The following is a 69,682-nucleotide window of genomic DNA, read 5'->3' as shown; positions in this document are numbered from 1 at the left end:
ATGAAATAATACCATTTGCAGCAACACGAATGGACCTAGAGATTATCATACTAAGTGAAGTAAGACAGAGAAATATCATATGATATCATTTATATGCGGATCTAAAAAACAAAAAAGATACAAATGAACTTATATACAAAACAGAAACAGACCCACAGACATATAAAACAAAACTTATGGTTACCAAATGGGAAATGGGGTAGAGGAGGGATAAATTAGGAGTTTGGGATTAACATATACAGACTACTATATATAAAATAGATAACCAACAAGGACCTACTGTATAGTACAGGGAAATATACTCAATATTTTGTAATAACCTCTAAGGGAAAAGAATCTGAATCACTTTCCGGTATACCTGAAACGAACACAACATTATAAACCTACTATACTTCAATAAAAAAAAAAAGAATGTCAGGGGCTTCCCTGGTGGCGCAGTGGTTGAGAATCTGCCTGCCAATGCAGGGGACACGGGTTCAAGCCCTGGTCTGGGAAGATCCCACATGCCGCGGAGCAACTAGGCCCGTGAGCGACAACTACTGAGCCGGCGCGTCTGGAGCCTGTGCTCCGCAACAAGAGAGGCCGCAACAGTGAGAGGCCCGCGCACCGCGATGAACAGTGGCCCCCGCTCGCCGCAACTAGAGAAAGCCCTCACACAGAAACGAAGACCCAACGCAGCCAAAAATAAATAAAGAAAGAAAGAATGTCCTGTTGATAATTCCGTTAAGCCTTTGCAATAACGTAATATATCTCCCTTCAATAATCTAGGTTCATATAATCCCTCATCCAATCTCATTGGTCTCCCCATGATAATCTCAAAGGGAGACAAATGATGTTTGCCAAAAGGGGTGGATCTGAGGTTGAGGAGAACCAATGAAAGGACCTTAGGCCAGGGTGAGGAATAAGCATTCATAATTTTAGCCAATTGAGGGTTTTAAAAAATATTTATTTATTTATTCATTTTATTTATTTATTTAGGCTCCACCAGGTCTTAGTTGCAGCACGTGGGCTTCTTAGCTGCAGCATGCGGACTCTTAGTTAGTTGTGGTATGCAGATTTCTTTAGTTGGGGCATGCACGCAGGATCTAGCTCCCCACCAGGGATCGAACCCGGGCCCCCTAGCCAACTGAGTTTTAATTGTTCCGTGTGTCTTTCTACAAACCCAGAAGACTGGGGTTGATTGGCACAATGGAACTCTTGCATAATCAGCCAAATCTTACAAATTTCTTTAACAATTTGTCCAATAAACTGAGTTCCTCTATCGTGATGTAGTTGTGAGGGGATTCCACAAGTGGGAATCACTCTTTCTAAAATCAGTTTCCTGGGACTTCCCTGGTGGTCCAGTGGGTAAGACCCCACTCTCCCAATGCAGGGGGCCCGGGTTTGATCCCTGTTTGGGGAACTAGATCCTGCATGCATGCCACAACTAAGAGTTCGCATACTGCAACTAAAGATCCCGCGTGCCTCAACTAAAGATCCCGTGTGCCACAACTGAAGATCCTGCATGCTGCAACTAAGATCCGGCGCAGCCAAAATAAATAAATTAAAATAATAAATAAATAAATAAATATTAAAATCAATTTCCCTACTGATTGTGCTGTGGCACATCTACATGGGAATGCCTCAGCCCAGTGTGAAAACGTACAAATCATAACAAGAACATATTGATAACCATGGGAAGGAGGCATCTGTATAAAACCAATCTGGCATACTTCAAAAGGACCCACAGGTAATGGAAAATGTCCTTGAGAACAATAGATTGGCTTCCATGGGTTATATTTGGGAAAAGGACTGTATCCTGAATAGACCTTCAGAGCTATAGTAAAAGAAGTCTTCCAAAAATATTGTTTACCCCATAACACCATCTTATCTGGGTTCCAATGGGTTAACTCATGAGTATATTGTAAAATAGGATATTGAGCTCCAAACAGAAGGACAGGCTTCCCTTTTGGGCCTATCCACAGCTCTGTGTTGGAGCTGAATCTTCCTGCATTCTGTGTCCAGGTGTCTTTTTCTTTGTCTGGTATCATTCTCTGAAACTTGAACAATATGTCAGTAAGGTTACTGGGAGGCTGAAAGGGAAAGGCAGTGGTTGGTTGGTCCTTGTTGGTTTGTAAAGCTTCTGCTTGGGAGCGTTATCCACTAGAGAATTTCCTTTTGCTTCTGCAGTGTCAGCCTTAGAATGACCTGATGCCTTAACAATGGCAAGTGCCCTTGGTAGCAGAATTGCATCTAGGGACTTCCCTCGTGGTGCAGTGGTTAAGAATCCACCTGCCAATGCAGGCGACACAGGTTCGAGCCCTGGTCCGGGAAGATCCCACATGCCGCGGAGCAACTAAGCCGGTGAGCCACAACTACTGAGCTTGCGCTCTAGAGCCCACAAGCCACAACTACTGAGCCCCCGTGCCACAACTACTGAAGCCCGCGCACCTAGAGCCCGTGCTCCGCAACAAGAGAAGCCACCGTAATGAGAACCCTGCCCACCGCGACGAAGAGTAGCCCCTGCTCGCCACAACTAGAGAAAGCCCGTGGGCTGCAACAAAGATGCAATGCAGCCAGAATAAATAAATTAAAAAAAAAAAAAAAGAATTGCATCTAGTAACTCCACTACTTATTTCCCATTTTTTAAAATTTAAGTATAGTTGATTTTCAATGTTGCATTACTTTCCACTGTCCAGCAAAGTGATTCAGTTATGCATATATATATATATATATATATATATATATATATATACATTCTTTTTTATACATATATTCTTTTCCAATATGGTTTATCACAGGATATTGAATATGGTTCCCTGTGCAATACAGTAGGACCTTGTTGTCTATCCATTCTATATATAATAGTTTGCATCTGCTAACCCCAAACTCCTAACCCATCCCTCCTCCACCACCCCCTCTGCCTTGGCATCCACAAGTCTATTCTCTATGTCTGTGAGTTTGTTTCTGTTTTGTAGATAGGTTCATTTGTGTCTGTTTCCCATTTCTGATACACTGTCCTGAGGATGTTAAAAAGTCCTCTTTGAACTTCCCCGGCTGTCCAGTGGTTAAGACTCTGTACTTCCAATACAGGGGATGCAGGTTCGATCCCTGGTTGGGGAACTAAGATCCCACAGGCAGCAAGGCCCAAAAAAAAAAAAAAAAAAAAAAAAAAAAGTCCTCTTGTTTCCAAAGCGTACCAAAATCATATGCCACTCCAAAAGCATACTAGCTGTGTAAATATTAGCAAATTTTCCTTTTGCCAACCAACAGGCTCTTATTAGTGCTATTAATTCAGCCTGCTGAGCAGAAGAGATATAAGGCAAGGGACCATTTTCAAAGATAGACACTGGAGAAACAATGGCATAGCCAGCCTGGTACCTTCCATGAGGTCCTTGTAGATATGAACCATCAGTGAGTAATATAAAATCAGAATTATCCATTGGGCTTTCTCGAAGGTCAATCCTAGGAGATAAAAGATTGTCAGTTAATAAAAATAGAGTTACCATATAAGCCAGCAATCCCACTCGTGGGCATATATCTAGACAAAACTATAATTCAAAAAGATACACGCACCCCTATGTTCACAGCAGCACTATTTACAATAGCCAAGGCATGGAAACAACCTAAATGTCTATCGACAGATGACTAGATAAAGAAGATGTGGTATATACATACAATGGAATATTACTCAGCCATAAAAAAGAATGAAATAATGCCATCTGCAGCAACATGGATGGCCCTAGAGATTATCATACTAAGTGAAGTAAGTCAGAAAGAGAAAGACAAATACCATATGATATCACTTATATGTGGAATCTAAAATACGACACAGGGAATTCCCTGGCGCTCCAGTGGTTAGGATTCCATGCTCTCACTGCTGAGGGCCCGGGTTCAATCCCTGGTCAGGGAACTAAGATCCCACAAGCCTCGCGGTGCAGCCAAAAATAAAAAAATAAAATAAAGTAAAATACAACACAAATGAACTTATCTACGAAACAGAAACAGACTCACAGACATAGAGAACAGACCTGTGGTTGCCAAGGGAAGGAGGTGGAGGTGAGAAGGAGTAGGAGTTTGGGGTTAGCAGATGCAAACTATTATATATAGGATGCATAAACAAGGTCCTACTGTCTAGCACAGGGAACTATATTCAATATCCTGTGATAAACCATAATGGGAGAGAATATGAAGAAGAGTATATATATACTTATAACCGAATCACTTTGCTGTACAGCAGAAATTAACAACTCTACTTCAATAAAAAATAATAATAATAATAATAATAAAATAGAGTAGCCAATTCACCATCTATGGCTTCTAAAAAGGCAGAGTTAAGTAGAGGATCATTTTGGTGGTTAGAGAATGAGTCAGGTGTCACGCCTGAATATTGTTTCGAAGTTTTCTCGAAGCCCTCAAAGTAATCCGGTTTTGATTCCTCTGGTCTTTGTCTACATTGCTGAATCTTTGACCAGTCTAAGGCTTTGGGGAAAAGCCCTGGGATAAGTCTGAGTAATTTACCAGACAACTGTCTGCATTCAGCTCCAGTCTGCGGGCTACGTAGATGGAAATTCTCTAAGGGCGTCTTTCAGCCTGCTTTCTCTATCCACTCCTGTGCTTCACTTTCAGAAACTAACAGCTATATTAATTGATATAGATCTGCAAAGCTGGGCTCATAGGTTCGGATGGTTAACTCAAACTCCTTAGCAAATCCCGGTGGATCTTGACTAGCTTTGGGAAATTCCTTAGCTAAAGCTCTAAGTTCTGCTCTGGTCCAAGGGTGTGCACCTAAGCACCAAGGACAGTTCACCTCTCCCTGTAACAGGTTTCTCCACAAAGGGAGCTATGATTGCTTCTGATTTTCTGTCTTCCTTTGCTGGGAAAGGGGAAGCAGCAGGAGGCGAGGCTGATGGGAGGAAGAGAGAGAGAGAGATAGCCTCGGGATCAGGCATTTCAGATAAAAGAGGGAGAGACAGAGTTAAGGCTAATGGCTTTTTAAATTCCAATATACACCTCAGCTATCTGGGGCCAGTATCCTGGGCTTTCTCATCCTGAGTCTCCTCAGGGTGCATCATTGGAGGGGGGTGGGTGGCTGCAGAGGCTGACAGCTTGATGGGGGACATCCTGTCTCCACCTTGAGTTCCCTCGGGGCTCACCTTCGGGGGTGGCTGCAACATCCTTTGTTTACTGATAGGGCAGGCAGCATTTTAATTTTTTATATTTATATTTTTATTTTTGGCTGCCCCGCGGGGCTTTGGGATCTTAGTTCCCCGAACAGGGATTGAATCCGGGCCCCCCAGCAGTGAAAGCACTGAGTCCTAACCACTGGACCACCAGGGAATTCCCAGCAGGTAGCATTTTTAATTCACAAAGAGTTGAAAACAAGACCTCCTGCCAACCCAGAAAACCTCTCGCAAACATAGAAAAGAAAGAAAACAGATATAGAGTCATAGGTGTAGAAAACAAATTTATGGTTACCAGGGAGAGAAAGGGGGGAGGGATAAATTGGGAGATTGGGATTGACATACACACACTATTATATATAAAATAGATAACTAATAAGGACCTACTGTATAGCACAGGAAACTCTGCTCAATATTATGTAATGACCTATATGGGAAAAGAATCTAAAAAAGAGTAGATATATGTATATGTATAACTTATTTGCTGTACAGCAGAAACTAACACAGCATTGTGAATCAACTATACTCCAATAAAAATTTTTTTAAAAAATAGAAAACTTTTATTCTTGACAGCACTAAGCCAAAATGCGAGGCACATCGCAGGCAATCCGCTAAGAGGTTGCAAAAACAGAAAAACATTTCGTCCCCGTTTGGAGCCAGGTGGATGCAACTCATGAATACCTGTTCTCAAGATAAGCCATAACCAGTCCTCAGGTGAGAGTCCCCGAGAGCATCGGTCACGCTTAGTTCAAATTCACTCCTCCTGGTAATTGGGTGACCGTCTGCGTTAGTTAACTGACTTTATTCAAAGGCAAAACCCACTTTTACCTTTAGGACAGGAGGGAGTTTTGCACAGAGGGGCACGGGCTCCCCTGACAACTGCATTTCAGGGAGAAGGCTCTCAGGTCCTCCCGAAAGGCTCCCGGGTGGTAAAGCTGGCAAGAGCCTTATTTAGTTTTTAAAAAGGTTTATTTACATTTCAAAGGACAGAGAAAGAATTTATCCCACCGCACGTTCTCTAAAGAAAATGCTCTACAAAAAGGAGGAGGGATAAATCTCTTTCCTTATTTTCAACAGGGAGAGTTAGGGCTCTTGTTCTCAATTTGATTTGCCCTTACATCTGTTAAAAAAAAAGAAAAAAAGAAAGAAAAAAACCATGGTTAAGTTTCAAGGGACCGGAATGAAAGATTTTAGAAGCTCTTCCAAACCAAGATTGGAATCAAAACTGGGAGGGGGTGACCTAATATGGTGAAGAAAATATTGGAAAACTGGATATTGTTTCATGCTTAAAATCGCCTTTGAAATATTATGGAGAAGTCCAATACGTGGCACTCAGAAAAGAATGCACTAAACGTTGTACGCTACGTTTAATCATTTTAAGTTAAAAAAATCGTGTTCAGATTGTGAATGAAAAATGTTGCCTGCCATATCAGCAGACAAAGGGTGCTGTGGCCATAAAGCCATCAGCCACTACCAGCCCTACCCCGCCGCCCCCGAGCCCCGAAAGTGAGCCAGGAGGGAACTCAGGATGGAGACAAAGGGGCTGCTGCCTGCCAAGCCCTCGGTCACTGCAGCCACCCCCCAAAACGGTGCACCCTGGGGGCGGTGGCGGGGGTGGGGGGGGATTCAGGATGAGAAAGAACAAGATACTGGTCCTAGATAGTCAAGGTGCACAGCAAAGAAATGATTTCAATGAGCCCAGACTCTTGCGTCTTCACATACCCAGAAAAGTGCTAAATTCATTAACTTGAGATGTCTGGATTTCTTTTTTTTTTTTTCCTTTTATTTTTTTGTATGTTGGCCACACCAAGTGGCATGTGGGATGCTTCCCGGACCAGGAATCGAACCCATGCCTCTGCAGTGAAAGGTCCAAATCCTAACCACTAGGCCACCAGGGAACTCCCTGGTTTTCTTTAGTTAACAGTAATCCTTTTGCTGTTCCAACTACCTGGGTTTTGTTGCAAAACTTCTCTGTATCCTGGTTCCTCCCTTACCTCTTTGGAGCAGTCCCTCAGAGCGATCTGAGAAGCTGTCTTCTGGGCTTGAGTCCTCAGAACATCTCCCAAATAAAACATAATTCTCAACGTTTAGGTTGTGCATTTTTTTTCCGTCGCCAAGCTTAAGGAATAAATAATAAACGGGCACCGTAGACTGGGCACCCACACTTATGAACAGAGTGAGGCAGCTCTTGGTCTTTTGAGGGTGCCCCACTCTGACTGCTACTCCCCCAGCCCCCAGCTGTCACCACCACCCTGAATTTTGTGGTAATTCTTCATAACTTGTATCATCTATTATTTATTACTAAGCAGGGTTGGGTGTAATTCTGCCTCCTTTGAAATTTCAGAAGCTATTCCTGGAATTACCCTGAAAAGCCTTTCCTGTGGTGTGTGTGTGTCTATGTGTTATTACCAGGCTCTGTTCAACCGAGTGTGTGCAGTTTCTTTTCTTTTTTTAAAATAATTAATTAACTAATTTTATTTTTGGCCGCGTTGGGTCTTCGTTGCTGCGCGCAGGCTTTCTCTAGTTGCAGCGGGCGGTGGGCTACTCTTCCTTGTGGTGCGCGGGCTTCTCATTGCGGTGGCTTCTCTTGTTGCGGAGCACGGGCTCTAGACGCGCGGGCTTCAGTAGTTGTGGCGCGCGGGCTTCTGTAGTTGTGGCGCACGGGCTTAGCTGCTCCACGTCATGGGGGATCTTCCCGGACCAGGTCTCGAACCCGTGTCCCCTGCATTGGCAGGCGAAGTCTCAACCACTGCGCTACCGGGGAAGTCCCTGTGTATAGTTTCTTAAGCTCACCTAGTGTTTCCCTCAGAGAAAACTGCACCCAAACAAATGTGAAATTCATGTTATGCTCAATTCGCTCCCTTATATGGAAGTCATCTTGTACCCCATCTGTGCTCAAAACGCAGGTGTTCAGGCAGCCCTGACAGTGCCTGTCCTGGACTAAGAATGGTGCCTGCCCCATCAGTAAACAAAGGATGCTGGGGCTGGCCAACCAGCAGCCCCTGCAGCCGCCCTCAGCGGTGCACCCTGGGGCGATTCAGGATGGAGAAAAGCAGAATACTGGCGCTAGATGGTTAAGGTGCATAGCAAAGGAATGATTTCAATCAGCCCAGACTAAAACAGAATAGAGGGACTTCCCTGGTGGTCCAGTGGGTAAGACTCCGCGCTCCCAAGGCAGGGGGCCCGGGTTCGAGCCCTGGTCTGGGAAGATCCCACATGCCGCGGAGCAACTGGGCCCGTGAGCCACAACTACTGGGCCTGCGCGTCTGGAGCCTGTGCCCCGCAATGGGAGGGGCCGCGACAGTGAGGGGCCCGCGCACCGCGATGAAGAGTGGCCCCCGCTCGCCGCAACTAGAGAAAGCCCTCGCGCAGAAACGAAGACCCAACACAGCCTTAACGAAAGAAAGAAGCTTTCATTTTAAAAAACAAAAAAAAGAAGACTCATACAGGGACTTCCCTGGTGGCGCAGTGGTTGAGAATCTGCCTGCCAATGCAGAGGACACAGGTTCGATCCCTGGTCCAGGAAGATCCCACAGGCCGCGGAGCAACTAAGCCCGTGTGCCAAAACTACTGAGCCTGTGCTCTAGAGCCCACGAGCCGCAATTACTGAAGTCCGTGCGCCTAGAGCCCGTGCTCGGCAACAACAGAAGCCACCTCAATAAGAAGCCTGCACACCGCAACGAAGAGTAGCCCCTGCTCGCCACAACTAGGGAAAGCCCATGCGCAGCAACGAAGACCCAATGCAACCAAAAATAATAATGATAAAATAAAATAAAAATAATTTTAAAAAATTAAAAAAAAAAAAACCATCCGGAACAGGCAAATCTACAGAGAGTGCATCTGTGGTTGTCAGGGGCTGGGGAAAGAGGGTGGGGACTGACTACTAATGGGCAGGGGGTCTTGTTTTGGGGGTGATGAGAATGTTCTGGAACTAGAACAGCGGTGATGGCTGCACAACCCTGTGAATATACTATAAACAAGTGAATTGGACAGTTTAAAATGGTGACTTTTATCATATGTGAATTATATCTCAACTTTAAAATGTTAGAAAGAAAGAAAGAAAGAAACGGCTGGACAAAGGTGAGTAAAACCAGGCAAACCCCATAGAGATATCTTAAAACATGGGCCCCAAAATGTGAAGGGAAATGTGGGGAAGCAGCATCCAGCACTGGGTAGAGAACAGGGCTGGTGTTGACCTCCGAGGGGTCTGCTGATGTTGGCAACAAAGGGTAGAAATGGCAAATACTTTCTTTTTTTTTTAATTTAGTTTTTTCTCCAGGTGCCCTGGAGAATTTTTCCATCCAGAGTCCCTGACTCTTCTTGGTCCCACTGGGAGATCCTGGGAGGTCTGTGCGGCTTCCTGATCGCACAGGAAGATGCGGGATGGATGGTGTAGGAGGACGCAGCCCCGAACTACAAATCCGTCCCAGACTGGAGCCGATACTGCCGTCTCCAGGGCTCCGAGGATTGGCAAATCTGACTCTAGACCTGCCGTCGGGGACCCAAACGTCTGTGGACACAGGTGATGGTTTTCAAGGGACCAAATTCCCCAGCCGCCCTCACCCTGCCCGCCAAGGGGATCAGGAAACAGGAGGTTGAGTCACTGCTGGGGAAACGTGGCCGCCTGGGGAGGGCTCTTCACTGAGGGCAGGTCCCGGTGCTGTTCCCACGGCTCCCGAATCCGGGGAAGACTCCAGCAAGAGCAGAAGCCAAATAAACACACCTTGCCTTAAGGTGTGAACCTGCCTGTTCTCACCCAGGTGAGCTTGCCCCTGGACACGGGGACATGTCTGGCGACCTCTGGGATTGTTACCACTGGGGGGCTCCCGGCATCGAGGGGGCGGGGCCAGGGATGCCACTCCGAACCCCGCAGCGCCCAGGACGGCCCCCATGTCAGCAGTGCCGGGGAGCCCTGGCCCAGGGAACGTGGAGGAGTGGACGGTGTTACCAAGCAAGGCCCGGTCTCCAGCATCATTTCTCCGTGGACATTCCTTTGGGAAGGATTCGGCAACACCCACCCCTCGGGGTGAAGTCCACGGCCACATCCTCAAACACTCCTGAGTCCTACGCCACCCCACACGCTTACGGGGCTGGCTGAGGAGGAGAACCAGCACACGCAGCGTTGTTCTGAGCTCGCCCTCCAACCTGGCCGGCACTGTGGGCGCCTGACGGTGATCGCCTACCAGCTGGAGGTTCCAGAATCTCTCTGATGCAGGTCTGGAGGCTGAACGTGGCTCTCTGCTGTCAGACAGGCTCGTCCCACCTCACCCGGACCTGTCCCGGGTCCACACAGGCCCAGGCCCACTGAGGGCATGGAAGGAACACCCAGGGAACAAGTCAACATGCCCCCACGGAGACCGCGAGTTCTTGGGACGTTGGGGCCTCACAGCTCCTTCTGTGTCCCCACAGGACCTCAGGGCATGCAGCAACTAGTCGGCTAAAAAGAAGTGTGAGAGAGACCCCGTGTGTCAGGGCAGCCCCTCCAGCCCCTAAGAGGTCCAGGGACTTGAGGGAAACCGGAGCCCAGCCTTGGCTGGCTGCCGACTCCAGCCCGGGGAGGAGAGGCGTCCACCCTTGAGAAAATGCAAAGTCCTGGGACTTCCCTGGCGGTCCAGTGGTTAAGACTATGCCTTCCAGTGCAGGGGGTGTGGGTTCGATACCTGGTCGGGGAGCTAAGATCCCACATGCCTCGCGGCCAAAAAACCAAAACATAAAAACAGAAGCAACAGTGTAACAAATTCGATAAAGACTTTAAAAGTGGTCAACATGAAAAAAATCTTAAAAAAAAGAAAATGGAAAGTCCTTCTGAAGGAGGAGGGATTTTCCACTCATTCACTTACAACCAACTCATCAGAACCCCAGCAAACATCCCATCTTCTACTGGGTTCCCCTCATGCAGAGGACAAGATCCTGAGCAGGCAGGGCTGGAGGGAGTTGGGGAGACAGAGGCCAGGTGACCCCACACATCCTCAAGTCCTCCAGGCCACCACACTCCTACCCCCAGAGACCTGTGGCCTCATCACACCCAGGGCCCACCCACACAGCCCATGGAAGGGGTGACAATATCCCTGGTGTGCACGGGAGGAGACCAGCTCAGAGAGATTGGTTGTTTAAGGGGGCAAATGAACTTTCGAGTGGGGTTCTGGAGTTGCACCCTCAGAAAATGCCCTCCCCAACTCAGACATCAGCCAGCTGGGCGCCTGGGCCTCCATCTGGCCAGCCTCTGGCAGGACCATGCAGCATCCCCACCGAGGGAAGGTGCCCACACCAAGACCAGGGACTCACCTCACTCGGGGTGCCAGTCAGCAGCTGCCATCTGGTGAGAACATCCGTACCACTGTTGCTGGGCTCAGCAGCAGCAATGCCAGAATGTTCCCCTTCATGGCCCTGTGGCCTTTCAGGGAATGGTGGTTTCTGGGTCCTGTCTGAGCCATCAGTCACTAACGCCAGCCCCAAACCAGTCCCCATCCCAGGGGAAGAGGCTTAACATGAAAACCACCCCAAGTTTAAGATAGGGCACAGTCTTATTAATAATAAAAGACGCCACCCCTCAGCAATGATGACACACCAGATGGGCTGGGAACTTGGCACAGGTGAGTTCAGTAAATTTCATAATAATCCAGTGCCTGCTCAGGCTGCCATAACAGAATCCACAGACTGGGCACTAATCCCATCATGGGGCCCCACCCTCATGACTAATGACCTCCCAAAGGCCCCATCTCCCAACACCGTCCCACAGAAGGGAAGGAGTAGGAGTCAGCATGAACTTGGGGGGACACATTCAGTCTTCAGCAGATACTAAGCGTGGATATAAAAGGATAATAAAAGCAACAGAGTTCAAAGTGGCCAAAATACTGCACTGAAGTGTCAGAGAGTAGAATGAACTTTATCAGGACCATGCAAGGCAACTATGCAGTGGTGCAAACAGGTGAGACTCCCTATGGACATGGAAATTTGGCCACGTGGGAGAACAAAGGGAAGAGAGGGGGTGAACGTTCCCAGAACTGAAAGAACTCTGGACAGAGTGCTCCCTCGGGCCCCCCTCCTGGCTGCCACTGCACAGCCTCTTCTGTCTTAGGTCCTAAGTCTCTCTTTGCAATCAGGACAATGACTGCTACCCCTGGTGAGCAGGACAGTTTGTCCATTCCCAAAGGCTCTTCCGCCTATTTCTGCTACCCACACTCCCCCCACCAAGTCATCCTCTCCCCATCGCCATCACCAACTTCCTCTCCGGTCTCTGTCACGTCCCCCTCCCCTGTTCACTCCCCTTCTCCCTCTGGTGCTACCTAGCACCCTAGGATCTGCATCATTCAGGGTCCCAAAGTCCCCAACAAGGACACTCCCAGTGCTCTGTCCTCCACACCCTGGACTCCTCACCGCCTAACCCTCCCCCCAACTCCCATGGCCTCTGCTCCTGCCTTGTCATCACCCGCCAGGGTCCCCCCTCTGCTGCAGGCCAAATTGTGTCCTCCAAAAAGAAATATTCAAAGCCCAACCCCTGGCACCTGAGAAGTGGGCTTTATTTGGAAACAAGTCATGGCAGATTTCATTAGTTGAGATGAAGTCATACTGGAGTAGGGTGGGCCTTTATCTAATGACTGGTGACCTTATAAGAGGGAAACCCGACATAGACACACAAGGAAACGGCCATATGAAGGGGACTTCCCTGGTGGTCCAATGGATAAGACTCTGCGCTCCCAACGCAGGGGGTCCGGCTTTGATCCCTGGTCAGGAACTAGATCCCACATGCTGCAACTAAGACCCGGTGCAGCCTAAATAAAAAAATAAATATTAAAAAAAAAAGGCCACATGAAGGTGCTGGCAGAGACTGGCATGATGGTCTACAAGCCAAGGAGCACCAAGGGATTGCCGGCCACCAGAAGCTGGAGGAGACAGGAAGCATCCTCTTTCAGAGCCTTCAGACACCTGCTGACACCTTAATAAGCTCCTCTTGTTTGATGCCATCTGAGTTGGTGGTCCTTTGTTACGGCAGCCCCAGCCTAGGGGCCCTTCCTCTCAGCGCTCACCCACGCTCAGATCATTTTGATCTCAAACGAAAACTTTCAGCTGACTCCCTCTTCCCTCCTGCTATGTCTCTCTTCCAGCACCCACAGGCCACCTGAAAGGCCCTGGCGCCAGCCGAGCTCTCCCAGATGTGATCTGTACCCACCTGTGCAACTGAGACACAGCACTTCCACCTGCAACCTCAACACCCCCACAATCCATGAAAGAAAGGATTGATAGGGACTTCCCTGGTGGTGCAGTGGTTGAGACTCCACGCTCCCAATGCAGGGGGCCCGGGTTCAATCCCGGGTCAAGGAACTAGATCCTACATGCATGTTGCAACTAAGAGTTCACATGCCACAACTAAGGAGCCGGCGAGCTGCAACTAAGGAGCCCATGTGCCACAACTAAGACCCAGCACAACCAAATACATACATAAACATTTTTTTTAAAAAAGGTTTGACAAGCTGGACTTCCTGCCCTGTGACAGGTGCTGCTAACAGAATGAGAAGACAAGCCACAGACTGGGAGAAAAAAAATCTGCAAAACACACATCTGATACAGGACTTGTGTTGAAAATATACAAAGCATGCTTCAAACGCAACAATAAGGAAACAAATGACCCAATCTAAAAATGGGCAGAAAACCTAAACAGACACCTCAGCAAAGAAGATACCAATGAGCATATGAAAAGATGTTCCACATCCTGTGTCATCAGGGAAATGCAAATTAAAATGAGAAACCACTACACATCTATGAGCATGGCCAAAATCCAGAATACTGACACCACGAAGTACTGACAAGGATGTGGAGCTACAGGAACTCTCATCCATTGCTGGTGGGAATGCAATGTGGTCCAACCACTCTGGAAGGTTGGCGATTTCACAGGTTGGTGATTTCTTACAAAACTAAACATACTCTCACCATATGATCCAGCAATGGCACTCCCTGGTATTTATCCAAAGGAGCTGAAAACTTATATCCACACAAAAACTTGCACATGGATGTTTACAGCAGCCTTATTTGTAACTGACCAAAACTGGGAGCAACAAAGATATCCTTCAGTAGGTAAATGGATAAAGTATGGTACATCCAGACAATGGAATGTTATTCAGTGATAAAGAGAAATGAGCCATCAAGCCACAAAAAGACACAGAGAAACCTCAAATGCATATTACTAAGTTAAAGAAGCCTATCTCAAAAGGCTACACACTATGATTCCAACTCTAGGACGTTCTGAAAAAGGCAAAACTATGGAGACAATAAAAAGATCAGTGGTTGGACTTCCCTGGTGGCACAGTGGTTAAGAATCCGCCTGCCAATGCAGGGGACGTGGGTTCAAGCCCTGGTCCAGGAAGATTCCACATGCCGCGGAGCAACTAAGCCCATGCGCCACAACTACGGAGCCTGCGCTCTAGAACCTGTGAGCCACAACTACTGAGCCCACGTGCCACAACTACTGAAGCCCGCATGACTAGAGCCCGTGCTCAGCAACAAGAGAAGCCACCTCAATGAGAAGCCTGCACACTGCAATGAAGAGTAGTCCCCGCTCGCTACAACTAGAGAAAGCCCATGCGCAGCATCGAAGACCCAATGCAGCCAAAAATTAAGAAAAAAAAAACTTAAAAAAAAAAATCAGTGGTTGCCAGGGGTTGGGGGAGGGAGGGATGAAGAGGTGGAGCACAGGGGATTTTTAGGGCAGTGACCCTATTCTGTATAATACAATAATGATGGACACGTGCCATTATACATGTGTCGAAAACCACTGAACTGTACAAAGCCAAGGGTGAAACCTAATGTCAACTAAGAACTTTAGTTAATAATAATGTATCTGGATAAACAACAAGGTCCTACTGTATAGCACAGGGAACTATAATTAATATCCTGTGATAAAACATAATGGAAAAGAATATTAAAAGAAAGAATGTCTATACGTGTATAACTGAGTCACTTTGCTGTACAGCAGAGACTGGCACAACGTTGTAAATCAACTATACTTCAATAAAAAAATGTTAAAAATAATAATGTATCAATATCAGCTCATCAATTGTAACAAATGTACCACATGAATGCAAGGCAGGGAAACTGTGTGTGTGTGTGTGTGTGTGTGTGTGTGTGTGTGGTGGGCAAAGGGTATGTGGGAACTTTCTGTACCTTCTGCTCAAATTTTCTACAAACCTAAAACTGCTCTAAAAGATAAGGTTCGTTAATTTTAAAAAATTTTAACCAATTAAGATTATATATATATCACAAAAAAAGAAAATACAGGCCAGTATCATTGATGAAAAATAGATGCAAGAATCCTCAACAAAATACTAGCAAACCGACTCCAACAATACATCAAAAGGATCATACACCATGATCAAGTAGGATTTATCCCAGGGATGCAAAGATTCTTCAATATCCACAAATCAATCAATGTGATACACCACATTAACAAACTGAAGAATAAAAACCATATGATCACCTCAAGAGGTGCAGAAAAAGCTCTTCATAAAATTCAACATCCATTTATGATAAAAACTCTCCAGAAAGTGGGCATAGAGGGACTATATCTCAATATAATAAAGGCCATATATGACAAACCCATAGCTAACATCATACTCAATGGTTAAAAGCATTTCCTCTAAATCAGGAACAAGACAAGGATGCCCACTCTCGCCACTTTTATTCGACATAGTTTTGGAATTCCTAGCCACAGCAATCAGAGAAGACAAAGTAATAAAAGTAGTGCAAATTAGAAAAGAAGAAGTAGAAGTAAAACTGTCACTGTTTGCAGACGACATGATACTCTATGTACAAAATCCTAAAGATGCCACCAGAGAATTACTAGAACTCATTAATGAATTAGGTAAAGTTGTGGGATACAAAACTAATACACAGAAATTTCACTTCTATACACTAACAATGAAATAGCAGAAAGAGAAATTAAGGAAACAATCCCATTTACCACTGCATCGAAAAGAATAAAATACCTAGGAATAAACCTACCTAAGGAAGCAAAAGACTTGTACTCTGAAAACTATAAGATACTGATGAAAGAAATCAAAGAGGACAGAAACAGATGGAGAGATATACCATGTTCTTGGATGGGAAGAATTAATATTGTTAAAATGACCATACTACCCAAGGCAATCTATAGATTCAATGCAATCTCTATCAAATTACCAATGGCATTTTTCACAGAACTAGAACAAAACTTTTAAAATTTGTATGGAAACACAAAAGATCCCAAAAAACCAAAGCAATCTTGAGAAAGAAAAACAGAGCTGGAGGAATCAGGCTCCCTGACTTCAGACCATACTACAAAGCTACAGTCATCAAAACAGTATGGTAAGGGCACAAAGACAGAAACATTAAATCAATGGAACAGGATAGAAAGCCCAGAAATAAACCCATGCACTTATGGTCAATTAATCTATAACAAAGGAGGCAAGAATATACAATGGAGAAAAGACAGTCCCTTCAACAAGTGGTGCTGGAAAAACTGGACATCTACACATAAAAGAATCAAATTAGAACATTCTCTAACACCATGTACAAAATAAACTCAAAATGGATTAAAGATCTAAATGTAAGACTGGATACTATAAAACTCCTAGAGGAAAACAGGCAGAACGCTCTTTGACATAAATCGCAACAATATTTTTTTGGATCTCTGTCCTAGAGTAATAGAAATAAAAATAAACAAATGGGACCTAATTAAACTTAAAAGCTTTTGCTCAGCAAAGGAAATCATGAACAAAATGAAAAGACAACCTACAGAATGGGAGAAAATATTTGCAAATGATGTGACCCAGAAGGGATTAATTTCCAAAATATCCAAATGGCTCATACAGCTCTATATATTAAAAAAAATAAAAATAAAAAAATAGGCAGAAGATCTAAATAGACATTTCTCCAAAGAAGATGTACAGATGGCCAAAAAGCACATGAAAAGATGCTCAACATCACTAATTATTAGAGAAATGCAAATCAAAACTACAATGAGATATCACTTCACACCAGTCAGAATGGCCATCATCAAAAAGTCTACCAATAATAAATGCTAGAGAGGGTGTGGAGAAAAGGGAACCCTCCTACGTTGTTGGTAGGAATATAAATTGGTGCAGCCACTATGGAAAACAGTATGGAGGGTCCTTTAAAAAGTAAAAATAGAGTTACCATGTGATCCAGCAATCCTGCTCCTGGGTATATATCCAGACAAAACCATAATTTGAAAAGATACACATACCCCAATGTTCATAGCAATAGCCAAGACATGGAAGCAACCTAAGTGTCCCTCTACACATGAATGGATAAAGAAGATGCAGTACATATATACAATGGAATACTACTCAGCCATAAAAAAGAATGAAATATTGGCATTTGCAGCAACATGGATGGACCTAGAGATTATCATGCTAAGTGAAGGAAGTCAGACAGAGAAAGATAAATATCATATGATATTGCTTATATGTGGTATCTAAAAAAAAAAAAAAAAGAGATACAAGTGAACTTACTTACAGAACAGAAACAGACTCACAGACATAGAAAACAAACTTATGGTTACCAAAGGGGAAGGTGGGGAGGAATAAATTAGGAGTTTGTGATTAAAATATATATACTACTGTATATAAAATAGATAACCAATAAGGTCCTACTGTAGAGCACAGGGAACTATACTCAATATCTTGTAATAATCTATAATGGAAAATAATCTTAAAAAGAATAGATATATATGTATATGTATAACTGAATCACTTTGCCATACACCTGAAACTACACAACATTGTAAATCAACTATATTTCAACAAAAATTTTTAAAAATTATATGATACATACTGCTTTGTAACATTTTCATTTAATAATATATATTGAACACTTTCCTCTGTCATCAGATAATCTAAAATACAATTTTAATGACTGGTTCATAGTCTTTCAAAAAAGATAGCTATGTGAAATACAATACCATTTACATTTATATAAACTTTCAAAGCCACAGAAGAATTCCACACACTGCTCAAGGATGCTCACTCAGGTAGTAAAAGTGTAACAACATAAACAGAAAGACTCACAGACGCTAAACCCTGCTTACCTCTGGGGAGAGTGGAAGGGGTTTCAAAGGGAGCTTCAAATACATGTTTTATATTTTTATGCAGCCAAAATGCCACACTGTTCAATTTTATTAAACCTGGGTGGCAAATATGCGAGGGATTTGTTTTATTGGTCTCTGAACTTTCCTTTGTTTGAACTATTTCACACTCAACAAGAAATAAAATGCAGATGGAAGGAAATGGTTTAAATGCCCGAACACAAGATTCAAAAATTAAATTGGCTTTTGAAAGTAATTTGTGATGAAACTGAATAGTAATGAGGATGTGCTGTTTGTCAGAAATTGGTCTGCACCCTTTTGCACGTGCGATGGATGATGATAAAAATCTCAGCTGCACTAATACAATACTTGCCAGGTGCCGACACTGCCGGAAATGCTTCTGTGTTAGCCCATCAGGGCCTCCCCAGGCAAAGACCACCAGGCACATGCCTGTGGTTGAACAGAGTGGGTTTATCACTCCCTGCAGCCAGGAAGAACACATAGCATAAGGAATCATGGCGTTGCTCTAAGAGGGTGCTAGAAAAGACTTAACAGTGATTTGGCTTAGGTGCGGTGATACTGAGGGAATTCCCTGAGCCAGTGGTTAGGACCTGGTGCTTTCAATGCTGGGGGCACAGGTTCCATCCCTGGTTGGGGAACTAAGATCTCGCAAGCGGAGGTGGGGGCAAAAAAAAGAAAAAGAAAAAGAAAGAAAGAAACTAGGTTTGGTGATATTGAGGAAGGCTTAAAGAGAGCCAGGCTTGGGCTTCCCTGGTGGCACGGTAGTTAAGAATCCGCCTGCCAATGCAGGGGACACAAGTTCGAGCCCTGGTCCGGGAAGATCCCACATGCCGCGGAGCAACTAAGCCCGTGAGCCACAACTACTGAGCCTGCGCTCTAGAGCCCACGAGCCACAACTACTGAAGCCCGCGCGCCTAGAGCCCGTGCTCCGCAACAAGAGAAGCCACCGCAAGAAGCCCACGCACTGCAAAGAAGAGTAGCCCCTGCTCTCCACAACTAGAGAAAGCCGGAGTGCAGCAACGAAGACCCAGCACAGCCAAAAATAAATTAATTAATTAAATTAAAAAAAAAAATAAGAGAGAGAGAGAGAGAGAGCCGGGCTTTGCTCTACATTGGATGCTGTCAGGAGACTGGGGTAATCTGATTGCGAATATCATCTCCAGGAGGAGGAAACTGAAGCTGTGTTTGGCAAAGAAGCAGTTTTCACTCCTACTAGCCAAGAAAGGGGATGGGATGATCCTTTTTGTGATATGGGCGATGTTTTTGATGAGTCTGTGTTCCAAGAATTACAGAATGTTCTACGTTTGTCCATCAGAGTCATGGGGTGGCCTTGCCTGACGTCCACGTCCCGTTAAAAACAGGAGAAATCTCTGCCCCGCTGTGCTAGGGCTGGCTCCCCACTGTCGCGAGCTGCTTTTCTCCTTCATTTAATCATCAGGACAACCTAACAGTCAGATACTATTGTTGTGAAGCCCACTTTACAGTTGAAACAGGGACAAAGAAGTTAAGCAGTCGGCTCTAAGTTAAGTAGCCGACTACTAAAGCTAAAAAGCGGTAGCGGGCAGGGATTGATTCCCGCGAATCTGGTTCCAAAATCCACATCCTTACCCACCCCACAGCCTGCCCATACCTCAGCACTACAAGCCCTTGGTTATGACCAAGTGTTCACAGCTGCCCATTTCTTAACCTCTGGTTTGTCTTGACCAAAACTTTAGGTAGGCTTCTCTCCTTCCCAGAGGACCCTGGATCTGTGCCCAAGCCTGAACAAGCAATGAAAAAGTGGCCCGTGGCCCCCCCCTTATCAGCTCCTCCTGGGGACCCGCTGACCACACCCAGACTACTCTTCTGCAGACATCTCTGGTCATTTCCCCTTAAAGGATTCTGGTTATCTCTGCTTGCCCTTTCTTACCCTATTTTTTAAAGGCTTCTGTTTGATTTTGAGACTCTTCCAGATTTCTGAGATCGGAGCGTTCTACCAACTGCGAGTTTTTCTTCTACATAAAGTCTCTCCCTCTCTAAGTCTGGACAGGTAAATAATGACAACAGCAGTACTAATAGATTAACAACGCCGGCACTTAACAGCACGACGTGCAGGGAACACGTCTGGGGCTTCTCTTAGATTAATTCCCCTATTTCTAAAGCCCTGGTGGCGCAGTGGTTAAGAATCCACCTGCCACTGCAGGGGACACGGGTTCAAGCCCTGGTCCGGGAAGATCCCACATGCCATGGAGCAACTAAGCCCGTGCGCCACAACTACTGAGCCTGCGTTCTAGAGCCCGCGAGCCACAACTACTGAGCCTGCGTGCCACAACTACTGAAGCCCACGCACCTAGAGCCCGTGCTCCGCAACAAAGAGAAGCCACGGCAATGAGAAGCCCGCGCACCACAACGAAGAGTAGCCCCCACTCACCGCAACTAGAGAAAGCCCACGTGCAACAATGAAAACCCAACGCAGCCAAAAATCAAATAAATAAATAAATAGGGAAACTGAGGCACTGGGAGGGGGCGCAACTCGCCCACCATGGCAGTGGGACCCCAGACCGGCGCCGGCAGAGGAGTCTGGCGGCGGGACCATCGGGGCTCTCGGACTCCCGGGGTGAAAACGTCGGGAGCCCCTACCTAGGTCCCCGAGGTCCACCGGCCTTCGGAGCTACCTCCACGGGGCAGGAGACGGTGTCAAAACGACCCTACCCGCTGCCCTTAGAGCTCCGCCCCGGCCTGTGACCGCCCCACCCCTCGCCGAGCCCCGCTGGCCTCGGAGAACTGGGGCCGCGCCCAGCGGTGGCGGGAGCTACCACCACCACTCCGAGGCCCGAAGAGATGGGACGTCCCGGAATTGGCGGAACCTCTGGGGTGGGAGGGGCGAGCAGCATCCGCGGATCATGGGCGGAAGCACTGGAGTTCCCGCCCGCTGCAACGCGATTGAACTCTAGGAGAGAATCCGTGCACCTAGGGCGGGTTTTGAGGCTGAGACCGCCCCATGGGCGTGGCTGTATCTGTCCCCGCCCTTCTGGGGGCGTACCTAACAGATGACGCTTCCTCGGGGGTGTGGTTTCTATTTGTCTCCACCTGTGCGTCGTGGTTTTTTTGTTTTTTCCCACCCCCCACCCCCGCGTGCTCGAGGAAGTTTTACTTTTCTGCATGTTTATAAGGCTATCAAACGATATGCCCATATTCAGGATTCAGGATTTTCTCTTAACTTTTTTACAAAAATGGGATCGTTTCATACACATTTCTATGCAACTAGTTTTTAAAAAAAAGCAACTAAATAATACAATGATAATCTGCCCAAACCAAAGCATAGGGTCTCTCTGAAGGCTAAGGACTTTTTGTGGCAATCCATTGTCAACAGAAAGATCCTCTCAGTCCCAACACCCCGTCCCCCAGCGCTCTCCCCAAAGACAAACATTGTCACCAGCGTTTTGGGTAACGTTTCAAAGACTTTCTGTGTGTGCACAAACAAAAATGCGGCTGATTCCTCTAATAAATACTCATTAAGCACCTCCTATGTCCTGGACCGTTCTCTGCACTGGACAATATGGTGGTAAATGACCGCAAAAATCCCTTATCCTTCTTAGATTCCAGTGAGGAGGGACAAGAAATAACCATATTGGGAATTCCCTGGCCGTCCAGTGGTTAGGACTCCATGCTTCCACTGCCAGGGGCCCGGGTTCAATCTTTGGTGGGGGAACTAAGATCGCACAAGCCTCTGGGCAAGGCCAAAAAAATAAAAAAATAAACAATGGATGCAACTAGAGATTATCATACTAAGTAAAGTAAGTCAGAAAGAGAAAGACAAATACCAAATAATATCACTTATATGTGGAATCTAAAAATATGGCATAAGTGAACCCATCTACAAAACAGAAACAGACTGACAGACATAGAGATCAGACTTGTGGTTACCAAGGGGGAGGGGGGTGGGGGGAGGGATGGACTGGGAGTTTGGGGTTGATAGATGCAAACTATTACATTTAGAATGGAAAAGCAACAAGGTCCTAATGTATAGCACAGGGAACTATATTTAATATCCTGATAAACCATAATGGAAAAGAATTATAAAAGAAGAATGTACATATATGTGTACGTATTTGTATAACTGAGTCACTCTGCTATACAGCAGAGACTGGCACAATATTGTAAATCAACTATACTTCAATTAAAAATAAAGAAATAACCATATTAACAAATAGCATATATAATAAATATAATATATCCCAGTATGGGGGCACACGTCAAGGGCACAGTACACAGGTAAGGAACAGGGGAGTGTCTGTGAGCACCTGTCCCTCTGCTGCCTCTCCCAGGCCCAGCACAGCTGTTTGATTCCCATCACACACAGGGAAGTCTCCGCTCTGCCCTGACCCCCACCTCACCAACACCCCACCTCCCCAGAGAGCCAGCCCCAACCTTTTCCAGGTTCTAGAAGGAATGCTTCTGGTGCTGAAGGGCTCACTCAGGGTGACTGAACAGGGGTTGGGGCAAGGCTGGGGATGTGTTTACATGATCTAGAAAGTGAAAAGCCAAGCCACAGAATAGGATGAAATAATTGGAAATCATATACCTGATAAGGGAATTGTACCTAGAATGGATTTTTAAACTCTTAAAACTCAAGAATAAAAAGATAAGTTATCCAATAAAAGTGGGCAAAAGAGCTAAAGAGACATTTCTCCAAGAAAGATACACAGGGAGCCAATAAACACATGAAAAGCTGCTCAACACCATGAGCCACCAGGGAAATGCAAACCCAAACCACGACGAGGTTATCACTCACACCCACTAGGGCAGTTAGAATCAAAAAGTCATTTAAATAACAAAGAGTCTTGGTGACATGTGGAAAAATCAGAATCCTCATTCACTGCTAGTGGGAATGTGAAATGGTGTAGCTGCTGTGGAAAAAGGTCTGGCAGTTCCTCAAGTGAGTAAATATACAGTTACCACATGACCCAGCAATTCCACTCCTAGGGATCTAGCAAAAGAGTTGAGAACAGCTTCAAACACATACTTGTACACAAATGTTCACAACAGCCAAAAGGTGTTAGCCACCCAAGTGTCCATCAGCAGATGAATGGATAAACATGGGGTCCATCCTTACACTGGAATATTATTCAGCCTTAAAAAGGAAGGAAATTCTGACACAGGCTACAACATGGATGAACCATGAAAACATTATAAATGAAGCCAATCACAGAAGACCACATACTGTATGATTCTATTTATATGAAATATCCCAAAGAGGGAAATCTAATAAGACAGAAGTAGATTGGTGGTTGCTTAGGGCTGGGGTAGGGGTTGGGGAGATAGGGGGTGACAGGTAAAGGGTACAGGGTTTCTTTTTGAGGTAGTGAAGATATTCTTAAAATGACTGTGACGGGAGTTCCCTGGTGGTGCAGTGGTTAAGAATCCGCCCACCAATGCAGGGGACACGGGTTCGATCCCTGGTCCAGAAGATCCCACATGCCACGGAGCAACTAAGCCCGTGCGCCACAACTACTGAGCCTGTGCTCTAGAGCCCGCGAGCCATAACTACTGAGCCCACGTGCCACAACTACTGAGCCCACGCACCTAGAGCTCGTGTTCTGCAACGAGAAGCCACCATAATGAGAAGCCCGAGCTCGCCACAACTAGAGAAAGCCCACACCCAGCAACGAAGACCCAATGCAGCTAAAAATAAATATAAATAAATAAATTTATTTTTAAAAATGACTGTGATGATGGTTGTCCAACTCTGTGAATACGAAAAGCCATTAAAGTGTACACTTCAAATGGTGAATGGTATGGTACGTGAGTTATATTTCAATGAAGCTTTTTGAAAAAAAATACACACTAAGCTCTTTAAATAAAAACAAGATTTGTGGCTACTGGCTATCGTATTGGTCAGCACATGCCTCCGTGAAAGAAAAACACCAGAAAAATCAGAGCTTGCAGGACACCGAAAACTGCAAGTATTCACTCTGAGAAATCAGACATGGTAGAGAAAAAAAAACTGTGGATTAAAATTGACAGAAGAATCAAATCTTCTTAGCAAAAGTGAGCTCTGCAAAACCTGGCCAGGGAATCTTGCCAAAGAAGGAAACTTCAAAAAGATGCAAAGCTAGCTTAGGTAAGGTGAACCCAGCCACACAAGTGAGGGCTGACTCAACCCTTTCACCTCACCATGAACTTGAGGGCTGTGTGCTTTCAAGTACTGGCCAGAATTCGTGGGGAAAGCTCGTTTCAAACCCCGGGGAGCCACTCCGAGGACAATGTGTTATTTTCTATTACAATTGAAAATGTATCCATCAGTTGTCTTCTTGGGCTTAAAGAACACACGTTGGTACATGCAGAGATCTAAAAACTCACAAAAGCAACTGGAAATTTTGATGGCTTTCAAGGGGCTCAACCAAGTGACACATGAGGACTGGCGTGGGAGACCTCTTTTTCACAGTATACCATTTGGTACCATACGTTGCCCAGTTTTTCACAAGGAGAATTTGTTCACCTAACTACACAAATTGAGATAGGCTGGGACCTGGGACCCTTTGCTGCAGTGCTTGCACCTGGACAAACATCTCCTGGAGCACCAGAATCTCCGCAACAGAATACAAAGAAACTATAAGGGACTAAAAATAACTGCATCCAAGCACACTTGTGGCGAATTCTGAACAAGATACAAAATGACCAAAAACCCAGTTGCTACTTCTGAGGTGCTGGGGGAAAAGCAGGGTACTGAGCATGAACCTGCACACAGCACCACCAAGGGCATGAGGCCACCTAAGCCACCCCTCTGGGGAGACCCATGGACCTGCCCCCCCATCCCATTTAAAGGACCAGCTCCCCCGCCTCAGGGACCGACCAAGGGCCCCTGATACTTGTTTTCTCTCCCTCCCAGCACGAGTGCCAGTAAAGCCCTGCCTGAATTCCTCATCTGGCTTCCTATCAATTTCTATTGATTAAAGAGTCCAAGGAGCCAAGTGGGTAACAAAAGTAAAACACTGAGAAAAAAAATACCACATACAAAGGAGATGTCAGGAACTAATTACATCTTAACATATATACTGGTTCTCTACCAAGGGCAATTTTGCTCCCTGAGGGGGACCTTGGCAGTGTCTGGAGACAGTTTTGAACGTCAGGACTGATTGGGGAGGGGCTGTCACTGGCGTCTGGTGAGTGGAGGCCAGAGATGCTGCTCAATGCATTGATGCTACAGCGCACAGGACGGCCCCCCCAAAAGAACTATCTGGTACTGAATGTCAACAGTGCTAAATGTGAGAAACCCTGGGGTATAAAAACTAAATCCCAAAAATAATGTTGAAGGAAGAGGGGGGGGAAAAAAAAAGCAGGCGATGACTATGCACAGTAGTATTCCGTTATGGCAGTTTTTAAAAACACACACACACAAAACCAACCAACCAATCAAACAAACAAACAAAAAACCTACATACACAGACTAGAAAGTGATATGTCAAATTACAGATGGCTACCTCTGGGGAGGGAGGGGGACAAATATCTGTACTGTTTTACCAGTGTGTGCAGCAAATACGGCTAAATGTTAAAATTTGTATATTACTTCTGTACATTTCTTTGAATTACTTCATTAAAAAGCAAATATGGAAATGGTGTTTCGTTGAGATTAAGGAATTACTTTGGATCTGGAAGAAAATCATTTCTCTGTGAAAACTCACCACCAATAATAATAACGATATCATGGTAGCTAATGAATGTCTACTCCACATCATGCATCACTCACTCTAAACAGGGTTTCTCCATATCTGCACTATTAAGCATTGGGGGATAATTCTTAGTTTTAAGTGCGGCCCCATTCAGGGCAGGGTGTTGAGAAGCATCCCTGGCTTCCACCCACTAGATGCCAGTAGCACCCCACCTCCACGCCCCCCCCCAGGTGGTACAAAAATGTCTCCAGATATTGTCAAGTGTCCCTGGGGATAAAACTGTCCCAGGGTTGAAAAATCACCGCTCTAAACCGTTCATTTGATACTAGAGTCTTTTCTCCCAAGTCCAAGGTCGTAAGTGCTGTCATTCTGCCGCCTGCATTTCAGGAGTCTAAGATTTTAATATGAGGATGACGACCACAATGATGAGCTGACACTAACAATAATCAACACTTTTTTTTTTTTTTTGCCCAAACCTCTTAGCATGCGGGATCTTAGTTCCCCGACAGGTATTGAACCCAGGCGCTCGTCGGTGAAAGCTCAGAGTCCTAACCACTGGACCGCCAGAGAATTCCAATAATAATCCACACTTTACATCTCACACATCACTTGCTAAATGCACGTACTGTTATGTACGTTCGATTTACAGGCTGGAAACAGGCTCTGCGGCTTAGCAACTTGCCTACTACCACTGGAGAGCTGATTAAGGCTTGGGGCCACGACTGGCGCCCAAGACTGGCGCCCAGCTGAGCAGAAGGTCTGATGGGACACGAGTGAGATAGTAAAAATCAGCTGAGAAAGTACCGGCCCTGTCATTCATCATGCTGGGAAGGCGGATGAAGCCAGCAAAATTAGCAGGAAACGTATCCTCCAAAAACACGCTACAGCTGTAAAGTGTCAAAACAACTCCCTTTTGAGCCATTCCCGTCTACCTCGCTGAATACTCTGTCCATTAAAAGCACAGCTTCTGACCGAAGTCCTATCAGAAGGAAGACAACGTCCCTCTCCTGCCTGTCAGACCTGATTCTCTTGGATACCAAGAATCTGTCTCCATCTCCATCCCGGTGCAGGGCTCAGATAAGGGGTTTCCGGACATACAATCCACAGGCATCTTATCTTTGCGGTTCCCAAGGAAACAGGGCCTGGGTCCACGTCGCCGTCCAGACCCAACGCTGACCCCTCTGCACGGAGCGCAATTTTGCTCTGAGCCAATGGAAACCAGGCTGCACTTATATCTCACCTACACCCACCCTTCCCCAAAATCCTACAGTGAGTCCGATCCGGGTCCTAAGGCCCAGGGGGTGAGAAGATCCCGCGCCAACCAAAACCCCCAGGGCTCAGCCCCGTCCCACCGGCCTCCACCCGGGCGGGACCCGGGAATTCGCGCTTTTAATGACCCCGCCCCCTACTCTTGGAACTGTGCCCCGCCCTCTGACCCATTCCCACCGCCGCCCGCCACTCCTCCAGCCTCGGCAGACGAGCAGACGCGGGGCCAGGACCTGCGGTGGGCACATGAAAAACCTCCCTCGGGAGAAGCAGGCTGGCGCCTGAAGTGCCCGGCGCCCACTCCCCGACCGCCGCTTCCGCTTCCGGCTCCAGGGCTGCTGGGAGCGGAAAAGGGTGCAAGCCCTCGGCTTGGGACTGGTGGAGCCCCGAGGATGGGCGGGCTAACAGCATCCCCCAATCGCCGAGCAGAGAAAGGCGATTTCCCCCGCCCCCCTGCGGGACGCGATTGGGCCCAATGTCCGGCCTCTCCCCTCTAGGTCATTCCTGAAACCGAAATTAAGTTGTGGGCGCGGTTAAGGAAGGATCCGCCTACGTGGGCGTGGTTATCGCCTAATGAGGCCCAGGGATGCTGCTGGGGGCGTGGCCTCCCGCTAATCCCTGAGCGACCAGGTTACTCTGATAAGCAATGGCCGCTCGCATAAGCAATAAATGCTTATTTCTCCGAACATGTTCCTCATGCTAACACACCCGTATAAAAAGACATTCCCATTGTTGGAATGTTTTTCCCCTGAAAGTCTTTTATTTCTTGGGGAAATGGGGTCATATTCATTTCTCTACGTGTTGCTTTTGTTACTAATATATGCCTTGTGATATCCTATAGTGGCCACTGGATGGCGACGTAGCTCATGTTTTCACTTTTGTACCTATGTATGTATTTGTATTGGGTGTACCCGGGAAAAATGCATGGAGGCTTCTCAAAAAAAATGCTCTTTAAGCATCTCTGTATTCCAGACTCTGTTGTCTGCACGGGGGAAGACAGCAGTAAACGAACACCAAAATCCTTGCCCTCACCCTTCTTAGATTCCAGTGGGGAGGGACAAAAATTAACCATATAAAGAGCATATATAATAAATATAATGTATCCCAATGTGGACAGGGGAGAGGCTGTGAGCACCTGCTGCTTCTGCTGCCTCCCCAGGGCCCTGCACAGCTGTTTGGTTCCAATCACACACAGAGAAGCCTCTACCCTGCCCTAACCGCCCCCTCTCCCCTTTTAGGGACCCATCCCCAGCCTTTTTCCAGGTTCTAAGCAGGATGCTTCTGGTACAGGAGGGCTGCCAGGGTGACTGAGCTGAGGCTGGGGCAGGCCTAGGGGCTCTGCGAGCAGTTCCTGGCTGTGAACTGCCATCTCAGGCGTTTGGAGAAGTTCAGATGTGCAGTGGATGGTGTCCAGGATGGCCTGCAGCTGGTTTATTTGCATTAAATTAACAGGCTAAATTTTGGGAGAATTGAAAATTCTTATAGGTCTCCTTTTTTTTTTTTTTTTTTTTTTTTTAGGTCTCCTTTTTTAAGGGCATGCCTGTCGATTCAGAAACGATAACTTCATCATAATATAGTGTACACAAGTCAGTTCAGAGTGAATCATGGAACTGAATGTAAGAGATAAAACTCTAAAACATCTGGAAGAAATACAGGAGAAAAATCGTGGGACTTCCCTGGTGGCGCAGTGGTTGGGACTCTGCGCTCCCAATGCAGGGGGCCTGGGTTCAATCCCTGGTCAGGGAACTAGATCCCACATGCATGCCACAACTAAGAGTTCACATGCCACAACTAAGGAGCCCATGTGCCGCAACTAATACCCAGCGCAACCAAATAAATAAATAAATATTAAAAAAAAAACTTTGTGACCTTGGGTTAAGCAAAGACTTCTCAGCTAGGATACAAAATGTGGCAAATACACACAATGAAAAGATCAAGTAGGTCATTAAATTTTTAAACATTTGCTCATTGAAAGGCACTATGAAGAAAGCAAGCAGGCAAGCCACAACAAGGAGAAGATATTTGTGCAACAGACACTGACCAAGTAATTGTATCCACAATATACAAACAAAGCTTTCAGTGGAGAAAAATAGTGACCACAAGAGGGCGCCTTTTCACTAGCAGAACCTCCTAGTTGGCTGTTTCGGAACAGCCACTGAAGTATTGCAGGATAAAGGGGATGTTACCGAACCAAACTGGGTCTGCTCACCTGCGGGCAGTAAAGCCAGTTTACTGACCCGGGTTGTGGTGATGGAAAGGGCAGTGTTGATCGCAGGCGCCAAGCTAGGAGTCCAGGCAGCTAGTGCTCAAAAGACCCAGACTCACTCCCCAGTAGTTAGGGAAAGGGTTTTAAAGACGGGGTGAGGGAGGGGGTGGTGTGTGTGCGTGATCAGCTGGTGGACGTTCTTCTGATTGGTTGGTGGTGAGGTAATCAGGCGTCAACAACATAAACCTTCTGGTTCCAATTGGTCTGGGGTCTACGTGCTTGTGGGCATCGTGCAGTTTACTTCTTCCACCTAGTGGGGGTCTCAGTATCTGTAAAACAGCTCAAAGGACACGGCTCAGAATATTATCTACAGCCCTTGAGGACGAACTAAAGGTCCTTGACTTTGTTTAATGGCTAAATCATTATTATGCTTGACTGTTTTCTTTTCTTTCTGCATTTTCTCCCTTCTCTGATTGAATTTATTCTTTGGAACTCGAGGAAGGCCTAGGAGGCTCAAGGTTTTTTTACAGACAAGACGAAGGTGGAGGACATGGTGGGCGGGTTTGTCCTGCAAAGGCCCCATAGGGTCCTGCTTGGTTACAGAGGCACAGAATGCAATTTACATCCAGAGTTAAGGGGGGAAATGTGAATAATTTACATATACGTATGTATATATACACAGAGAGAAGATGAAAAAGCAAAAGGGACAAGATATTAACATTGGGGAAAGTGGATGAATGGTATATTCAGGAGTTCTTGGTCTGATCTTGCGACTTTTCTGTAAGCTTGAAATTATATCAAAATAAAAAGTTCCCCCCGCAAATAGTTTCCTAGTTTGTACTAGACAGCATATAGATAGCCAACCAGTGATAAAAGAACATGAGTAATCGATTTTAATTGTCCGCGACCATTTGCTTTCATTCGTTTTCCTGTATCCCTGGTTTTATTGCTGTGTTTTCCAAGAATATAACTGGTAAGATCATCCCTTTAAGGAATTTTATAATAGCTTATTTGTGGTTGAAAACAGTGGGTCCCAAACGAAGCTGCTTCCCTCAGTCATGTGGAAGCTTTTTCTTTTTGGTTTTTAATGCCGAATTTTATTCTCACATGTATTTCCTTAAATAATATACTAGACACACAGATTGGGACAGCAACAGGAGAAATTCTCCGTCATCACGTGGAATCATCATGTCCAGCACTGCAAATCCAGGGAGAGCACAGATTCTCACACTGGGATGGCCAGACCAACTGCATCAGCCACCCACTCCCCCCACCCCCGGCCTGGCTAGAAATGCAAATTCTCAAGCTCCCCCCGACCCACCAGTAGGGATTCTTATTCATACACAAGTTTAAGAACCATTGACTCAAAAATAGGAAGGTAAGTAACCTAAGAAAAGTAACAAACAGCAGACTCCAAGGAACCCCACCGAGGACACAGCAGGGGATGCTCATTTGTCATTTGAGATCTTTGGGTTCCATTTGCTTCCTTTTATTTTGTGTTTATATTTTTAAAATCGAAATCTAGTTGCTTTACAATATATTAGCGTCAGGTGTACAGCACTGTGATTCAGTATTATTACAGATTACACTCTATTAAAAGTTATTACCAAAGAATGGATTTATTTCATGTTTAGAAGCAACGTGTCAGTGTACTTCTTTGGTGGAACGTTATTTTAGAGTATCCTAGATGCTAGATAATAGAAAGATGGATAAACAGAGGAACTGAAGGGTCAGGGCTCCACCCACCACAACGACCCAGATCCATTTGACTCTGTGATTCTGGCATCGCATCTCAGAGGATGGGCAGAAATGAGCCTCTAAATCAGGACTGGAGCTGGACAGCCTAGAGGCTGATGCGGGCAAGCTGGCATCTGGCTACCAGGAGATCCCTTCTGAGAAGGAGGAAGTTCCTACCACCGTGAATCCCCTAATGTGAAAGTTTTCCCACTGGGAGGATGTGGAGCAACTGGGCCCTCAGGCACTGATGGTGGGAAAGGAAGATGGGGCAGCTACCTTGGAACAGCCTGGCAGCTTCTGAAAAGGTTAAGCAGACACCTGATCAGACCATACCTACCTCGTAGGCATCCACCTGAGAGAGATGAAAGCAAATTCCAATGCACAGACCTGTACACGGATATTCATAACAGCTTTACTCATGATCACCCCAAACTGGAAACAAACCAAATGTCCATCAGCAGGTGATAGAATAGTACTAGGCCATAAAAAGGAAGCAAGTACGGATACATGCAAAAACATAGATGAACCTCAAGAAGATATGCTCATTGAAAGAAGCCAGACACAAAAGATTACAATCTTATGACTCCATTTACATGACGTTTCTAGAAAAGGAGAGACAGAAAGCTATGGATGGGAGGGAAGGAGGGATCCACTCAAAACGGACAAAAGGGACATTTCTGAGGTGATGGAAATTTGCTCAAATTGGATTGTGGTGATGGTTGTACAACTGGACAAATTTACTAAAAATCATGGAACCCTGTGCTTAAACAGGTCAACTCACATTTTGTACACGTCAATGAGGCTGTAATAAAAAGTTTCCCCAGAAGAGGGCGCCAGAGACCACAAATTCAACTCAGAACATGCCTTGGGGATGAGGTCTACGGCCACCTTCCCCTCTTTCCACCTCATAAAGGGAGTGAGCTGGACCCCCAGGAAGGTGTTCTGCAGCCTCTCCACACCGTGGGGGGTCTCGCTGGGCTAAAGCCACCACCTTCCTTTAGATGATGTCATTGGAGTGAACAACTGGCCAACTGGGAGTTTGCCCGTAACCCTCAGCAGCCTAAAATGCCTGGTTTAACCAACCGTAGTCCCGCTGAGCCCTAAATGTACACCAGGGGGCTGGATGGGCAAGTCAGTTAAGCACGTGACAGGGAGGGGTGATGTTGCGACATCACCTGGGTCACATCCCTTCACCAAGTCCCAGCGGAGGGGTCTTTACAGGGCAAAGTATGAATTGGGATGAACTGACAATATAGGATGTAACAAGGGGGCCAGGGCTTGGCCATCAAAAGACAACCTCAGGGGACTTCCCTGGTGGTCCAGTGGTTAAGACTGCGCTCCCAGTGCAGGGGGCTCGGGTTCGATCCCTGGTCAGGGAACTAGATCCCTCATGCCGCAACTAAGACACAGCGCAGCCAAATAAAAAAGAAAGAAAGAAAGAAAAAATGACAACCTCAGTACCACCACCCTGCCCAGCCCCGGTGGGGAAGAGTCAGAGGACGCAGAGCTTCCTGGGGGGGGGCCATCTTGGACCCCCACTTGAGACCCAGCCATCTGGGGGAAATAAACCCCCAAAAAATGCACTTGGATGAACACAAGAGTCATCCACCCAGCCACCCTTTCAGCCACGCGTAGACAGGACAGACAAGAAAGAATTAAACAGGGACTTCCCTGGTGGTCCAGTGGTTAAGAATCCGCCTTCCAATGCAGGGGCCGCGGGTTTGATCCCTGGTCAGGGAACTAAGATCCCACATGCTGTGAGGCAACTAAGCCTGTGCGCTGCAACTACTGAGCCTGCACGCCACAACTAAAGAGAAGCCTGTGTGCCGTGACAAAGAGCCTGCGAACCGCAACAAAAGATCCCAAGTGCCACAACTAAGACCCGACGCAGCCAAAAATAAAATAAATTAAAAAATAAGAATTAAATAAAACCAAAAAAATCATGGGGTAGTGAGTAGGATTAGGGGAGCAAGAGAGAGAAAGTGATGAGCCTCACTGAGAAGAGATTTTAAATTGAGTTCTGGATGGCAGAAGACGATCCCTGTAAAAAGGGAAACAAGCAAGGCTGAAACATGGATAAATGTTCACCAGTGACCCAGCATTGAACCAATGAAGCCACCTCCAGATTCCTGACCACTAGAACCCATGTGAGGTGATGTTTCTTATTTCAAGGCACTAAGCTAGGGGGCACTTTGTTATGCAGCAGTAGCTAACTAATACATCTGGATTTCTTCAGAAGTTCCAGGTCCCAGAGACCAAAAATTCACTTCTGGGATGGACACACCTTCCTCTAAGCTTAGGTCCATGGGATGGCCCAACCTATCACTACATGGACAGTTCAAATGTGGGGCTTCCAGCAAGCCCACTCCTGGGCATATATCCTGAGAAAACCATAATTAGAAAAGACACATGCACACCAATGTTCATTGCAGCACTATTTACAATAGCCAAAACATGGAAGCAACCTAAACGTCCATCAACAGAGGAATGGATAAAGAAGTTGTGGTACATATATTCAATGGACTATTACTCAGCCATAAAAAAGAATGAAATAATGCCATTTGCAGCAACATGGGTGGACCAAGAGATTGTCATACTAAGTGAAGTAAGTCAGACAGAGAAAAACAAATATCATATGATATCACTCATATTTGGAATCTAATTTTAAAAAATGATACAAATGAACTTATTTACAAAACAGAAACAGACTTACGGATATTGGAAACAAACTTATGGTTACCAAAGGGGAAACATGGTGAGGGTGAGGGATAAATCAGGAGCTTGGGAATAACATATACACACTACTATATATTAGATAACCAACGAGGACCTACTGTATAGCACAGGGAACTCTACTCAATATTCTGTGATAACCTATATAAGAATCTGAAAAAATGAATATATGTATATGTATAACTGAATCACTTTGCTGTACACCTGAAACTAACACAGAATTGTAAATCAACTCTACTACAATAAAAAAAAAAAAAAATTTGTTTTTGGCTGCACCACGTGGCTTGTGGAATCTTAGTTCCCCAACCAGGGATCGAACCCAAGTCCTCAGCAGTGAGAGCGTGGACCCCTAACCACTGGACTTCCAGGGCAGTCCCAACTATACTCCAATAAAATTTTTTAAAAAACTGAACCATTTCAGCAAGTCCTGAAATAAAGGAAAATTAATTTCATTTCGCAAAAAAAAATCGTGGGAGCTTAATTTAGATCTGGGCATAAGGGCGTAAGGGTTATGCTCGTACATCATGGGGTCAAATCCCAGCTTAGCCACTTAGTAACGGCACGACCCGGGGCAGGTCAGTTAACCTCTCTGAGCTTCATTTTCCTCCTCTGTAAAAGGGGGATGTCAGGATTCATGGAGGATAGAGTGGGTTGCTATAGTTACTTAATTTTTCTTTTGAGCCTTGTAGAGCGTAGAATTGTATCCCCTAAAAACATACATTTAAATCCTAACCCGCGTTAGCTGGGAATGGGACCTTTTTTGGAAATAGGGTCTTTGCAGATGTAACTAGTTAAGATGAGGTCATACTGGAGTGGAGTGGCCCCAAATCCAGCGACTGGTGTCCTTGTAAGAAAAGGGACATTTGGATACAGACATACACACACACAGAGACACCGTGTGAAGACAGAGGCAGAGCTTAGGGTGATGCTTCTACAAACCAAGGACGCCGAGGATGGTCAGCAACGCCAGAAGCTGGAAGAGGCAGGAAGGATCCTCCCCTGGAGACTTCAGAGGGAGCAGGGCCCTGCCTGCCAAAGCCTTGATTTTGGACTTCCCATCTCCAGAATGTGAGAGAAGAAATTTCTGTTGTTTTAAGCCACCCAGTTTGTGGTTATTTGTGACAGCGGCGCCAGGAAAGGAATACAAACCTCTTTCCACCAGGTGGCAGAAAGCAAACCTCAATCAATTCTGAGTAATTTGATAAATTCACTTTTCCTGGGGCCAGGCTAAGTTCAAGGGGATTCATGTGGTGGCTGAGTGGGGACAGCTGGGGGCATTGGGCCCTTGAGCAGCTCCCAGCCCGGCCAGCGTCTCTGGAGGGTCCGGGTCCTGCTGCTTCTTGGTCATTCATCTGTTGCCTGGACACGAGGGCCGTTTACCTACAGGCTTCTGCAGCTTTCCCCTCACTCCTGTCACTTGGCTATGGTCTCTGGCCCACGAGGCCCACTGGGAGGTTCTGGGGATGGGGGAGAGAAGGTGGGGGGTTGAAACCTGTCACTACCTCCCAGCTGTCACCTCCCTGAGGTCACTCCACAGGCCCCTCTCCACCCTGGGCTCTCTCTTGAGCCCTCTGCCTGGTCTACACCCAACCCAGGTGACCCTGTGGCCTCTGGGCATCCAGGTGTGAGGTCTCTGAGGTTGAGCCCAGGGAGTTCCAAAGCTTTGGAAATGCAAACTGTTTTTCTCTCAAACTTTCATCCAGACCTTGGATTTCCAAAGTAAACCACAGCAACTTGAGAGCCAAGAAGGAAATCTTTGCTTCCTTCTCTCCTAGCTGCTGTGTCATCCATCCCCTTCCTGAGGGCTCAAGGAGGCTGCTTCTCTGCCCGCCAGGCTGGAGCAAGCGGGGGACAGTAAAAGGGAGAAGCAGGGGTGAGCCCACACCAGGCAAAGGGCCAACTATCACCCCAGCCCCAGGTGCGGGGGGCTTTCCACGAGTGAGGATGAAATGGCTGCTATAAAACGGCTCTGATTTCTACAAGGACCTAGGTATTTCTCCTTTTTAAGAACCTCAGATCTATGAAACTAATACAACATTGTAAATCAATTATACTCCAATATAAAATAAAAATTAAAAGAAAAGAGACCCTCAGATCTGCACTGACCAGCAGAACTTTCTAAGATGGTGGGAATGTTCTAGATCTGCAGTGCGGACAGTCAGGTGTGGCTACTAAGCAACTGACATTCATTTGGTCAGTGGCCCCCAGGAACTGAGTTTTAAATTTAATTGTAATTCATTTTAATTTAAATAACCACAGGTACCCAGTGGATACAGTAGAAGACAAGATAGCCTCGGATAAACTGGTGTGTCCAGCTGACTGTCTACAACCAGGGAGAGGGGGGAGCACACAGAAGGAGGCAATTAGCAGTCTGGACCATAAATAAAATACACTTCCATTAAGGGCCAGTGGAGGGATTGTGGGCGAAAACCTTTATTTGCGGCTCGTACATGGCAGCCCTCACTTTGTCCTCCATAGACAAGCCACAAAACCCAATTTGTGTGTTTACATCATAACCTCTGGGGGCTACGCATCCAAAGATCTGAACCCTCAGTCACCCGTTTCCTTCCATCCTCCCCCCATGACAAAGCACAGACTTGGGTGAGGGGAAAGAGGGAGTGCTCTGGGTTGCTGGATCCCGAGCCAGCATACCCACCCAGGTGCCTGTGACCAGGTGCAAGCAAGTGGGAGAATCCAGTCAGCATTCGGTGAATTTTGAACACAGCAGGGTATAGGGTCATGGAGATTACAAAATTAGCTCCAATAGAAACCAGATTTGGAGAAAAATAAGGGGGGATGGAGGCCTCCCTGAGCTGGTAACCTCTGAGCCAGAGCCGAAGGTGAGGGATTCATCCAGTGGCAGTCAGGGGACAGACTCTCCCTGGCCCAGGAAGGAACAGCCAGCGCAAATGTTCTGGGGTAGGTACAAAGTTGACCTCTCACCCCCAGACTCTGGACTGACCACTTCCCATCTCAAGCAGGCATTTCACACCAAAACAGGACTCCTGAATCCCTCCACATACACCCCACCACTTATCTCTGAGGTCACCCCAAGCCTAGAGTAGGCACTACGCTTCCCTCCTTGGCCTTGAACCTGGAAAAACTGTACCAGCCTCAAGGCCTTTGCAGTTCCGGCTTTTTGTTCTCAGATTTCTCAGAGTCTCGGTCCCTGGGCTTGAAGGGCAGCTGGGAAAATTCGCTGATAAGATGCACAGCCCCAGGCTTGGCTCCTAGGAAGCCTGGATAAAAAGGAGCCGTTGAGTTTTCCCCAAGAAAGGGGACTGGAGCTTCGTTTGCATTGCACGTTATTTAAAATTGAGGAAAAGGTTCTTAGTCCAGATCTAAGGATTGGAGTGAGAGTGCAGAAGACTCCCCCCATCCCCACCCCCAGCCCCAGCCATGAGCCACTCCTGGGCAAGACGAAAAATTGACAGGGCTTCTCACCAAACAAGGCAAATACACACCGCCCAGTCCCTCCTCAAGTTGCGCCCTCTGACTCCAAGCCCCTTGCCCTTCTAAATATCCTCATCCCTGCCTGGATCCCAACCCGCCTGCGACTCTGCACGCTGCCCTTCCCCGCAGCGGGACCGCAAGGGTTAAGCGGCGGCGCCCCGCGCGCTGATTGACAGCCCGGCCAGAGGCTGGGGAGAGCCGACCAATCACCGACGGTGACCGCGGCCCACGTGGGCAAGCGGCCTCGCGATTGGTCGGCACTGCCAGCGGCCGCCCGCGGAGCCCGAGCCCACGTGCAGCTGCTGCTAGTTCACTGACCAGCTTCGCGGTGCAGGTGGCGGCGGGGCGGGGGCGGGGCCGGGGCGGGGCGGGGCGGGGCGGGGCCCGATGGGTCAATTGGCCCCCGGGGATGGGGGGACGTGCTTCCTGTCGGCCTGAACTTGGCTGACCCCGCGGCTTCCTCCTCGTTCCTCCTGGGCCACCATCCTAAGGGAGGCGGGTAGGCCTGCTAGTCTCCTGGAGGACCCCATGGTCCCTGGGCTGGGGAGGAGCCTAGAGGGGAGCTGAGGGGCAGAAGCGGAGTGAAGAAGGGGCTTGGTGCCGCAGGAATGACTGGGGGTAGAGAGACGTCTCTTTCCTCCTGTCTGAGAAATTTCTCCTAATTCTCCTGGTCAACTCTTACTCATCCTTCAAAACCCCTTTCCAAATGATGTTCTCCCGTGCTTTAGGAAATTGTCTCAAAACTAAGGTTGAGCTTTGATATCTTTCTCTGGGGTACCTCCAGCCCTGACTGCTCCTGTCAGGGAGTATGTTTGGCACCATACGGCGCCCCCCACCTCATAGGGTGAGGCCCCAGGGGGTCCCCACCACTAATCAGCACAGCTGGAAGCACCAGAGAGTGATGAATGAAAGAACAGAGGATGTAGGGAATGCAGTGGGGTGCTGGCAGTCAGGGAGGGGTTTGGGGGCCCGGGACTGAGTCCTGGAGGAGAGAAGACCAAGGTGGGTGGTGCTGGAGGCCAAAGGTGTGTTGGGGCTAGTTCTGTCCTCTGCCACTGCCCAGCCTTCTGCGCTCATGATCTGCCATCTCCTCTTTACTTTTAGAGTCCCTGGCTAAAGTCCTTGTGACTCCAGCCTGAAGACTGACTTCTTGGGGCCATCTCAGCCCCCACGGGAACCCTCAAAGGATGGTGAGGCATTAGCCCCTGGGGGAGGGGGCAAGAGGCTCAAATCTTGTTCTCCTGCTTCTGAGGGACAGACATGGGCCGGCTGGCCAGGCCTTCAGCTGGCGACAGTAACCCATCATACTTTAAGGCACTTTCTTTTTAACCTTATTATTACCCAGGTGATAAAACATAGGGCTACATCACCTACTCAGTTAATATTTTACAAGCAAAAGTCCCTCTCTGTGCCTCCCCACCCGCCATTACTTCCCAGGGAAAACCATTTCTAACAGTTTAGGCCAGGGGCGGGCAAGCTTCTGTAAAGGGCCAGAAAGTAAATATTTTCAACTTTAGGCCAAAAATCAAGATGGAAGATACCCTGCGGGTACTTAAGTAATAAGAGAGAAAGCAAATTACCTTCAGGTCTCAGGAGGCCCTACCTCACCCTCTTTGGGGCTGATGACCTAACAGCAGGGATACGGGGAGGCTGTGTGTGGCAGGGATACGGGGAGGCTGTGGGTTTTCTTCACGCCTCCTTCGACCTCTCCAGGCTCATCCTGAGGCCGGCCTTCCAGCCCGGAACTATCAGGACGCCCTGGATCAGCTCAAGCAGCACTTCCCCAGGTGAGGGCGATTCTCGGGGGCTGGAGGCCCCGCTGGGGCCCTAAGTCCCACCGAGGGAAAGAATCCCATCCTTGTCTCCATGGCCCAAAAGACAGGACCAGTGCTGATGGGGGGCGGGGAGGGGGGGAGGAGCCATATTGAGGGCTGAAGCAAAAGGAAAGGAAAACCAGTAATACCAATCCTGGCTTTCATTTAAATTTTTGATTTTGTTGTTGTTCAGTGTGAATTTGCTTGCATTCAATTATGTTTTTTAAAATACCGCATTAAAATCACATTCGTCTTGGCGCCTTCTTCAATGTGGCACCTGGAAGGGACTAGCTCACTTGCCGGAACTGCCCTGCTGGGGGGGCTAGGGGCAGGGCTCATTCTGGGGAAGGGTCTTGAGGCCTCCTCTTGCAGCGGGTTTGTCATCCCTGGCAGGTTCCCCACTCACTTGACGACACAGATGGACAGCGCTTACTACTTGGTGAGCCCCGGCCCGGGAAGCCCCGCCCTCTCTGGGAAGCCCCGCCCCGCCCCGCCCCGCCCCGCCCCTACTCTCCCCACCACTACCAGGTAGCCCCTCAGGAGCCTCCTGGAAAGGCTGTTGAGTTTGGCCTCAGGATCCGGGTTTGGGGGCACCCTCTCCTCTACTTTGCTTATTTTAGGCAAGTGAGTTAACCCAGTGAGCACCAACTTCATGCGAGTTTTTCTTAATCAATAAAAACCTTGCTGTGAAAACAAGTAATTCTGTATTTAAATTAAGGAGAAGTTTCTTCAGCCCACAGTTGATGAGTTAGGGGTACAGCACATGATGGGAGTCCCTGCCCTTCAGGAATGTATGTTCTAGTGTGTGCTGTCTTCTGGAACTTTCCACAAAGATAGGAATGTTCTCTATCAACAGGGTCCAGTATGGCACCCACCAGCCACATGTGGCTACTGAGCTCCTGTAAGGAGCTGAATTTTAATTGACTGAAAGTTAAAGAGCCACATTTGACTAGTGGCTACCCCATAGGACCCGGCAGCTCTAAGTGAAGGAGAGAGACAAATAAGTAAATAGAGAAACAAGATTCACAAAATGTAAGTGCTTAAAAGAAAATAGAAGGTGAAGCGGTGAAAGTGAGTCAAGATTTTGAGCTAAGGTAGTCAGGAAGGACTTCTTGAACGTGAGACACAGTGATACCATGTCTCACTGTGTCTCACGTTCACGGTGAGACATGGAAGATAAGGAGTTCCTGCCACCCTAGAGAGAACAGGGAAGGCTGTTTCAGGCAGAGGGCACAGCCCGTGCAAAGGTCCTGGGGCAGGATCGGGCCTGGTGTGTTGGAGGAACAGCGAGGAAGCCTGTGTGTCTGGAGCAGAGTGAGCGAGGGGGAGAGAGGGAGGAGGAGAGGGCAGGGAGGGAGCAAGGGCAGGTTGTGCCCCTCTTTGACCTCCACTTCATACCTAGAATGAAAACCAGGGGTCTCCCTAATTACTTCCTACTCTGAGTATGGTAGGCAGTATCCCATTTGATGAGAGCAGGGACCAGAGAGGTAGCATGACTTGCCCAGGGTCACACAGCTGGGGAGAAGCACACACAGCATTCAGTTCTGCACTCCTGCCCACTTCCATCGACCACCTCCCAGTGTGATCGCTGTTGTTCCTTTGCAGTTGCAGGAGATCCGGCAGGGGCTCCAGGAACATCACAAGCAGGTGAATGAGTGACCAGGAGCTTGGAGCAGGGCTGCCCCTGCTTGCAAGGCAGGGGAAAGGGGGAGAGAGGGAGGGGGTGAGGGCAAGGAGGGGACAGGGCAGGTCTACTGGGCCTTGTGCGCCGCGGAGGTGGACTTGAGCTTTTCCCCCTGAGAGAGGTGGAAGCCCTGGAGGGCTGGGGGCAGAGGGGGCGGGGCCCATAGTAGAATCCCCAGGGTATCCGTGGGTCCCCCACATCTCAGGAGTGCATCTCTGGTCCTGAGCCTCTTCCCTCCGGTCCTGCTCGCTGGTCCCTGCATGCCTGGAGGAGGCCAGGGGCCTGTCAGCACATCGCAGGTTCGTTGCCTGTGCTAGGAAGGGGCTGTTATGTGCCAGGCATGGCCGGATGCGGTCTCCATGTGTCTGAGGTTCCCAAGGGCCTGGCTCACACTCGGGGGTGGGGGGAGGGACAGGCCTGCACTGGGGGCCCAGCTCCCAGCACAGGGAGTCTTGCCCAGGCTGAGCATGGCTTCCACCCCGCCTGTCCTCCCGCCACCTGGCCCCTTTCTCCTGGGTGCTGGCAGGACTTTCTGCCTGTGCCAGATGTGACTGGCAGAGGGCCAGGGCCATGTCTGCGACTTAGCGGGGCCTGGGGTGGGTAGCTCAGGGAACAGGGAAAGACAGATTCAGAGGCGGGGGTGGGGTGGGGCAGGAAGCAACCAGAACACGGTTATTCATTCAACAGATATTTATCCATCACCTCCTTGCCAAGTGCAGTTGTAGGCGCCAGGGAAATAGCAAAGGAGAACACAGACAAACCGCTGCCCTTGGGGTGAGAGGAGCTTGGTAAACAGAAGTGTCAGATGGTGAGGGCTGCCCAAGGCGGGGGTGGAATTGAGCAGCCCCAAGGCGACGTGGGGGGAACCAAGGTGGGAATGGGTTACAATTCAGGGTGGTCAGGGAAGGCTCGCTGAGAAGGTGACATTTGGGCAAACTCTTGAAGGAGATCAGAGAGGGAGTGTAGATGTCTGGAAGGAGGAGTAGACCAGGCAGAGGACACAGCCCGTGCAAAGGCCCTGGGGCAGGACCAGGCCTGGTTCATTGGAGGAACAGCAAGGAGGCCCGTGTGTCTGGAGCAGAGTGAGTGAGGGGGAGAGAGGGAGGAGGGGAGGGCAGGGAGAGGACGGTGCAGGTTGTGCAGGGCCTTGTGGGCCGCAGGGAGTACTCCGGCTTTTACCCCCAGGGAGGTGGGACCCTGGAGGGTTGTGGGCAGAGGAGGGGCGGGGCCTGACTGAGGTGCTCACGCGCGCCCTCTGGTGCTGCTTTGGGGAGGATGGATATTTGGGGGCCAGGATAGGAGTTGGGGTCCAGTTGGACCATCCAGGTGTGGGAGGCTGGTCACTGAGCCGGTTTGGTGGTGAGAAGCAGTCAGAGTGTGGATGTGTCAGGAAACTGACAGCATGGGCTGAGTATCGAGATGTAAGGGGAGGAATTCCGTGGTGGTCCAGTGGTTAGGACTCCGTACTTCCACTGCAAGGGACACGGGTTCGATATCTGGTCGGGGGAGTTCTGCATGCTGTGGGGTGCTACCGAAAAAAAATAAATAAATAAGACGTAAGGGGATGAGGAGGACCCAGGAGGGTCGCCCGTAAGCACCCTCCTCCCCCAACAGAAGGCCCCAGGTGATGATCCCTAGCTGACTTGTGGTTTCGCAGGGACCACCTCCCCCTCCCCTGTTTCCTGTTCCTCGTCTCCCAGCCTCCTTGCTGTGTATTTAAAATCCTGAGCAGCAGCAGCAGTGGCAACGCCCCCGGCTCCCCAGCCCGCCTGCACACAGCTCTCCCCAGGGAGGACCAGCATGCAGGCAGGAGGGAGCAGCACTTTTCATGCTGAGTGCATTAAAGTGCCAGTAAATTGCACATTAACGAGCCAGGGAGAATTGGGGAAGGCTCCCCTGGGCCTCGTGCTGCTGGGAGGCCCAGCTGGGGAATCCATTGCCGGCTACCCTAGGAGGCAGCCACCTGGAGCGCCCAGAGCTCAGGGAGGGGGTCCTCCATTCCAGCCTCTCCCTCCACCATCCTGCTCGCCGCCACCCCCCCCGCCCCCCGCAACCAGCGAGGGGCGTGGGGTGGGACCAGGCTGCCAGTGGAGGCAGGTAAACACTGCTGGGCCCCAGGTGTCCTGACTTTAGGAAATTGACTTTGATGCTCTGAGCCTCAGTTTTCTCATCTGCAGAATGGGAACGCCAGTGGTGCCCGTTCAAAAGAACTGACCGCCACAGGGCTTATGCCACGTTCCTTAGCAATTATTTCTTTCTGTGAATCACAATATTTCCCCAGGATTTTGGAATTCGCTCTGGGCCAGACAGCTTCTTGGCATCCACCATGGAGGGGCATGTACATTCGGAAGGCCCACGGCACTGCCTCCAAAGCCAGAGGCCAAAGACTAAATCCATGTCACCCTCTACAGTAGCCACGGGACACACGTGGCTATTTACACTTTAATTGGCAATCAAGTGGCACCGTCCACATTTCAAGTATTCAACCTTAGCTGGCGGGTCTAGAACATTCCTAATATCACTGTATTTAGTCCATCTGGACTAAATATAGCTGCACATTCCCGTAGAGTCCCTTATCGGTCCGAGAAGGTGGGTCTCCCCACAGCGAATTCCTGGCAGTACTGGCAGTTCGTGTCTTGCGTGGTCTGTGTCCTCAGCTGGCTGCCAGGCACGTTCTAGGTTCGTGCCTCGCCGTCTCCTCTGGCAGCCCCCAGCCCCACGTGGCTGTTGAGCACTTGAAATGTGGCCCGTGGGACAGGAGGGATTGCATTTTTAATTAAACTTAACTTTATATTTAAATAGTGACCTGCAGCCAGTAGCCACTGTGCAGGGAGGTACAGTCTTGAGGAAGGAGAGGTTAAAAACAAATCTGGTACCTGGGCCAGATAAATGCTCTTGAGAAAAGCAGTAGGACGTGCCATAGGAGGGAGCCTGTCCTAAAGGAACAGATGGGCAGCCTGCTGGGAGGGAGAAAAAGAAAATTTAGGGTGCCTTCCATGACCACAGAGACTGTTCACTTAAATCTGGAATCGGTAGTAGCCACATGGCTTGACTTTAAATATAAAATAATATAAGTGACCCTCCCACCAGGGCCCCTGACTTCCCCATCGCCAGCCCTGCTCCCCAAGAGGTAACCATCGGTGTCTTAGGATCTTTGCAATGTTTCAGCAGATTCAGATGTCATCCCCATAAGGGGGAACATGCGTACACACGGCTTTGCTTCCTGAAGCCATTTTAAGCAAGGGGGTGGCATTCAGGCTTTTGTTTCCAAACATCCCAAGAAAAGCAGCTGGATGGGAACCCCGATCTGACTTGACTTGCGACCATATTATAGTGGTGACTGGTCATTAGGGCTCAATTTTGTCACCCGCAGCCAAGGGTGGCCTCTGGGTACCGAGAGCTTGCTTTTTGCTAGGTGATCGTGAATCCACCCAAAAACGTTCAAGGGAGGCGGTGTAGCCTCACTTTGTGAACAGGGAAACTGGCTTGTAGGAAGGTATTCGCACCCAGGGCTGTCCTTTAATGAAGCTTTAGCTGGGATGACGTTCCCCTTCCAGGCAGAAAACTTCCTACAGATAGTGGAGACCTGCGGCCAATCCCTGGGCTTCCAGCTGCAGGAGGTAGGTTCCTGGGTCCTTGAGTTGGGTGGGGATAGGCTTGGGGCAAAGGGTGCATCCTCGTGTCGCTCACGACCCTGTGCTTACAGCACCAGGGAAACCAGGCGTTCCCCAGTGAGCAGCCCAACCAGGACCCCCAGCACCCAGAGGCCAAGACCGCACAGCCCTCCAGTCTCCAGGGACCAGACTTCGAAGACGTCATGGCCACGAGGTCATCCGACTGGCTCCAGCAGACCCCCGGAGTGGACGACCACGCAGGCCACCAGCTAGACATGCGGCCGTCCTGGGACTCGGAGCCCCGGTTTTGGCAGGATGTTCTGACAGAGCAGCTCTGGCAGATTTTTGCTGGGACCCAGGATCAGGGGGAGTGCCCGAGACGCAGGAGTGAGTCTCCCTGAGGGTGAGGGGAAGTGGGGAATCAGGCCGCGTGGAGGGGCAGCACCGGTTGAACTGGCTTCTCCCCCTCATCCCCTTCTGTCGTCATAGCGACAGAGCAGGCGCCAGGCCAGGTAAGTAACTGGAATCCTCGGTACCCGGAAGGGTGGGCTTTGTCCTGGCTGGGACCCCTGGCTTTGACCTCTGGATGCCTGTGGGATTGGCATGCCTCCCCCACCCTCAGCCCTTGGGTACCCTCAGAGGACCTGAGCCTGTCTGCAGCTCCGCCTGGACGGGAGGATGGGACTTCAGGCAGTTGGATCGTCCTGTCCACACTGCCTGGGCCCGCCTACCGTGTTCCAGTTCTCAGACCGACCCTGGGCAGGTCCTTTGGTCTGAACTGATCTCCCCAATTCCCGTGGGCAGGAAAGCCAGGAGCCAGCACCACGACACTTGGGAGTGAAACTGCTCCCCAAGGACACTTTGGGTAATCCTGGTGGGAGGAGGGCAGCCCGCCCGGGTGGGGGGGGGAGGGGAGCCACGCCTGCCTCTGATCCACTCTTGTCTCTGCCCAGTTCTCAGCCCAGCTACGCCCTCCCCCAGCTCCTCTGAGGGCTCCCGAAAGGGAAGCACAGGACTGGGCACTGTAGGAGAGGGGGTGTTCTCCCGCATGGCCCAGGTGAGACCCCCGCATCCCACATAAAGGCTGGGGGGGGCTGGGGCGGGAGGAGGATGTGGCTCAGCTGTGACCTCGTCCACCTGCAGGAGCTTGCCGTAAAATCCTATCAATTTCTGAAGCCCACGTAAGTATGTCCCAACCTTGTGGTCTGAGGCTAAGGGAGCCCAGATGTGGGGGTGAGAAGGCTTCCTGGAGGAAGGGACATAATGGTGAGGACCTTGAAGGATGAGTAGGAGTTTGCTGGGATAGGGCAAAACATGTCAGGCAGAAAGGAGCAGTGTTTGGTCATGGGAGAAGGAGACTACTTGGAGGGGTGTGGGTAGAACCTGGGGGGATATAGAGTGCCGTGGAGAAATGAGGCCTGAGAGAATCCCAAATCTGAAAAAGAACGAAGCCCCTCTGGGGCTTGATAGGTGCCCTGCTCTGGGCAGAGAGGCTCACAGGCGGGCTGGTGACCCTGAGGCCTCCTCTCCCAAGATGCTGGGACCCTGAGGACTTTGAAAACACGTGGAGTAGGCCTGATGCCTTGCCCTGGCAGTCCAAGAAGCTGGCCGTGCCACACAGAGTGGAGAAGATGCGGAGGCTAGAACATGGGGAACCCGTGCTGGCCACGGCCGTCAGCAGCTTCACGCGGCACGCCTTCACCTGCGGCAGGGGCGGCGTCAAGGTGTGGAGCCTGGTCGGCCAGGTGGTGGAGGCCAAGTTTCCTGAGAGCTACCTGCGCGTACAGGTGAGGGTAGGGCTGGCTCTGGGGCGGGGCTTGTGGGAGCAGGGAGAGCCCCCCCACCCTGCAGGGGAGGAAGCTCACCCCAGGCTCTGCCCACCCCAGACCCAGGGGGCCTACCTGCGCACCTGCTTGCTGTTCTCAAACAGCACGGCCCTGCTGACGGGCGGCCACAACCTGACCAGCGTGAGCCTGTGGGACCTGACGGCACCTTCCCTGTACGTGAGAGTGGAGCTGCCCTGTGCGGGCCTCACCTGCCAGGCCCTGGCCGCCAGCCCTGAGGACAACCTGGCCTTTGCCGGCTTCACCGATGGCAGCGTCAGGATCTGGGACCTGCGGAACCAGAGCGTGGTCAGGTGTGGCCCAGGGGTGGGCGGGGTCACCCTGAGAGCCCCTTCCCACCTGGACCCCTGAGTAGGGACCCAGCAGTCTCAAGGCCAAAGCCCCTTTCCTTAAGGACCTCTTGCATTTGAGAGTTGAAGACCCAGGTTCAAACCTTGGCTGGGTCCTTGAAGCCCAGTTGTGGTACTTCTTGCCTGCCTCAGTTTCCCCATCTGTCACCCGGGTGTGACTGAACAGGGGGTGTCCTCGGGGGCCCAAAGCTTAGAGTTTCAGCCCTGTCCTCCCTTCCGATGCCTCTCCTGGCCAGGGACCTGCCGGGTCACCTGAACGGTGCCAAGAGCATCGCTGTCAAAGACCAGCACATCTGGACAGGGGGTCTGGACGCCTGCCTGCGGTGCTGGGACCTGAGGACCACTGGGGAGCCCCAGGAATACCAGTTCGAGTCTCAGGTGTGCAGCTGGGACAGGGCCTGCTTGGCCAGGTAGCAGCTGGGCTGTGGACTGAAGGAGGTGGACGCTGGCGGGAAGGGCAGGGGTTCGTGGTACCTCAAGTCTCAGTGGTGCTCTGAAGAGAGGGGTCCTTAGCTACATCCTCCCCAGTTGCCCAGATAACATTGGATGCTTTCGTACTCTGTATCGGGCTCCTATACTCATTGAGTCTCTGTGATTATCCCATAAAGTAGAGAGGACCACACCCATTTTGCAGATGAGTCAGCCAAGGCCGGATATGTGAAGTTGCTTTTTGGGGGTCTCACAACCAGGAAGCGGGCAGGCAGTCGGCCCCCGGGATGGGTCCCTGTGCTCCTGCCACCTCTCGGGCCCCGCTGGGACCTGGACAGTGTTTCCCTGCTGCCTTCTCCCCAGATAATGAGCCTGTCCCCCAGCCCCTGGGAGGACTGGGTGCTGGTGGGCACAGCCAACGGCCAGCAGTGGCTGCAGCCCAGCCTCGGGGGCCAGAAGCACATGGTGGGGTGTAAGGACGGCACCATCCTCGGTCTCAAGTTCTCCCCGCTGGGTGAGTGTCCAGGATCGCGGCGGGGAGTCTGCCGTGGTCCCCAGCCTCCTACAGGGCCCTGCCTCACTAAGACTGACTCCACCCAGCCCTCTCTGACCCTTCCTGACCCCCCCAAGCCCTTCATCAGCAGGAACCGCCCTGAGTGATGCTCTCCACAGGGGTGTGAGGGAGGTGGGGGGCTCCCTGTTTCCCAGATCCCCAGGGGTCCAGCCCTCAGCTGCCAGCTTTCCCCATGACCGGGCCCCCCTCTGCCTTCTCCCAGGCCAGTGGTGGGTGAGCGTGGGGACGGACAACCTGGTCAGCGTCTTCAGCATGCCCATGGGGACCACGGTGGTCCAGGTACGGGGGTGGGGCAGGTGGGCGGCATTCATTGGGCTGAGCCCAGGGGTCCAAGTGCAGAGACCCCCCCCCCACCCAGGGACCACGTTTGAATCGATGGGCAGATGTTAAGGGCAAGGATGGGTGAACCCCCTCGCTCTGCTTCCCAACTCTCCCAGGTACCCGAGACGTCCTCCATCATGTGCTGCGACGTGTCCCCCAGCAACCACCTGATCGTCACGGGGTCCAGGGACCACGCCTCAGTGTACCAGATCACGTACTGAGGGCTCGCCAGCGTGAGTGGGGCAAGCACAGCTGGACCTATGATCTTTGTCACGTGTAATAAAGCATTTGGAAAAAGCACAGATACAGTGCTGCATCCTGTCTCCTGGCCGTCTCGTGGAGATTTGGAAGGACTTTGTCCAGCCTGGGTCTCTGAGCCTTTTGAGTCCACATTCCCTGAGAATCGGATCAGAGCCACTGACCCCTGCCGTCGGGGGAACTGGACATAGAGCCCTTCTTTTTTTTTTTTTCTTTTTTGTTTTTGGCCACGCCACGCAGCACGTGGGATCTTAGTTCCCCAACCTGGGATGGAACCCGGGCCACGGCAGTGAAAGCATGAAGTCCTAACCACTGGACCGCCAGGGAATTGCCTGGAGCCCTTCTTTCTGCTCCACTGAGCTCATCTGATCTCATGGAGAGATGTTTCCCAGCCCTGCCTGCACAGTCCCAGGGATGGGGTCCTTGGTCCTTCCCAAGTTACCTGTGTCCCGTTAGATCAGTGCTTCTCACCTGGGGGCTGAGTCTAACCCCCGGGGGACACTGGGCCATGTCTGGGGACAAATGTGGTTTGTCACGACTGGGAGTGCTCCTGGCCTTGAGGGGTTGGGGGCCAGGGACGCGGCCTAGCACCCCACAATGCCTGGGACGGCCCCACAACCAAGAATTATGCAGCCAATGTCAGCTGTGCCGAGGGAGAGACTAGTTTACGGGGTGGCTCTTGCTGGCCAGCACTTTTCCACCCTCTCAGTAGGGCTCTGAAATCATCATTTGCTCACCCCATCCTGGGATGAGCAGTATCGCAGGTGGCATCAACGGGTCTGGTCTCCCTAACTGGAGAATTATCCTATCTCCATCCCATGCCTTCAGAAAGCCCCTGGGCATGACTGTTTCCAGCAGCGACCCTGCCACCCTGCCATCTCCCTCCAGAAGTTTCCCAGCAGCAGCCCTGCTCTGCCCCCCAGCCCCCTCTAACCCATGGTCCTCGTGGCAGCCCCCGTGAACTTCCAGAACCCAGCTCTGATGGCTTCACCACCCCCACCGGCCTCTCCCAAAATCTGGCTCACATTTCCATGGGCTTTCTCTGCTTAAGCCTGATCCGGAGCTGAGGAGGAAACCCCACCCCCCTGCTCTCCTGACTTCCACAACGGCCAAGCTCTTTACCTCAGAGCCTTCGCACATGCTGTTCCCTCTGTTCCCAGCACATCCTTCCATCACTCTTCCAAATGGCTGTTTCTCCTCCTTCAGCTCTTCTCTTTGCTGTCACCTCCTCTGGGACTGTGACCTCCGCTCAGCACCTGACCGTGGGCTGGGCATTGTGTGCCAGGCTCTTAGGAATTATCACTGAGTCACAAAGGAAACATGACTGCACCCCAAATACCTTCGTGCTCCACCATATTCCCTAACGCTTTGTAGATGGGCAGAGTCTTGGGGTGAGTCTGTCCCACGGGCTGGAAGTAGAGCAGATAGGTGAAGCTTTGGGGCCAAGGATGTAAAAGCATCCCCCCTGCTACGTTGGCCTCAAAAGCTACACATTGAGGTGGTAAAACCTCCACCTGGAGCCCTGAGTGTCTGCTTGGAGTCGAACCCCACCTGCTACAGGGGCATGGGTGAGAAATAAACATCTATTGTTTCAACCAACTGAGATCTGGGGGCTGTTTGTTACATGGCACAATGGAAGCCACACGGCCCAAGACAACACCCATTTCTTGTGGTCGACCCCTCAGCATTTCATGCGGAATGAATTCCTTCAGTGTCCAGGTGAGGAAAAAGAGGCTGACACAGCTAGCAAGTGGCCTTCCCTCCGGAACAGTGCCCAGAAAGAGCAAAGGTTCCTGGCTCCTCAGCCCAAGACAGAAAGGCAGTTGTGATAAATACATTTATTTATTTCCCCAAAGTCGCCCTGCACATCTGGTCCCACATCCAGCAGGGGAGGACGTAAGGGGGTCAGCCAGAGAGCAGATGAGACTTAGTGCTCAGAGTAGGACTGGAGAGGGGGTCCTGGTTGCCCCTCCCTCAGGAGTTGGGCCAGGGGTGCAGGAAGAGTGGTGTCTCAGTAGACCACCTCGTACACGGTGGCCTTCTTGTCCCCAGAGCCTGTCACGATGTACTTGTTATTCCCAGAGATGTCACAGCTCAGCACGGAGGATGACTCCTTGGACTGTCGACAGGGAGGGGAAGGGGGAGAGAGAAGGGAGAGTGAGGCACGGCCAAGGCCAGCACGGTCTGGTTCGTGCTCCTGACCACCTGCAAGTTCAGAGCAAAGAGGCAAGGAGACTGCCCACAAGGGTGAGTCTGTGGTCCAGGCTGGGCCCAAGCCAGGACTCAGGGGAGCCCAGCGTGGGGAGCCTAGCAGGGGGGAGGGAAGAAGGGTGACACATTTTCCAGAGAAAGGTCCTTTGGAACTGAGCCTCTGGACAGGTGACAATGCTCCTGGGAAGAGCGAGACCTCGGTTCTCTGGAACAGGAGAACTGCCCTTTCCTGGGAAACTCAGAGAGGGTATGCACCAGGCATGAGGCCACACAGCACAGCAGAGGACTAAGGCTCACAGCAGGATGACCTACACCAGCGCTCTGCAAACTTTTTCTGTAAAGGGGCCAATAGTAAATTTTTAGGCTTTGACCTGAAAGCTCACTTAAGTCCAAATGCACTCTGGCCATACGTCCAGAGATCAAATCAGTCTGTGTTACATCATCTCCTTTTTCTTTTACAACCCTTTTAAAAATGCAAAAACCACTCCACATCCAGCAGGATGGCTATAAGAAAGACAACAGAACAAGTGTTGTTGAGGATGGGGAGAAGTCGGAACTCTCACACACTGCTAGTGGGAATAGAAAATTTGGAAAATAGTCTGGCAGTTCCTCCAAAGATTAAACAATTATCAGCAATTCCACTCCAAGATATCTGCCCAGGAGAAATGAAAACATGCATGCACACGAGAACTTGTACATGAATGTTCACAGCAGCCAAAAAGTGGAAACCACCATAGTGTCCATCGACGGGTGACGGATAAACACAATGTGGTCCATCCATAGAGTGGAATATTAGCCTTACAAGGGAAGGAGATTCTGACACCTGCTACAACGTTCATGGACCTTGGGGACATGATGCTCAGTGAGAGAAGCCAGACACAAAAGGACAAATCTTGTGTGGTCCCACTCATATGAGTCATCAAATCCATAGAGACAGGAAGTAGATGGTGGGGGCCAGGGTCTGGGGGACGGGATGGAGAGTCAGTATTTGATGGGGTCAGAGTTTCAGTTTGGGAAGATGATAAAGTTGTGGGGATGGATGGTGGGGACGCCTGCGCGACAGTGTGAATGTGCTTAATGCCACTGAGCTGTGCGCTTACAAATGGTTAAAATGGCAACTTTTATATACATTTTATCGCAATTAAAAACAAAAACAGGCTGTGCACAGATGTGGCCCTCGGGCTGACCGCTCTGCTTTAGTAGCTCGTGGCTGGTGGGGACGCTTCCCTGTTCAATCCCCACTGGGTCCCCAGGCACCTGGTGTCCTGCGGGGATGGGGACCTCAGACACGAAGTACCTGGAAGATGCTGGCTCCATATGGCGTCCTCCAGGCATTGAGCAGGTTGTCTTTCCCGGTGCTCACGAACCACCGCCCTGGGGGAAGGAGGGCAGGGAGTTCAGGAGCGGGGCAGACTGGAGGAAGCCAGGGCTGGGGGCTGTGGGCAGAGGCAGGGCAGCCTGGTCTGGCCTCTCTTCTCGCTCCCTTTCTCACACCTCTGCCTGTCTCTGGGGGACAGGAGGCCCCTTAGCTGATGCTCGAGCTTCCCCCCCACATTCCAGATACTGAAGCCAAGACCCCAAAGGGCTCCAACTGGCCTTCAAGAAGGGGGAGCCCCAGGAGAATGTTGCCAGATAATAACAGGGTGCCCAGTTACATTTGATTCCGAGATCAACCACACATCATTTTTAGTACCAGTGGGTCCCATATAGTACATTCTCTGTTTGTTCGGCTTTTTTTTTTAAGTATATGTTAAGTTTCATGAAATACTTGGGACATATCTATACTAAAAAAAAAAAAAAAAAAAATTTTAGTGTAAGTATAGCCCATGCAATATTTGAGATATACCTGCACTAACACATTAGTTGCTTTTTAGTATAAGTATGTCCCACGTATTTGGGGGACATACTTATGCTAATAAATTATGTGTTGTTTAGTGTAAGTATGTCCCACAAAATACTTGGGATATACTTACTTATGCTAACAAATTCTTTGTCCTTTAGAGTATGTCCCACGCAATACTTAGAATGGGACAAGGAATGATTGTTTACCTAAGATTCAAATTAAACCAGGGACCCTCTTTTTCTGTCGTGGGTTTTTTTTTGTTGTGGTTGTGTTTTGGCAACCCTGCCCCAGCGCCCCGGAGTCCCCACCCCAGACCGGCAGACACACACCACAGGAGGCAAATTTGAGGGAGAGCACACAGCTCTCGTGAAGATGCAGCTGGTATTTCTCGGGCTTCCGGACGTGCAGGATCTCCACGTTGCTGCTCTCCATGCCGACCGCCAGCCAGTCCTGGTTGGGGCAGTGGCCCAGGGAAAAAATCTGCGGGTGAAGAGGAAAGAGAGGAGATGAAAAACCCCTTGGGATGTGGGGGGGATGCCCAGAGCTGGGGGGCCAGGGCGGGGAGGGGAGATGTCCAACACTCTCCCGCTGCAGCTCCCGCGTGGAGAAGCAGCTGGCCCTGGGCCTGGAGCGCAGCAGGCAACTGCGTGTTGAATCATTAATATTAATCAGAATTACACGGAACCCTGGGGCCTCATATCCATTATCTGCTCTGAACGCACAACAGCTCTGGGAGGGAGGGAGGGAGGGGGCGAAGCCAGCAAGGACAGTAGCTCCCCTTCAGCAGATGGTGGAAGGGAAGCTGAGGCCACATCCAGCTCAAGGTCACATAGCAAGTCCATCAAAGACCAGGCCTTCTGACTCCCAACTTGGAACTTTCCCCACTTGCCAACACCAATTTTTACTTTGACTTGAACGTACGCGGTGGCTTCATCAGTCTGTGCCCCATGCCCAGCACCACACAGAAAGGCGTAAGACCCTCACCCATCCTAAGCCTCTCAAAGTCTTACTGACAAATGAGACATGTGTGGAAAGAACCATAAATTCACAGCAAAGCCTGGAAGGTTTCACATGTTCCTGGCCATACAGAAGTGTTCCTGTATAAAGAAGGGCCCGGTGGGATGCGAGATATTCACCATGGGATCACCAGATACGTATGCCACCCATCTAAATTTTGGGGACACGGGATGGACAACTATACCCACCTGCACCCCTGATTTCCCTATCAAAGGAAGCTTCAAGCTAAAGAGAAGGTAAAAAAAGAAAGAGTTTGGGGGCTAGTGCCCACCAGATTTCAAGGAGGGGGCAAATTGGAGATGCGTTTTGAAGGATGTGTAGGAGTTTACCAATGGGAGAAAGGAAAGGAAAGGCATGTCAGCCAGAGGGAACAGTAAGTGGGGAGGTCCAGAGGTATCACAGGGCATGGTGTGTGTGAGACTAGAGCACAGAGGTCTTAAAGAACAGGCCAAGGAGCTCACAACCTGCCCCCAAGGCAATGGGAGACAGGATCTGGGTCCAGGGTATCTGAGACCTATCCTTGACTCTTTGCTCAGCCCTGGGGAGCCCCATGTTTCTGTCCAACCCCTTCACCACATCCTTCAATCTGGCCTTCCACAGCACCCCCAATAAAGACCTCTCTGTGTCCGGCTCCTATCTGTCCCCTGGGGTCAGCAGCTCCCCCACGATGAGTCCTGGTGGGGGGCGGTGGTCAGGAGCTCTCAGTAGGGTCAAGGGGTTGAAGGCTGAGAGGAGAAACCAGCTACACAAGAGACAAAGGAACAGAGGAATGGTTTGGCAAGAGCATCTGGGAAGATGATCTGAGGGTCTTAGTAGCCCCACAGCTTGATACGAATCAGCTCCTTTGTGCTTCCCTGTGCTGTCTTTGAAGAATTAAATAGGAAGGTCTGTGGATTTGTCTCAAGGACAAGAAAGATGGACACAGAGAGCAGGTAGTTGGTCCTGCCCGGCATCTGGAAGTGGGTTACTCAGGGGGAGAGGAAGGGAGGCCAGATTCCTGGAGCTTGTGTCCCCCTTCTGCCAGATCCTGTGTGGCACCTGGGAGCTGAAGTCATGCTGCTGCAGCTGGCGGCCCTCCCGCAGGTCCCAGCAGCGCACGGTGTTGTCCAGGCCCCCTGTCCAGAGCCGAGTGCCGTAATCAGAAATGTCGATGCAGCTGGCCCCATCCGTGTGGCCCTGGAATTGCCTGGAGGAAGGAGGGCCCAGGTGTCCATCCTGGAGGTGGTGCTGTTTCAGCATCCTCCCAGGCCGCTCCCACAGCACAAAGGGGAGACGGCAGGGGCTTGCCCGAGGTCACAGGGCACCGGCCACCCACCTGACCATGGTCTGGTTCTGCAGGTCCCAGACCACGATGTTGCCGTCGCTGCAGCAGGAAAAGCAGACCTTGGCGTCGGGGCTGACGGCCAGGGCGTAGCAGGCGGGCGCCGAGGAGGTCAGCTCCGCCTTGATGCGAGGGGTGGGGGCCGCCAGGTCCCAGATGGACAAGGTGCTGGCCTCACCACCCACTATCAGACTCCGGCCGTCCGGCAGCAGCTTGCAGGAACGAATGTAGTTGTCCCGGTTCTGGGAGGGGAGAGAAGCAAGGGCGTGGGGTAGGACCCTCAGCCATGCCTGCTGGAGCCCAGCTGAAGAAGCCACCCCAGCTGGCCTGTAAGCTCTGCCCTTGGTTGGCCTATAAACTCCACCCTATTGGCCTTAATCTCCAATCCTGTTGGACTGTAAGTTCCACCCTCATTAGCCTATAAATCCTGCCCCTGGTTGGCCCATAAGCTCCACCCCATTGGCCCATAAGCCCCAACCCTGTTGGGCTATAATCTCCACCTGTGGGTGCCCTAAGAGCTCTGCCCCAAATTGGCCAACAAGCCCCACCCTGGTTGGCCTATAAACTCCACCCATTGGCCTATAGCCCCACCCCTAGGTGGCCTGTAAGGTCCACCCGGGTCGGCCTATAAGCCCCGCCCCGCTGGCCTGCAAGCTCCGCCCCGCCCTCACCAGGCAGTCCAGCTGGGCCACTGGCGTCTTGGCGCCCGGCTGGCCCACGTCCCACACCTTCACACAGCCCTTGCCGCCCGTGTACACATGCTGCGTGGAGCCGCTGATGGTGACCGCGCAGACCACCTCGCCGTGCGCCAGCGTGTGCAGCTGCCGCGCGTGCCGCGGGATGCCAGCGCCCACCAGCGCGTCAGAAGGGAAGGGCACCGGCTGCATCTGCCCGTCCGCAGACACATGGAAGGAGTACGCCCTGGACGGGAGGTGGGGCATGACGCACGGGGAGCCGGGACCCTCCCCACCCTCACCCCCCTGCCTGTGCCCCCCTGCGTTTAGGGACGGGGCCCCAGGATCAAAGGTCAGCGTGATACTGAAGAGGAAGGGGTCCGGCCGTGGCCTGGTGCATGGTAAGCGAGCACTTAGTGAATCTCCGTGGAACAGAGGATCCAGGAAGATGCCTTGTGAGCTCCAGAGAACGCAGTCCAATAGCAGCCACCGGCCACAGGGCCAGTTAAATTGAAAGAAATTTAAAATTTCAGTTCCTCAGTCGCAGTGACCACATTTCAAGTGCTCAAAAGCCACAGATGGCTGATGGCAATCAGATAGGACAGCTGTAAGTGTAGAACATTCCCGTCATGGCAGAAAGTTCTACTGATCTTGGGGCCAGGTCATTCTCTAGGGTGGGGCAGTCCTGTGCATTGAAGGGTGTTGAGTAGCATTCCTGGCCCCCACCCACTACAGGCTTGAAGCACTTGGGTGTGACAACCAAAAATATCACCAGACATCACTTAATGTCCTGGGGTTGGGGGGTGCGGTAAGGAAGCACAAAATCTACCCCCTGCTGAGAACCACTAGTGTAGGCTTTGCTTGTTACATAACCCTCTATCCAGAGAGCAACTCCAGGAGCCCCGATTATCTTACAGAAGAGACTTTCTGGAAAGGCAGAAGGGAAGCCCAACACCCACCCCACAATGTAAGCACCTGACAGGAGGCAGGGAGCCCCACCCTGGTACTCACGGCTTTCCCCCAGGGATGGTGGGCAGGGAGGAAGAGATGGACGACCCTCGGAGATGTGGATGAGACTCAAATGCCATCTGCCAAAACGCCAACCGGGTGTCATGGGCGGATGACTCAAACCCACAACTGCCCTCTCCCATGCTCATTTGCCATATTCCTCTCTGTTTATCAGAGAACACCCCCCCCCAATTTGTTTATCAGCCCCTCCCCAAGAAAGGGGAGATGCCCTTTCCTTTACCCATCCTACAGATGGGAAAGTGGAGACTTTCACATGAGGGAACCCCAAGGTCTCTGGCTGGGGAATCCTATGGCCCCAGAGGTGGGAGGATCCTGATGAATCTTCTGTCCAATGCACAGAACAGGGGTCAGCAAACTCTGGCCCCCTGCTTGTTTTTGTAAATAAAGTTTTATTGGCACACAGCCACACCCATTCCTGTATATGTTGTCTATGGTGGCTTTTGAGCTATGAAAGCAGAGTTGAGTAGTTGTGATAGGAATCAACTGGTCTGCAAGGCCAAAAATACTTACCATCTGGCCCTTTACAGAAAACGTTGCTGACCCCTGTTCTACAACTCCCCGTGCAAGTGCCCACCCAGCCTCAGGCCTTGAATAACTCCAATGACAGGCATTTTATTCCCTCTGGAGGCATCTACACCCACTTCAGGATGGCTCACTCCAGCAAGCATCCGTCCCAGTACTGCCCTCTGGGGCCCACGCAGACCCTGTCTCCTGCCCCTGCCCCAGCTCAGGAGTCTCATGCCTCTCCTTCAACTCTTCCCCATGGTACATCACTTCCAGTCCTCTCCCTGGAGTAGTCCTTCCTCTACAATCTACCAGAATCACCAAAGTCCCTTAAAAATCAGGGCAAACAACTGTACACCAGGCTGAAGGGGACCCTCACATCCCATGGCTGAGGTTCTCTGGTTCCCTTAACGCAACATAATCACAGTTGCTCTTTCCACAGTCACAGGTGCTTATTTGTATTAAGCTTGTGGGGCTACTGAGACCCTCAGATCGTCTTCCCACATGCACTTGCCAAGCCAGGACTTTCCTCCCTTTCCCCATTCCCTGGTGTCTCTGTGTGTACCTGGTTTCTCCTCCCAGCCCCCAGCCCCTGGGCCCTGCTCACACGTCCTGGCATCTCCCACCCTGAGGACTCACCATGGGGGAGCGTCCATACATCACAGAGCCGCTGACCTGGGGGGACAGGTGGAGGCTGACGTAGGAGCTGGGCACAGAGAGGTCCCCATTAAGGGCGCTGTGGGAGGCCAGGCTGAAGGATGTGGTGAAGGGACTGGACAGGGTCAGGGGACTCCTCAGGGCTGAGAGAGAAGAGACAAAGACAGATCTTCAGACACGTTGGATCCAGATCCTGCCTTCCACTGCCTTGGGGGAGCTCCAGGGCTCTCATGCTCTGGCCCAGCATCCATCATACCCTGTCCTATCTCCAGACATTTACAGATGCTGTTCCCTCTGGCCAACAAGCCTTTCCTTTTCCTTTTTCAGTTGTTGAACTCTTACTCAACCTTCAAAACCCAGATTCAATGTCCAGCAACATCTCAGGAACATCCTTGAGCCTCCCCACTCCACCCCTTGCCTCCAACCTGGCCCATCTTGGGTCCCTTCCTCTACCCCAGCCCTGATCACAGAGAGCTGGGAATTTTGGGGTCTGGGTCTCCTCCCCCACCACCTGGGAGCTCCTTGAAGGCAAGTTCCAGGGCTAGTTTCTTTCTGGGACTCCAGAACCAGCCAGAGCCCGGCCACAAGACAGAAAAGAGGAGCACTCTCATCCCCACATTAATGATGGGGAAAGTGAGGCTCAGAGAGGTTGATCACTTGCCTGAGGTCACACAGCTGGTGAGTGTCCAAAGCTGGCCTGAAACCCAAGCCTGTCTAACTCCAAAGCTTGTCTCTCCAGCACTGGGCTGAAGCCCCCGAGCAAGTCACTTCCCCTCTCTGGGCCTCAGTTTCCCCGCCCATCAAGCCAAGGCAATGAAGAAACGGAGGCCCAGAGTGAGGCAGTGTCTAGTTCTGAGTCATGGAAAGGGCAAGGCAATGCCCCAGCTGGAATCCACACGTCCTGCCTCCCCCACCCCCCACCATTTTTTGGAACTCCCCGGAAAGGAGGCCTGTCCTGGCAGGCACCAGCAAGTGCTCACCAATACTGTCCGTGGAAGGTGCTGGCTTGGCCGCGAGCTGGCGGAGGTGACTGGTGGAGCTGGGCCCAGGGGTGGACGCGTCCTGGGGCGGGGAGGAGTCGCAGGACTTGGAGGCAGGGGTGCCGGCAGGAAGATCGTTCTGGGGGAGAAAGGGCAGGGCACCTGGTGCCTTGCAGCCCAAGGATCTGGGCAGAAGGTGAGTGGGAGGAGGGAGTACACCTGGAGCAGGCCAGGGCTCATGCAGGGACACACACACCAGGGGAGCGGGCTCCATAGCCGACCTCCTGAGCATGGGGCCCGTGTGAGCATCTGCACGCATCGGAACACCAGGCGGACGCCTGAGCGTCCACCCCACGGGGTGCACACACGTGCGTGCCCACGGGAACCCAGGCAATCTTGGGAGTACTGCGCATGCGTGTGATAAGGTACACAGGGCAACCACAGGTTAAGGGATATGGTGAATATTCCTACGTCTGGGGCATGGTGGGCGCACAGGGATCACGAGAGAAGGCGATGCACAAAGTTAGAGGCTGTCGCATCCTTTAGGGCCAAGGAACAAACTCTAGGATGGGCTCTCGAAGCAGGAGACCACAGTATGCTCCCAGATGCAAGACCCTCACCCAGTACAGCTGGGCACCCCCTTGCTCCCCACGAGGAGCTCCCCCACCGCTGTCCCTCCCCATGGGGACCCTGGAGGAGAGGGGAAGCCGGACCTCCTTCACAGAGGAACAAGCTCTGTCTCGGCTTTCTGCCATCGCTTCCTTTGCCTTTCAAGAAACTTCACATCCTCGTCTTGTGTGGGTTGCACCCTATCTTTCCTTTACAAGGTCACACATTTTGTGATAGCCACACTCACACACCCACGACAGGGAGTGGATGGTGCCAACGTGGGGACCAGGGGGGCCTTCTCCATTAGAATAGCACTGCCCCTCCCCCTCTTTGTCTCCTTGGAGTGGGAGGAGGGCACAAGAGATGCGATGGGAGCCCCAACCTTGGCAGTTGCCATAGCAACCTGCTGGGAGGGGAGGCCTAGAAACCGACAGTCTCCCTGGTAAGGGCAGGGCAGGGGTCTGGGGAAGATCTGGGGGCAGGGACAAACGGAGCTGAATTGAGAATGCCTGGGGGAGTGCTTTTAGGTGGTCCATACAGCTGGCATTAAACATCAGGAGGCCCAAGGACAGAGTTGTTCTGGTATGGGTCATCTTTTCTTGCAGGGACCACATCTCAGGTTGGGGCTGGTGTGTCCCCAAGGCCTTAACACTCCCAGGGCTGGAATCAGCCTGGCCAAGCCAGCAATTCTATAGTTTCACTGTGTTTATTTTCACCGGATTTCCTATTTATTGCAAGAGATACTTGGTTTCCACATAAGATGGTGAGCTGCCTTTTAATATTATTTACAAAGTTGCCTTTTCAGATTTACTGAGGTTCGGTAGAGTGAGTCCACTTAGGAAAAATTACTGGACTAATGTAGAGGTGGTTTTTAGGAAGGCAGCAAAATAATCACGAAGGGAATCCTGGACCACAACAGCCTGCTTCATTTCTCAACACCCCACATCTAATGTGGTAGAATCTGTTTCCAGGTCCCCAGGATGAATAAAATGAGTTTCAAGGCTTCCCCTACTCCTTACCAAGACGAGCTCCTTGGCTCTGGGGAGCGGTGAGCCAAGGCTGGAGGCCAAGGAGGCTGGACTGTCCACCAGGTCCCGACGGGCAGGGATGCAGATGGGTGCCTTTCCACATGGGGTGGTTGCTGGGCTGGGGGGCTCGGAGGGTTGGTCCTGGGTTGGCAGTGATGATGGGGGGGGGGGTGAAGTGGCAGGGGAAGGAGAGGCCCTCTCTATACCCTGCCCATGTCCCACGCCAACCTCTAGACTGGGCACTTAGGACCCACCTTGGGAGGATTATGAAAACTCCCTGAGCCTCAGTGGACTCATCCGTAAAATGGGTTAAATGACATAAGCACAAATAGCAAGGACTATATATGGGCTTGGTTTTGTTTTCCCCCATTGAACAGATGGGGAAAAGTGAGGCCGCGGAAGGGGGTGTCACTCCCCCAAAGTGAGACCGTGAGCCAGGGCTTGAAGCCGCTTCCGTTGCCCACATCCAGGGTTCTCTCGGTCTCAGTTTCCCCACCTGTGCTACGGAGAGGAGGTCAGCCTGGGGTGCCCCAGTTTCTCCTACTTCCCCTGGCCCCATGCCATCCCCATCCCAGCCATCCCATAGACAGGGGAACACCAGGACCCCCACTCCCTCTGGGTCCCCCAACTCCCCAGATAACCCACTGCCTGCTCTGTGCCCAGACCTCCTAGTCCTGAGGTCAGAGTGGGAGGAGGCTTGGCCCCGACTCACCTCGTCCACCACCAGGTTGTAATCGCTCTTGTCCTCATCACTCTCCTGGGGGGACATGGGGGAGAGAGCTCACCCTGGCCATGCTCCTGCCTCCACGCCCCCTTACATCTCTTCAGGAGGGTTTGACTGGGGTTCTGGAGCTTGGTTCATTTGCTCAAGTACAAGGGAGGCCGGGGGGAGGGGGGAATCCTTCAATGGAGGAGGATGGAGGAGATGGAGCTGAGTGTCCAAGAGGTGCTGTGTGGCCTCACTTTACTCCTCTGTGCAGTGGGGGAAGAGCCAGAGACCAGGAGCCATCCTTACCTCCTTCCCAGCTCTCGACCCACAGGGGCAATCAATCTCTCAGGCTGGTCCGCCTCCCACACTGTCTGCCCACCCACGTGTGCCCCCCACTCACATAAGGTCCCGACAGATCCTTCTCCTCGGCTCTCTGCTTCCCATTGCCACCCGGGCCGCTGGGTCGCTCCTCTTCCGCCACACTCTCTGGGGGTGAGGGGGATGCACTCTGCAGAGACACAGGGCCCCAGACTGCGTCCTGGTCCAGCCAAAACCAAGGATCCCCTTCACTGTTATTAGGATCTGTGCCTCAAGCTTCCCATCTGGGAAAAGGGACCTTCCAAGGGCAGACTCAGTGGGGTCATGACAACCACAAATGTCCCCAGACATCGCCCAGGGTCCCCTGTGGGGGGCACTAGTGCGAACTGAGATGAGCTCTAAGTGCAAAATGCATTCGGATCTTGGAGACGTAGTACAATAAAAAGAACGGAAAAGATCCCATTAAAACTGTTTTAGGTTGGGAGTTTGGGTTTTGTGGGGGGCATGAGCCAACCTTGCAGGTCTCCTTGCATGGCCCTGCAATAAACCTTTCTCTGCTCCAAAAAAGGCAACAAAAAACAAAAAAACAGACTGTTTTATGTTGATTACAGGTTGAAATATTTTAGATGCATTGTGTTAAATAAAATTTACTATTGAAATTCATTTCACCTGATTAACTTTTTTAATGTGCCTACTAGAAAATTTACAGTGGTTTACACAAAGCTAAACGTGTGACTGAAACTGCATAAACACACACACACACACACACACACACACACACACACACACACACACGAGTGCATGTAAAACCATGAAGTGGGAATAAGCCCTGTGGGTTGCACCCATGTCTGTTTCCTGGCTTTGATATGGTATTTTAGTTTTGCAAGATGTTATCATTGTGTGAGGGGTGCATGGGACCTCCTTGTACATTTCTTTGCAACCTCCTGGGCATCCGTAATGATTTCAAAATTAAACAAGTTTAAAAAAATTACCTACAGGGCTCACATGATATTTCTATTGGTCAGCACTCTTGTATATGATAAAATGGAGTGGATGAGGGATAAATTAATGACAAAGGGATGGCTGGAATGCTACCCAGGCATGCATTTATTTATTCAATTGCAAAAAATCGCTAGAGATGGAAAATTTTAAATAAATAAAACTCTAGTCTTATGGGCATCCCCCCCACCACCAAAAAAAAAGGCTACACAGTGAGAAAGCAGGACGCGGTCTCCTTCTGAGCCCCCATCAACTCAGAACAAGCAGCTTCAGCCGCATGTGAAGACAAAGCAAATGTTAGACAAGAGGGCAAATCCCCCATGCCCCTCAACTTACCCTGCTCGGGGCTCTCTCCACTGGCAGGCGGGGGCATGGTGAAGAGAGAGAAGGAAAAAGAATGAGGGGTCTGTATCCCACCGTGCCAGAGCGCAGAGCCCTCCACAGTGTATAAAGCCCCCTTCCCAGCTCAGAAGCCCCCTTCTCCTTCCAACACCCTTGCAAGGGGTGGACAATCCCTTCCCTGCACCATTCAGATAGATGCCCAGAGAGGGACAGAACTTGCCTAAGGACACACAGCCCACTGGGAATAGAGTTGAACCCGCGACCCTGCAGGCCCTTTCATGAGTTTGATGGTCCTGCTATCCTCTCCTTGGGCCCTTGCGTGCCCCCAGCCCGCGGCATCTGGTGATGTCCACTCACCTCTGGACCCCTCGGCCTCCACGCCTGCCCGGTCCTCCTTGGCGACCGCGGCCAGCTGAGCCTGGGCAGCCAGGGCTCCCGACAGCGCCAGCAGCCCCGTGGCACTGCCGCCCACCAGCCCAGCCGGGCGAGGGGTGAGGGGCACAGGGGGGGCGTGGTGGGACAGCGGCTGGAGCTGCTGCTGCTGGAGAGGAGGGGGGTGGGCCAGGGGCGGGCGGGGCCCCGACCGTGCCCTCCCCCCGCCCCCCCCCCCCCCGCAAGAGGCTACGGAGAGAGAGCCCGGACAGGCAGGGTCCAGACAGAAGGGCACCCTTGGGGTCTCCAGGGAGGCCAGAGCCCAGGCCAGCTGCCCACCCGGCACCCCCAGCTTCACCACCCACGGCAGGGCGGGGCGGGGGCCGGAAGACTCACGCCGATGAGGCTGTTCAGCTCCCCCACGGTCACCTGCTTGGCCCGCTCCACGGCCTGCAGGACCTGCTGTTGGTGCTGGGGGTGGCGGGGGGGAGGCGCTCAGGAGAGCCCCCCATCTGCTCGGCAACCCCACCTCCCAGGCCATGCCCTCCGGGGCCCCTCTTCTTCTCTCACTTTTTTTTTTTTTTTTTGGCGTCGGGATCTTAGTTCCCTGACCAGGGATCGAGCCCGTGCCCCCTGCCATGGGAGCGTGGAGTCCTAACCACTGGACCGCCAGGGAAGCCCCTTTTCTCGCTTGCTCTTTGTAGTTTCTTTCTCTCCCTCTCTCCCTTTCCTTTCAAAATCATGAAACAGACAGACAAAGAAACAAAGCATTTAAGTGCAGTTCAAACTAATAATTAGAAATCGGGGTTTATACATCAGGGTCCCTCCCTCGGCACTGCTTACGTGGGGGCTGGGTCACCCTCTGTGGGCGTTCGTCCCAGGCACTGTGGGGTGTGGGGCAGCATCCTTGGCCCCCACTCACTCGATGCCAGGAGCCCCCCCAGGGGTGATGACCACAGATGTCCCCAACATCACCCAGAGTCCCCTGGGGGCAGAGTCACCCCCAGTAAAGAACCACTGTACACATCAGTACCCGAGTACCAACCACCCAGGTCACAAAATACAAACTGGCAGCCTCTAGAGGCCCCGTGCACCCCACCCTCATCCCACCCTCCTTCCTTCCTCTCCCCACCTTCCTGCAGTGATAAAATGTCCTCAATCTGCACTGTTGGATACGGAAGCCACATGTGGCCATGGGCACTTGATATGTGGCTGGTGCAACTGGGAACGGAATGCATCCTTTAATTTAATTTAATAGAAATTTACATGTAAATTTAATGTAATACATTTTAAAAGAAATATAAATTAATACAAATGTAAATGGCCACACATGGCTGGTTGCTCCTGTGTGTGTTCTAAGGCCACCTGTGCACCTGCAACTACCCAGGATGGGGATTTGGGCTGTGTGACACCACTAAGGAGGTGTCAGGGTGCTAACCAGGCGCTCCTGTACAGGTCATGCCTGTGAGAGTGTGTCCAGGCCAGGGATTAGTACATTTTGACTGTAAAGGGCCAGAGAGTCAATATTTTCAGTTTTGCAGGCCAGAGGGTCTCTGTGGAAACTCCTCAACTCTGCCATTTTATGGGGAAAGCTGCCATAGACAATAAGACCATGAGTGGGCATGGCTGTGTGCCAATAAAACTTTATTTACAAAACAAGTGAAGGGCCGGTAACTTGGCCCTCGGGCTATACTTTGCTGACTCCTAGTCTAGAAGCATGGAATTTGCTGGGGCACACGTGTGTCTTAATTCACTCCTTCTTAAAGTCTTTTTACCCTGTTTCCTGTGGTTTTGGCCTTTCTCACTCTGGGCCACCTTGTCCCCATCCTGGGCTTTCAGACACCATCTCTAAGTCTGAGACCAGACAGAATCTCACTCCATCCCAAGAGCCCAGAAACCTCAGATTCAATGAGGTCCAAACCAAGAGGAGCACCTTTCCCTTTTTTTGGTCCCCAACACAGTGAGGGCCCCCCTGTATCCACCCTGTGTCAGAATCCGTCCTCTTGTCTCTCTGGAGACAGGATGCTCCAGATGGAAGCAGGAACAGGGGATGCAAAGGTCCTGAAGAACTTGGGACATTTGCACAAGGGCTAACTTTATTTTTTTAAGTTTCAATGAAGTGCTCATACTCTACTGTTTTATCTGCCCTGTTCCACCTTTTTGTACTATTGTGGTTACAAATAGGTAAGAGTTACCCTTTTAACCACCTTTAAGTGCACAGCTAAGTGGCATTAAGTACATTCACATTGTCCTGCGACCAGCCCCACCATCCATCTCCACAACTTTCTCATCTTCTCAAAAGGAAACTCTGTCCCCAGGAAACACTGACTCCCCGTCCCCCTCCCCAGCCCCTGGCCCCCACCATCTACTTCCTGTCTCTATGGATGTGATGACTCTAGGGACCTCAGGTGAGAGGAATCAGACCGTATTTGTCCTTTTGTGACTGGCTGATTTCACTCAACATAGGGACAAAGTACTAAGGACTAATTTTTATTGGGTGTTTACTAAGCACCCAGGATCATCTTCACCACCTTGTATGTATCAACTCTTCTAAATTTCATGACAGAGGCACAGAGAGGACAAGCCACTAGCCCAAGGCCACACAGCCAGGACTTGGACCGAGGCAGCCTGGCTGTAGGCTTGAGCCCCCCTCCTCCCCCTCAGCCAACAACCCCCCCTCCATCCCTAAGGCCCCAGCCCAGCCAGTGCCCAGGCCCCCAGGCCACCCAGCAGAACCAGTGCCTGTGGCATCCAGCCAGACCCCCTCCCCCACCCTTCTTCCAGCTCCGCTCCCCATCCCCCCACCAAACCCACTCACCTCCTGCGTCAGGAAGGGGATAATCTGAGCACAGATACCACTGAGGCGCTTCACAATCTCAGCCTGGCAGGAAGCAATGGGGAGGAGGCTTGGAGGGGAGGCTGTCAATCCAGAACCTCCACTCCAGGGCATAACAAGCCTTTGCAAAGCTTGGGGTGAGGGGCCTGTCACCCGCAGGTGCAAGTGTGGGGCACGGGCTCCGGGATAGACTGAGAGCCTGGCGAGGACACCGTCCACCTGATGTCCAGGGCAGCCTTGAGCCGGAAGACAGGACAGACAGATACACCACCCGCCAGACCCACTCAACAGAGATTTCCAGAAAGCAGCTGCGCAGCCGCCCAGCACAGACTGGGACCCCGAGGAGCTTTGAGTTTGAGCCCTGGCTGGGCCCAGGTCTCTCTCGGGCATGGCCCCTCTCTGGGTCGTGCCTGCGCCCTGGGGCTGCAGTCAGGGGCGATCCCAGAGCACCACACTCAGGGATGTGATGCTGTGATATAAGAAATATACATTTGGGGGAAAAGAATTTGAAAAAGAATAGGTACATGCATATTGTATAACTGAATCACTTGGTTGTACACCTGAAATGAACACAACATTGTTAATCAACTATAGTCCAATATAAAATAAAAAGTTAAAAAAAAAAGAAAGATACATTTGCTCTTTGCGCCAGTTCCTGGCACAGAGCTCCTAAACCCCTAGAGATTTCAGAGTAGTAGACGCAAGAGGAGCATCTTTTGTTATTCACAATAAGCCTGTTTCATCTGCACGTGAGTTTATTAAGAGGGATGGAACTTTCAATCCCACCCCCAACCCCTGACCTCCGTTTCACCTGCACGTGAGTTTATTAAGAGGGATGGAACTTTCAATCCCATCCCCAACCCCTGACCTCCGGGGAGGCAAGAGGAGCTGGAGGTTGAGTCAATCACCAATGGCCAGTGGTGAAATCAATCGTGCCTAGGTAATGAAGCCTCCCTAAAAACCCCTAACTGAAGTGGTTTCCAGAGCTTCCGGTAGGTGGACACATGGAGGTGCTGGGAGGGGGCGCTTGGAGCGGGCACGGAAGCTCCATGCCCTTCTCCAGACCTTGCCCTGTGTATCTCTTCCATCTGGCTGTTCCTGAGTTATATCCTTTATCATGAAAGGGTGATAGTAAGAGCTTTCCCAAGTTGTGTGAGCCATTATAGCAAATTATCAGACCGAGGAGTGGGTCGCGGGAACCTTGATGTATAGCTGGTGGGTCAGAAGCCCAGGAGGTCTGGACTTGCGATAGGCATCTGAAGTGGGGGCAGTCCTGGGGAGCCGATCCCTGAACCTGTGGGGTCTACACTGTCTCTGGGTAGTGTGTTAGGATTGAGCTGATGTGTAGGACACCCAGCTGGTGTCAGAGTTGGAGAACTGGCTGGTGTAGCAAAAACGAAATATTTGGTGTCAGAGGATAGAAATAGGATACAAAGAGTGTGGTTTTACTTGTAGGTTTCATCTGGGACCTGGGCTGGGCAGGGGACGCCCCATAGAGGCTGAACAGAGGGGAAGCATGTGGGTGGGTAAGGGGGTGTTTTGTCAGCCTGTGCTTTGCCTCTGCCTCAGTTACAGGAGTGCTGGGTGCTGTGTGTATCTGGGTGAGGTTTGTGTCTTCCACCTGCTACCAGGAGGGTGGAACGAAGGCTCCTAGGGCCGGGACCCTATCCCTTACCCTCCCTCCTGTAAGGGGGTCTATTTCATGCACCCATGGGACCACACCATGCTCCAGGCAGACAAGCCCCCCGCCACCTACACCAGACGCAGCAGAGCCCCCAGAGACCCAGAAAAGCACGCAAAGGCAGGTGCCCCCAGGCACTCCCAGCATACCCCTACTTCTTCCCACCCACCAGAAAGACCCTAGGTTCTGCCCGTTTATTCTAATATTTGGATGGACAAAATCCAAGATTCCTTCAACCTCAGAATCTCGGGGTCCCTTTCATCCCCTTAGAAAACATCAGGGTGCATGGGTGGTAGAATCCTCGCCTGCCCTTAGAAACCATCAGAAAATCTCGAGCTCAGTCTCAGGATCTGGGGGTTAAACTTGGGCAACTGAAGTCAATTGCAGAACCTTCAGGTCTAACTCAGAACCTTGAGATCACACTCAGAAGCTGAGGACAATCTCAGAACCTCAGATCATTAGGGTTAATCTCAGAACATTCAAACCAGCGACAGAACCTTGGGGTCCGTTTCAGACCCTCAGGATCCATCTCCAAATGTCAGACATGCTGATCTGAAAGGGACCTCTAAGACTGTCCATTTGTCCCCCTCCTGGGACAGAAGTCCCTCCCCAGCCTGGCTGACCTGGCTGCTGGCTTCTGCTATGAGCCTTCCTTGACAGGGACGCCTGGCCCCTGTCCACTGCCCGACTCTCTCGTAGACAAGGTCTCCAGAAGTTCATTTTCCTTTCGTGAGGCTGAAACCTGGCCCCCTGATCCCAGAGATTTCAGGATAAGACCTCTGTTCCCTGGAGCAGAGGGAGCGCTGGGTCCCTCTCACAACTTCCAGACCGCCGCCCCCTCCCACTGGACACCCTTACCCCCAACACACAGTTACCTGCTTATGCATTTCAATGTTGAGCCCGTAGGACATTTCGTAGTACTGCAAAGGAAAAGCTGTCTGGCAATGTCCACCGTACCCATGGATGTCCAGCTGCTCTGGGTGATGCTGGGTCTTCCAACAGCCCCCAGACTGGGGGGGATCACAGCAGGACCCAGAGCCTCCCAGCTCCTTGGGGGCCCAGAGGGGGAGCCCAGAGAAGAAAGCAGGAACCCCCTCCATTCTCCCCAGGGGAGTGGGGGAGGGGGGCAGTACCCAGATACCCTAGCCCCTCAGAGATGCCCATGAGGAGAGTGGGCATACTTGCCTTATTGTTCTTAAGAGCTGGGAGGGCCCTGAGAGACAGTCTAGAATCCCAAGCAGCCCACTTTACAGATGAGGGAAAATGAGGCCCAGAGCAGGCAAAGGACTTGCCCCAGAGTGGTACTAGAGTCGGGGTTCACACCCCACGTGTTTCCACTCACAGCCAAGCCCTCTTCCCCACTCTCCCCCCCTCCCTGCCCCGTTTTGACAACCCGCCTTACCATGACATAATGTCGCTGCATTTCTGTCTTCTCACTGGCCAACTTCTCACACTCCAGCTTGAGGCTGGGAAGGAGACGGGGCATCGGGATCCCACTCTCCCTGCCCCCCCCAGCAGGGACACCCACGGACCCCTTCTGGGCCAGTTTCCAAAGCGATGGGATTGGCTCTCCCCCGCCCCACTTCCTCACACACACACCCCACCTCCCGCCCCCAGGCCCACCCCATCCCTTCCCAGGCTCAAAATGTCCCAGCACTGGACCATCCGTCCTCCTCACCTGCGATTCTACCTGGAAGCCCTCCCTCCCCACGCCCCTGGGGCCCCTCCTTCCTCCCTGCACGCTGGAGGCCCCGCCCCTTCACCCCAGCGGGCCCCGCCCTTCGCCCCCAGGTGAGCCCCCGGGTGAGATCCCGGGGCCCCTGGGGCGGGACGCCCCCGCCCCCGCCCCCCCTCACCTGTGGTACTGAGCCTGAAGAAACTGGAATTCTTCTTTGATGCGGTCGCAGATCTCCAAGATTGAGAACTTGAAGGGCTGGCCGGACTGAAGCGGGGTCTGGGGGTGGGAAGCCGGGGTCTGAGTTCCCGGACGCGCGACCTCCCCTACCCCCCGCAGCCCGGCCCCCCACTCACCGGGTGCCTTCCCTGGGGGTACATCCTGCCGATTCGGGAGGCCCCCCCTCCCACGCCGCCTGAGCTTGACGATATGGGGACGGGGGCGGAGAGGGGGCGGAGAGGCGGCGGAGAGGCGGCGGCGGGATGGGGGAGAGGCTGGGGAGGGGGGCTGCCCGAGAAAGAAGGGGGCAGCGGCGTGGGGCAGGGGACCCCGGAGTCCCCCGCCCCCCGAGCGAGCGCGCGGGGTCGCGGGGACCGAGGGGCGCCGAGGCCCCTGCCGGGCGGGAGGCGCGAGGCCGGCGCAGAAGGTCGGGCGAGCGGCGGCCGGTTTCAGAGGCGCGGG

At 50.9% G+C, this 69,682-nt stretch overlaps 3 protein-coding genes across 16 annotated transcripts in view; 1 reads left to right on the top strand and 2 right to left on the bottom strand.

Annotated features, from left to right (window-relative positions):
- LOC309656639 (uncharacterized protein) overlaps positions 1-28,429 on the bottom strand; it is a 208,396-nt gene extending 179,967 nt beyond the window's left edge. For 2 of the 4 annotated variants that reach the window (XR_014261450.1, XM_082453285.1), the window contains exons 1-2: positions 27,350-28,429; positions 7,157-7,221 (exon numbers count right to left, since the gene is read on the bottom strand). Coding sequence is in view for 1 of the 4 variants with exons in the window: in XM_082453285.1 (XP_082309411.1) it covers positions 7,157-7,221; positions 27,350-27,590 (306 nt within the window). In the remaining 3 variants the exon portion in view is untranslated. Of the gene's footprint in view, positions 939-3,360; positions 3,445-7,156; positions 7,222-11,447; positions 21,599-27,349 lie in introns of those variants that run through there. The other 2 variants (XR_014261451.1, XR_014261452.1) reach the window with 2 other exon arrangements.
- Positions 28,430-37,908: 9,479 nt separating this feature from the next.
- Positions 37,909-48,238, top strand: TLE6 (TLE family member 6, subcortical maternal complex member). Of its 4 annotated transcripts, none has more exons than XR_014262221.1 (16): positions 37,909-38,498; positions 39,022-39,095; positions 39,516-39,561; positions 40,728-40,769; positions 44,364-44,426; positions 44,513-44,807; positions 44,910-44,932; positions 45,225-45,285; positions 45,374-45,477; positions 45,564-45,601; positions 45,955-46,207; positions 46,307-46,552; positions 46,851-46,992; positions 47,407-47,557; positions 47,820-47,896; positions 48,055-48,117. XR_014262221.1 is itself a non-coding variant. In XM_082456895.1 (16 exons), the coding sequence occupies exons 1-16, from the start codon at positions 38,496-38,498 to the stop codon at positions 48,157-48,159; spliced, it is 1,728 nt and encodes a 575-aa protein (XP_082313021.1). In that variant the 5' UTR covers positions 38,320-38,495; the 3' UTR covers positions 48,160-48,238. The 4 variants fall into 4 exon arrangements, 3 of the variants coding, with proteins under 3 accessions (XP_082313021.1, XP_082313022.1, XP_082313023.1); XM_082456895.1 differs by having other exon boundaries at positions 38,320-38,498; positions 46,307-46,557; positions 48,055-48,238; XM_082456896.1 differs by lacking the exon at positions 40,728-40,769 and having other exon boundaries at positions 38,322-38,498; positions 46,307-46,557; positions 48,055-48,238.
- A 1,781-nt stretch (positions 48,239-50,019) lies between these two features.
- Positions 50,020-69,477, bottom strand: TLE2 (TLE family member 2, transcriptional corepressor). 8 transcript variants are annotated; one of them, XM_082456889.1, is made up of 20 exons: positions 69,358-69,477; positions 69,183-69,280; positions 68,729-68,792; positions 68,202-68,246; positions 65,628-65,690; positions 63,653-63,794; positions 62,795-63,280; positions 62,432-62,451; positions 61,179-61,286; positions 60,782-60,826; positions 60,061-60,210; positions 58,433-58,571; positions 57,435-57,595; positions 56,274-56,350; positions 55,260-55,509; positions 54,583-54,830; positions 54,306-54,453; positions 52,580-52,730; positions 51,705-51,781; positions 50,020-50,315 (listed from the first exon to the last, which is right to left on the bottom strand). In XM_082456889.1, exons 1-20 carry the CDS (start codon positions 69,379-69,381, stop codon positions 50,208-50,210), a joined length of 2,604 nt encoding a protein of 867 aa, XP_082313015.1. In that variant the 5' UTR covers positions 69,382-69,477; the 3' UTR covers positions 50,020-50,207. The 8 variants fall into 8 exon arrangements, 7 of the variants coding, with proteins under 7 accessions (XP_082313015.1, XP_082313018.1, XP_082313019.1 ...); XM_082456892.1 differs by lacking the exon at positions 63,653-63,794 and having other exon boundaries at positions 62,795-62,978; positions 63,206-63,280; XM_082456893.1 differs by lacking the exon at positions 63,653-63,794 and having other exon boundaries at positions 62,795-62,975; positions 63,206-63,280.
- Positions 69,478-69,682: the final 205 nt, after the last annotated feature.

This window comes from Balaenoptera physalus (assembly GCF_965194825.1).
Source record: "Balaenoptera physalus genome assembly, chromosome: 3".
In the NCBI taxonomy this organism is placed as follows: Eukaryota; Metazoa; Chordata; class Mammalia; order Artiodactyla; family Balaenopteridae; genus Balaenoptera; species Balaenoptera physalus.
The sequence above is the reverse complement of the archived record's forward strand: the minus strand, read 5'-3'. Positions and strand labels throughout refer to the sequence as shown.

Excerpts from the sequence above, each read along its gene's own strand:
- TLE2 (XM_082456888.1), bottom strand. The coding sequence starts at position 69,381 with ATGTACCCCCAGGGAAGGCACCCG. Across the intron at positions 61,287-62,431 it reads TGGAGAGAGCCCCGAGCAGG|AGTGCATCCCCCTCACCCCC; the intron begins GTAAGTTGAGGG and ends GTGTCTCTGCAG. Across the intron at positions 50,316-51,704 it reads ATGGAGCCAGCATCTTCCAG|TCCAAGGAGTCATCCTCCGT; the intron begins GTACTTCGTGTC and ends CCCTGTCGACAG.
- TLE6 (XM_082456895.1), top strand. Across the intron at positions 40,770-44,363 it reads TCCAGGAACATCACAAGCAG|GCAGAAAACTTCCTACAGAT; the intron begins GTGAATGAGTGA and ends TTCCCCTTCCAG. Across the intron at positions 46,558-46,850 it reads CGGAACCAGAGCGTGGTCAG|GGACCTGCCGGGTCACCTGA; the intron begins GTGTGGCCCAGG and ends TCTCCTGGCCAG.